This window comes from Notolepis coatsorum (genome assembly GCF_963971535.1).
Source record: "Notolepis coatsorum genome assembly, contig: SCAFFOLD_1059, whole genome shotgun sequence".
In the NCBI taxonomy this organism is placed as follows: Eukaryota; Metazoa; Chordata; class Actinopteri; order Aulopiformes; family Paralepididae; genus Notolepis; species Notolepis coatsorum.
The window spans coordinates 1-71,151 of NW_028174754.1; the positions used below are offsets into that span (position 1 = coordinate 1).

Below are 71,151 nucleotides of genomic sequence, written 5' to 3' on the forward strand. Positions count from 1 at the left end.
AGTGACACGGAAGAGCATATAAAGCCACTTTAACTAGACACACACCAGGTACCAATGAAAGCAATTAGGACAAAGAGACAGGTCGAATACCACCAGGTAACGCTAGGGATTTGCTCCCTGAGGAGAGCAAAACCCCAAACGTTACACTCTAGTAGATAGTTTATATTCCTCCAGTATAGAGTTATATTCCTCCAGTAGTTATATTCCTCTAGTAGTTATATTCCTCCAGTAGTTATATTCCTCCAGTAGAGTTATATTCCTCCAGTAGTTATATTCCTCTAGTAGTTATATTCCTCCAGTAGTTATATCCCTCTAGTAGAGTTATATCCCTCCAGTAGAGTCCCATCACTCTAGTAGAGTTCAGAGTGTAACACTCTGCCCTTATATATATAGGTATAAGCTGCCCTTATATATCTCCAGACTTCTGTCCTTTTATACTTGCTTTTTTAATACCAGACGAGCAGCAAATGGGATGCTTTTAAATGTTCCTTTGATGCAGTCAGAGCTTGGTAAAGCTGCATTCTCCCACTATGCTCCCTTTTTATGGAATACGCGGCAAGTAAAACTTTGTCTAGAGAGGCACTTCCTACTGTAAATGCTTTTAAAGGTATGCTACGATTAGCCCTTCACGAAACATGTAACTGTTTTACCTGATGCTATTGCTGATCTGATTATGCTCCTTGCCACTGCACAAATGGCCTTCTGTATTTATATTTGAATTGTACGTTTTTTGTTTAATGCCCTGTTTTATGTTGAAACTTGTTGTGTGCCGTGTTGGTCAGGAGGACTCCCTGGAAGAAGAGATCTTGTATCTCAATGGGACATTCCTGGATAAATAAAGGATAAATAAAATTAAAAAACACTCAAGCGTTTTTTTTTTACAAACAATACCACCGAACCTCAGCTGCCAGAGAGGTACCCCCTCCTGCTGACTTGTTGTTCACAATCCGTAAGTCGCTTTGGTACAAAATGTAAAGGCCGATGTAAACGTTGATGTAAATGTTGATGTAAATGACCACATCTCTCACGTCGTCGAGGAGGAGGGAAAAGTCTCGTCCTCGTCGTCACCTCAGTGAGCAGCTCCCTAACCCCCAAATACAAACGTCGCCCCAAACAACCAAAAACACTGTGCAACACGTTACGTTGTGTTTGGTCGGTGGGGAGATCCACATGTGAAGAAGCGTTCCCGTGTGTCAACAGGAGGTCTCCACTCGACTCACACACAGACAGAGCCGCAGCTCCTCTGGCCGCCCTCCGGGCTCGAACCCCCGGCCCGGCACCCTTTTTTTTACCAGCCCTATACCTGCTAACAGAAGGTGGTGAAGAGACACAGCTACTTCCCCCAACGGACCCCCCCTCCTCAGACCGCCGTCATGGCCCGTAATGCTCTGTTTGTTGAGACAGAGTTCAAATATTAGCTCTAATAGCGTAGCGGTGGCAGTGTTTATTACATTACCGTGTGAGAATCCGAGCGACCTGTGCCACTGTTCTGAGACGCTGCAGGCCTCCTGGAAGAACTGCACAGAAGCCAGAGACCTCTGGGGTTTGTTTACAAGGTAAATATTGTCCTTTTACCTTTTCAAATTGGATTCTGGCGGGGGCAGTTGGACCGGGGCAGGACTAGAGGAAGGGGAACACTAGCCCACCTCATTCTGCTCTGTGGCCAGTGGTGGTGGTTTTTGTTGCATGAAAAGTGACATCTTGCATGTTTTTATTTTTTTTTTTTTTTAATACACCTCCATCTGTTTTCAGCTAAAATATCAAGAGGAAATACTTTTGAAAGTGACTGTATGCAGACTTCTTTTTTCCATGAAGAGAATAGTCAACTAATAGTTATTTTGATTTCATAAGTCATATTGCACAGTGGTTTGTTTACTTACCCTCCAGCTCAAACATGCACCAGCCACCAGAGCTCGGTTGCTCAAAAGCCCCCTGGCATTAAAGCTGCTGTAAGTGGTATTTTTTTCTTCTTTTTTGTTAAGAGTGGTCTGCATGTTAAAAGAATAGCTCTACACTCCGACAGCCATCACTGATATACTGTGTAGATTGTCTGGTCAGTAACATTCCAGTCCCTCCATGCTGCAGTAAACACAAAATACATTGTATAATGCTGTACACTATATTATAGGCAGTCCATTTACCATTCACAAGGGCACTGATTATGTCAGATATCCTTTATCAAAAGGCCCTAGAAATGACTATTTCAGGGCAGTCGTCTGAAAAACATTCTCCAGAAATCAGAACTGTCACTCTAAGCCTTTATGAAAAGCCAGTCCAGGCCTGTACATGTCTGCAAGATTATAGTGTCTATTGTTTATAGGGCATCTTCAATACAGTAGTTTTGAAGGAAAGTTAACATCAACTAAACATTTGCACAACACACCACTATTACACACCAGATATTAAAGGGACTGAACTACGGTATATCTGTATTTTGTAGCCATCAATGTATCTGGTTTCCTAGGCCGATTATTGCTGTGGTCTTCAGTTCACTAGATATGTTTTGGTTGTAATACCACAACACTATTAACTGTACATGAAGTACAATGTACAAAATAACTACAGTACATCTGGAACACCAGGGTATGTGTTTAAGGCCACATCATTTAATGGAGCTGCAGTTAAAACACAATACAAGCTTTCAGCATCCTCCGATGACATCACAATACAAGCGTTCAGCATCCTCCGATGACATCACAATACAAGCGTTCAGCATCCTCCGATGACATCACAATACAAGCGTTCAGCATCCTCCGATGACATCACAATACAAGCTTTCAGCATCCTCTGATAACATCACAATACAAGCTTTCAGCATCCTCTGATGACATCACAATACAAGCTTTCAGCATCCTCTGATGACATCACAATACAAGATTTCAGCATCCTCCGATGACATCACAATACAAGCGCTCAGCATCCTCCGATGACATCACAATACAAGCGTTCAGCATCCTCTGATGACATCACAATACAAGCTTTCAGCATCCTCTGATGACATCACAATACAAGCTTTCAGCATCCTCTGATGACATCACAATACAAGCTTTCAGCATCCTCTGATGACATCACAATACAAGATTTCAGCATCCTCCGATGACATCACAATACAAGCGCTCAGCATCCTCCGATGACATCACAATACAAGCGCTCAGCATCCTCCGATGACATCACAATACAAACGTTCAGCATCCGCCGATGACATCACAATACAAGCTTTCAGCATCCGCCGATGACATCACAATACAAGCTTTCAGCATCCGCTGATGACATCACAATACAAGATTTCAGTGTCCTCTGATGACATCACATAAGGACAAATTGAGGTGACTCTTGATATCCTGCAAACCAAATGAAACATTGAAAATGAAAATGAAACCGATTTTTGGGTCATGTATGATTGTGTGCTAAATAAATAAGTATTTGTCTATGTGTGTGTGAGAGAGAGAGAGAGAGAGAGAGAGAGAGAGAGATTGTTAAGTGCTCCTTAAATAATGCATTATCTCAGGCTTTCTCAAACCTTTGCCGCCCCCTGTTGCTCTGCCCGAGGGTAACCGTCATGAACACACACTAACCGTGCACTGTCTGCAAAACACACGGTTCATATGTGTTTTACACGTTGGGCTCACAGGTGCTGCTCAACCTGAATATGAGGTCACATGGGAAGAGCATTGTGTCAAGATGAACACGTTTACATTTAGTCATTTAGCTGACGCTCTTATCCAAAGTGACTTACAACTTCTGTACAACAAGTCGGCAGGAAAGGTACAACTTCATCAAACAGTGTTGAACTTGAGTGCTTGTAGTATCGACATATTAGCACAGTGGGTAGTAATATAGGCAAGGTAGATTCCTTAGTAGCAGAGTGCACACTAGTAAGACAGTACGAAGGTTAGTGGTTTTTGATATCAGATATTGATTGAAGGCGGCCGGGTAGCACAGCGGACTAAGCGTCTGTCTACCACCGCAGAGACACTGGTATCGAAATCCGGCTGTCAGCGGTGCCTCCGGCTTGGGCCGGTCGTCATACTGGCACAATTGGCATTATTATTATGACACCTATGTGTCGGAGGAAGCATGTGATAGACTTCAGGGCTCCCTAGAACGACCAGTAGGGGGCACATGCGGGAGGGGGGAATTGGCATAACGACTAAATTGGGATGGGAGGAAAATACTGAAAATAGGAGGAGAAAAAGTGGATAAAAAAAATATATATTGAAGAAGTTGGTTTTTAGGAAAATTGAGAGGGTTTCTGCTGTCCTGACTGTGGTGTCATTCCACCAGTGTGGAGCCAGGACCGAGAATAGCCTGCTTCTCTTTGATGACCCCCCGTCCCCCGTCCCGTCCCCCGCCTTGACGCGGGTATCTCCTCTACAGCATTATGGTTTAGTAGGACCTACAGCCGCGGTGTTGACATTTCTGCCGGGAGTGTTTTCCGGACAGCTGACTAGCATACAGACACGGAGCGGAGAGGCCACAGGGCCAACAGGAAGGACGGTTTACTCTGCCCAGTGGCTTCCTGTTTCAGCCTCTCCGGTCAGATGGAGGAAGTGGGACGAAGTCAGATTCACTCTTGTTTTGCACAAGGAAGCCATGAGATACACACACGCACAAAACCACATGCACATGTACACACAGACACAACTACACGCACACGCACAGACACACATTTTACATTTAGTCATTTAGCTGAACACTTTTATCCAAAGCGACTTACAAGTTCTTTACGACAAGTCAGCAGGAAGGGTACAACTCTTACAGCTGAGTAACAATGTTCATCAAACAGTGTTGAAACTTGAGTGCTGCAGTCTTGAGTGCATAGTAGTAGAGACATATTGGCTATAGTAGGAGGAAGAGTGCATGATAGTAGAAGACAGTAACACACACACTACGTAGTTTGAAACATCGTTTACAGTTTCTGTTATACTGAAGTTCAGTGCTGAGGAATAAATACAAGTGAATTGAATATTGGGCTTTCATGAAATATAAACCCATACAATAAACACATTCAACATTGAGTCATCATAACTCACACTTACAGTAACAGTGAGGAGTAACACACACTCTGATAATAAACAGGTTGATGTCGCCATCTAGTGGTAACAAAAGAAAAACAGTATAAAAGCTTTCACCCTTCATTATACTGTGAACCTACAAGGTATCTAACTCAAGCTCGTTTAATCAGAATCAGAAAGGTCTTTATTGCCAAGTAGTTTTCACATACAGTACAAGGAATTTGCTTTGGTCGTTTTCGGTGCGACATAAACGGACAGACAGTAACGGACAGATAATCAAATGAATAAATAGTCAAATTTAATTATATATGAACTAAATTTAGATAGAAGCACAAGAGAATATAATATAATTATGAAATAAAAAATAGGCCAGGACTGTACAACTGTAAAATAAAGAGGTTGAATAAATAAAATAGGATATAAACTAAATTAAATATAAGCACAATAGAATATAGTACAATTATAAGTAAAACATTTAAATAAGAATAGGCCAGGGCTGTACAACTGTGCAAGATTTGGTCAAGTATATACACTGATTAGAATAAAAACAACAATACAGTGGGATGGGATCATTAGCAGGGCTGTGCTAAACAGGCAAATGAAGATAAAATCAAACCTCGACTCTTCTGATATTTCTAAGTTCAATGCCATCTACATCTTCAACTTGGATCGCGTTTTCCTCTTCAGGTTGGACACCGTCTGGCGCGGCGTCCTCTTTGGGACCAGGCGGGGCCTTCTTCACTGTGGTGTCTTTGAGGACCTTGGAGATGAGCCTCTCGTAGAACCACTCCAGGTCCTGAGCGTCCTCAGGCCAGACCAGGTATTCTCTCTTCTGGATGAAGGTCCGGACGGCCTGGTACTTCATCAGGTGGTAGTGGGGCATCTTTGGTATATTTCAAATCAGTTTTAGTCATTTGAAAGTGATTGCATTGGGATTGTGTTTTAGTTAGTTCAGTTCAATTAACTTAAACTCAGTCTCGGTTTGTAGTGCATTTTAAACATTTAAAATCTTAAAAGATTAAACATTTTAAACTGAAAAAAGAAAACAAGCTTTCTATCTCCAAAAATAAAGTTGAGGACCACTGTTGTAACCTATCTTTCTTAAAGGAACATGTCAACATTATGGGCAATGCACTTACTTACTTTCTCCAGAGTCAGACAAGAAGATAGATACCAATTTCCTCTCTGTGTGTTCAGTAGAAAGCTATCTGGCTGCAAGTGAATGGAAGCGGATCTGGACCATTAGCCACTATTGGACCACTATGAATTGAAAATGGGGGACCCTGATGTAAACAAGACAAACATCTTTCTCTGGTCTGCATCCCCTTAACACATCCCACTCCGGAAACGGCTTACAACGTGTTTCAAGTTCATGCGAATTCTGCCATTCCACGGCGTACGACATTATTGAGATCATATTTCATTTTTTCGCCATGTTATTCATAATTCCCTCACGGAGCCTGGTCTGATGCAGTGGGAGCATGCACAACTCTGCAACGCTTCAATACTGCCGCCAAGTGGATGATCGGCGAGTTGCAACCGGAAGTGGATCTCTTGTGATCCTGGTGCATCTGGCAAATGCGTCCGGCACTCGCATATTGTTGCGCGACTGTAGACACACGTCCGTGTGTAGCGATCGCTGCCATAACGCAATAATCGATACGATTTGGGCGTTTATTATGATTATACAAACCGGAAATGGATTTAGGAGATCGCCGTCAAATAAGTGGGATCTTTCTCCTCCAGTCTCATCGGCGAACGGTAAGAGGACGCTGACGTTACTTTCAGCCTGTTTGTTTATTATTATCAATGCAAACCGCTCTGATCAATATATCACCCATACTACATAAAGCATTTACTGACGATCACGGAATTATAAACGACCCCCCCCCCCCCCCGTTCATCCGCGCATGATAAGTCATAACGTTTAGGATCATGTACAGTTGACATTTTTAATATAGCGTGGATCGGCAACAAACGGCAGTTGATAATCTATATATGCGTTTATGCCTATAACTCACGTTCTAGGAATTACTGCAGAAAACGATAAAAACATATTTATATTCTAGACGGTATTTTCGTATGAATCTATGAATGAAAAAGTAAAACGTTCCTACATCCGAACGATAGATAATCGATTTTGAATGGGCCATAGTAATGTCAATTTAGCAATACAATTTAAAAAGTTATAGCCCTGCAAAGAAGGTGAACATCTCCATACACTTAGAGTGGTGGCAGAGAGTGGTATAAGATGCTCAAATTGCGTGGCAGGGAATGTGTTAACAATTGTGTGTATTGAGCCGTACTGTATTGTACCCATTCTGCAATCTGTTAAATAAAGTTTTCATTCATTCATTCAGCCTAGCTTAAAACTCTGGGAAACGTGTTTTAGCTATAGGCTAGCTGGTCCGTATCCACTTCCATTAATTTGTGCTAAGCTAGGCTAGCTTGCAGCCGGATACTGTAGCTTTCTACTGAACGCACAGAGAGGAAATTGATATCCATCTTCTTGTCTGACTCTGGAAAAGGCGGTAAGCGCATTTCCCATAATGTTGCCGTTTCCCACAATGTTAATACTCACTGAAGCATTTACAACCAGATACGCACCTTCCCCACCACCACCACGATCAGGACGTCTGTCAGCTCCTCCAGCATCCGGCCTTGGGCCAGCATGAAGGCCTCCAGGCACCACCCATCTATACACGGGTTCAAAGTGATGGTTATAAATCATTACTACATGGCGTTTTAACATTCGCCAAAATGCTTGATTGTGATTGGTCAATAACGCTCCGTTACCCCTAGCAGCGGTCAATTCTTTCTCGATAACTGACCGCTGCTATGGGCAACAGAGCGCTATTGACCAATCACAATCAAGCATTTTGATCGCAGTCACGAAAGCTATAACCTCGTTCCCAGCTTTATCTCGCACAGCTGCACTACATCGGGTTCAATCACGTCCACACCTGCCGATGACATAGGAGCCACAGCCCACAGAACAACTGCGTCTGCATTTGATCTCGTCTTGTCGATGGTGTAAAATGAATTAGGTATATTGCTAGTAAGTTAGCCATGTAATAAGCGGGATAATGTATAGCTATACTCGGTCATTGTCGCAAAATAATTGACCTTCACTGCGCCTCTGTGTTCCAGAACTCCGTGTCGGTCAATTATTTTGCGACAATGACCTCGTAGCTATACATTATCCCTTACATAACCAACCAAGTTGATTTCCTGTTGCAACGTTTGCCAGTGCAATCGTCGACAGGAAATACATTTGGGTCCAAACTGTTCCTTAGCAACAGAATGCCAGTGAAACTGTCTGTATAGAGGCATGTCAACGTTAGTTTTGGTCTGTCCACTGCAATGTTGAGTTCCGTCAATAAATAGTCAACATACTGGACTTTGAATGGAAAGGAACAACAATGGATTGAACAATGGAACAATAGAACAAAGGAACAATGGGCAATTCAATTCCACAATAAGAAATCATAAATGTCTATACCTTTGTTATTTTAGTTTGAATAATAATAATAATAATAATAATAATAATAATAATAATAATAATAATAATAATAATAATAATAATAATAATAATAATAATAATAATAATAATAATAATAATGATGATGATGATGATGATGAAGAATTATTATTAATATGAAACATTGAAAACGCACAGATTAATTGTCTATTACATCTGCAAAATGACAGTTGGCATTTCCAATATCATCACTGGGTACTTTTATTGACGATAGGCAGCATATTATTGGATATCGGTTTGGGAAAAGCGTTCCTGTACCTTTAAGGAACTCCTTCGTCACGATGCACATGGTCTTCCTGCTGCCCCAGACAGCGTCTCTGACGTTAGACAAGTGGTCCTCGCCCGGCAGGAAGTCTCTGGCCTCGAAACACAAACGGAGTGAATTGTTCTCCGCAAACTGGGCATCCAGCTTCTTCAGAAAAGCGTCCTCCACCCATTTGAAGTCATTGTCACTGAAGCAGAGGTAGGCGTCATACCTGGGGTCGTCAGCAGGGGGCGCCGCCTGCGGGCCCTCCATAACTCTGCCGATGACCTTCTTGTAAATAATGAACATCTGACCACGGAAGCGAGCGTAAGCTATCGCCCCGGCGGTGGTGAGGATGAGGAGGCTCGAGCAGGTGACGAAGAGAGCGAGTCTCAGATCTCGGACGGCCGCCTCATCGTCTTCATCGCACTGCGCGGCGACCCGGCTGTACTCCAACAGAGAGACGTTGTGGAGGTCCGGGGGAAACTCACACCTGAACTCCGTGACGGGACTCAAGAATGTCACGTTGGTTCCGTTCGCCCACGTCAGGAAGCTCGCCAGATTGCAATCGCAGACGAACGGGTTCCTCATTAGCTTGAGGAAGCTGAGATAGCGGAAGGTGGCGGGGTCAGGGGAGGCCAGGATGTTGTTGGAGAGGTCGAGAATTTTCAGGCTATTTGGGAAGACATCTGGTTGGAGATAGGTCAAGGAATTGGAGGAGAGGTCGATCGTCATCACTGAGGTGAGACCCTTGAAAATGTCCTGAGGGAGGGACTGCAATAAGTTGAAGCTCAAACTGAGAGTCGTTAGATTCTCAAGAGGATCAAAGAGGTCCAGGCATTTCCCCATAGCCCATATGGTCTGCAAGGAACTTCTGTCGAGATTCAGTTTTTCCAAACTGTTTGACCGAGACACTGTCCATTGCCCGGTGCACCAACCGATGAAGTTCCCACCATAGAAGAGATGTCTGAGACTTTTGAAGCCAATTAAAATATCGTAAACATCTCCCAAGTTTTGTAACCTGTTGTTGCTAATGTCCAATTCAATACTATTACTGGCAAACTTAGCAAGACTGTACACCTGATGTAAATTATTACCATCCAAATTAAGATATTCTAAGCGCGGTAATGGTGCAGGAGAACCCAGGTCCGGGAGAGAGTTTCTCGTTAGATCTAAGTGTCTTAAGTTGGGAAGTCCTTTGAATGACTCATAACCCAAAACGCCAATATGGTTGTAAGACAAGTCTAACACTCTAAGGTCCATCAGTCGATCGAATGTGTGAGAATAAATTTCCCCTAAGAGGTTGTGTGACAGGTTGAGCAATCGTAAATTTCCTTGAAGACCATCAAAGGCATTTATGTTTATCTGATTAATTTTGTTTTGGGAAATGTCAATTATTATGGCTTCTTTCAGCGGACTGAAAACACCCTGTTGCAAAAATAATATACGACTTCCAGACAAATCCAAAACACTGACTGAACTATTCTGGAGGCCTTGGAATGTGCGCCGGTCCGGATCACTGGTACTGTCACGATCAAATCCTTGCCCCATTCCCCCATTAATTATGAGATGACTGATTTTCGTCCCCTCAATGGCGTTGAAGAACTGTCTCGCGTTGTCAACGTGAAGGCCATTGGTGGATATGTCAAGGATCCCAAATGACACCCCTCTGAAAGGATTCCCACATTTGTCCCAGTTGAAGCCATAAGGATACAATCTATTTGAATTCAAGTTGAGGAATAGGAAGTGTTTTCCCTGGAAGCCAAGCAGGTCCCCCTCACAGATGCTTTGAATTTTGTTCAGTTTAAGGTCCAACTCTGTGAAGTGAGTGAGGTTCAAAAAGAACAGTGCAGGCCGAAGTCTCCGTAATTGGTTGTACTTCAGGTCAAGAGTCTCCAAGGACAACAATGGCTGCAGATAGCTGCCCTCTAATATAGACTGCCCCAAAGAACAATAACCCAAAAAGAGATTCCTCAAGTTGGACAGTCCCACGAACGCATTGGACTCCAGGCGAAGACCTCTGTTGCGGCCTAGCACCAGCCGAGTCAAGTTTCTTTGTCTGCGAAAGGCGTTGTTGCGTAGAACAAGAGGGTCACCACGCTGCGATCCAAGACTCAAGTCCTGCAGCTCCTCGAGGCCTGAGAGGGAGGTGTCGTTGATCTCACTGATGTAGTTCATATCCAGGTACAGGTGGGTGATGTAGGGAGGCAGAGCAGGGACCCAGTGGTGGTGTTTAAACATACAGCCAGCTATGGAACCAGATAGGTTGCATGGTTTATAGCCTGTGGCTACCTGCATAAACAGGAATGCAACCATTAGAAAAGATTGGAACAATTAATAATAATAATAATACATCTATTTTATATAGTGCTTTTCCAGATGCTCAAAGATGCTTTACATGTGTAGAAGAAACAAAACTATGGCAAAACAAAAACAGAAGAAAAATAATACATGACAAAATAAAATAAAACCGACAGAATTAGAGGTCAAAAGCAAGATTTAAAAGATGTCAGGGTGTTTGCATCACGGATATGGCTGGGGAGGGCATTACAGATGGAGGGGGCAGCAGCAGCAAAGGCCCTGTCGCCCCAGGTCCGGAGCCTGGTCGTGGGAGGTTGGCATCAGCAGACCTAAGGCGACAGGTGACGGGTGATTACATTGTTCACATAAAAGTGAACAATGACATTTGGGGAGAGTAATATGTTTACATTTGCAGTTTTATCTTTACTATATCATTAATTAAAATTATTCTATTTCATGTAATTAATAATCACACCAAAATCCTGTTGAGGCACTGTGAACCAAATGATGAAGGGCATCATGAGCAACTATGTAGTACTTATAGACACAGTGATAAAAAATCGGTGGTTTTTCAATGTATGTGATGTATAGATTGGGGGGAGATGACCGCATCTAAAAAGGGGCCAGGTCAGAGAGGTCAGAAATGTGCTTGCCTTAGCAGACGGTGATAGAAGAAACGGTTCAGAGGCAGGAGCCAGCAGAATGTTTAGCTGCCAGCGAGCCGAATGTTGACATTCCGATCTAGGACACAAAGATAACGGCGGGGCAGGAGACACAGGAGCAGAGCGATGGAGGTTTTGACAGTAATGAAACGTTTTGATGTGTGTAAAGGTTAAAGCAGTTGTCATGACAGCGCGTCGCATGACAACCAGAAGAGAGGCGGGCCGTCGTTGCTATGACGAAGATCCTATAAAGCTGACAGTGGTTCCGGGTAGGGGCAGACCAAGAGTGACTAAGGGCAGACTACAATCTGACTAGGACTGAGATCACACAGAAGAGACTCCCTCCCCTCGCGGGGAGAGGAGGGGAGGACTGACGTGGCACGACCACGACGACAGGCTTCTGGAATACCCACCAGGCCGCGAGGATCCCCGAGCGGGGTTAAAGGAGAGATCATTAGAATAGATTTTTCAAGGACAATACAATCTGTTAACATCTGAGCTGAGGCTTCTGTTTATGAAAATAAACAACGCTTTTCCTGGTAAGGTAGTACGTTGTCAAAGTGTCGAATTCTTACGAAGGTGGAGAATTATTATGGTTTGCGGATCGCACTAACGGGGAATGATAAGGGTTTTATCAGCCAGTATGAGGAGACGTCGGGGGAATCAAATACACAACGCAGAGTCAGTGGACGTAAATGAGAACACAAACCAAACAGACGAAGACGTGATACCGGCTGATTGATCAGATCAACAACAGGGAGGTGGGGTCCCAGCAGTAGCACATCATTAAATTATGTTATAAATGTTTTATTCATTAGCATAATTAATTCATAGATGATCAATGAACACATTATGAATGCAGGGTTATTGTGAACTGTTACCAAAGATTGATTAAACCCTGCAACAATACATTACCAATCATAGGTGATTTGCTAATATTAAATAAAGGGGACGATTGAGAGGTAGGCTACATTGTTATTTTCCATTCATTATCCTCTTTAGAGGATATGTAGGGCCGCTTTTCCGCTTTTACAACCCTAACCTTAACCACACTGTTACCTTAAACTAACCATAACCTTAACCACACTGTTAACTTAACCCTCGAGTCAACCTTCAAAAAACCCACTACCTGTCTCCCTAGTGACCGAAACTGCGATCTCAGTAAAACATATCTTTTTCGTGTATTGTTCCCATTTTCTTTCATGAATATCATTAGTAACTTCAGTCCTCACCATACATATCGAATATTTATTCATTTTCAGGATTTTAACCATTTCTTAAATTAGGGTTAGGGTCACGGTTAGGGTTAGGGTTAGGGTTGGGGTTAGGGTTAGGGGGTTAGGGTTACCCTAACCCTAACTCTAACCCTAACCCCCTAACCTGTCCAGTACTGCGACTAGGGTGAAAGGTGTGACACTTGTTGTGCACACGCTTAATAGTGATTGTTTTTAAAAAACAAACATGGATTATTTTAATGTGAGTCCAAGATGTGATACTGAGCAACTTTTTTGGCATATACATAAAATCTAGCCAGCGCTATCCACAAACACACGTGAAGAAAACCCTAACCCTAACCCATTTGAGCAGAACTGCGACAAGGGTGACTCGAGGGTTAAACTAACCATAACCTTAACCCTAACCTTAACCACACTGTTACCTTACATTAACCATAACCTTACACTAACCGTCCATAACCCTAACCTTAACCACACTGTTACCTTAAACTAACCATAACCTTAACCATAACCTTAACCATACTCATACGGGCCAACCCTCATACGGGCCGTCACGCCCGTGCACGCGGCACTTTGCTCTGGGCTGCATTTCTCCCGATCATTCAATACATTGTTGGAAAGTTTAATTTGCCGCCTTTCGATCGTCACCACACTCAACCTATTGTGTGCTTCGGGTCTCGAGTTACAAGATGAAATATCCGGTGAGCATCATTTGACAAGCCGCTCCAACGAGTGACCACGTCCGGTTGTAAAAGGTCCTGAACTGACCAGGCACCGCTGATGGCGAAAATGTTTGAACACCGTTCAAACCAAGGAGCGTCTGCTCTGGAAGTGATCCCAGACAAGCGCTGATTGCAACGAGAAGGGAGCAGAAGAAGACAAACAAGTGCTTTGTTTTGACTCGGGCGTCTGAATGAATGGAAGTGGACGGCCATTTTGGATAATCACGCTGAATTATTGCGGTACACACATTACAAAAACCTTTGTAAAACACAAATTTTCTGTGGGATCTTTATAAACTTTGGACTGTATGACTATAAGACTTCAGGCTATGGAACCCTTATGTTTTCCAGCTCCTACCTCTCAGCTGGAACCCAAAAACAGGCATCTGGCAACAAGTCAACACAAAGGTAAGGAGCAAAAAACTAGTGTAGGTCAGTGGCCAATCAGAGCGCAAAACGCGAACGCGGAAGCATGAACCGGTTGCCTATCGAATAGAGACGACGGTGGGAAGACGTCGGTTTTTCGATCGATAGGAGTAGCACGTTGAGAGACTGCTCAAACAAGATGCCTAAGAAGAAGAAGATGTCTTTATTGGAGATAGAGTCAGAGTCATTTAAGAGATTGATCGATGACATGAAGGGGAGTGAGTGGTGGTGGAAGGTGCACGAAGCAACTTATGGAAACTTTAGTTTTAGTGGTTGGCCCCGACCCGTGGAAGACTGTCCAGGGTTTTGGGTGGATCAAGATGGGAGCAAGTGGAGTGAGGACTTGAAAAACAAGTGGAGCTGGGAGGAGTGGAACTTGCTCATGGAGAGCTTTCTCAAGGAGGGGGAGAACGACAGCGATAGGGGTGAGAATAGCCAGGGCAAAGGAAAGGAGTCGGGTGGTGACAGTATGGAGTATAGTGGGGAGGAGAGTGAGGGAGAAGGGTGGGAAAAGGTGGAGAAGAAGAGTAGGGAAAGTGAGGGGAAGGGGAGTAAGAGGAAGAAAGAGAGGGGAGATAGTTTGAGTGGGTCAGAGGATGAGGGTAGAGGAAAGGGTTTTACAGAAGGGTTGAATGTAGTGGTGCGATTTGAGGGAGAAGATGGAGTTAGGAATATAGAGCCGGGTCAGCTGTCAAAACTCATTAGAGCACAGTTAGGAGAGGTAAGGTACGGAAGGGTGTTGGGGGATGGGAACTTGTTTATAGGGTGTGTACGTTTAGTGCAGGTAGAGAAGGCAAGGGAAATGAGGAGCATTGGCAAAGTGAATGTCTGTAGAGTAGTGAGAGTAGGGGAGAAAAGGGATGGTGGTTGCAAGGGGGTAATTAGTGGAATTCCAATCAAGGTTAGTATAGAGCAGCTGGTAGGGGATTTGAAGAGTAACAGGCGTAATGGGAAAGTTAAGAGTGCAGAAAGGATGAAGAGAGGAGCAGATAGGATAGAGTCGGCGACAGTAGTTATTCAGTTTGAGGGTGAGGTCTTTCCTAAAGAGGTGTTTGTAGGGTATATGGTGTTTAGGGTTAGGGAGTTTGTTCAGAATCCGCTGAGATGCTATAGGTGCCAGGAGTTTGGCCATATAGCCATTACGTGTAGGAGGAAGCTGAGGTGTGCGAGATGTGGCGGGGAACATGAATATGGGAAGTGTGGAGAGGGAGTGGGGCCAATGTGTTGTAGCTGTGGTGGGGAGCATAGTGTAGCGTTTAGGGGTTGTGAGGTGATGAAAAGGGAGGTAGTGGTTCAGAGAGTGAGAAGGGAAGGTAAGATGTCGTATGCAGAGGCAGCTAGGGTGGTAGGTCAGGGAGATCAAGGTAAGGGACAGGGGGTTGGGGAAGGGCATTTGGCAGAGAGGGTAGTGCAGGAGGTTAAAAAGAGGGTGTGGAGGAGAAATGTTATATTGTGGCCTTTGTGGCAGAGGTTGTTAATGCTACGGCTTTGGTTAAGGGCAAAACGGAGAGGATTAAGGTGATTGTTAGAGTGGCAATTCAACATTTGGGCATGGAGGGTCTTACATGGCAGGAAGTGGTTAGGGAATTAGAGAAGGGGATTGTGAGTATCCAAGAAGTCCAGAGTCAGCTTGTGGGAGGCAAGGAGTGTCTCGCAGAGGGGGGCTCAGTCAGGGAGGAGCAGCAGTAGCTGCACTTCATGGTGGGGAAGGGGGGAAATGGACACTGTAGGGGGATAAAGGATTCCAGAAGATGGCGCTAAATGCGGTAAAGAAGAAGAAGAGGACTTGCAACCGTACTACTAGCGTAGTATAAGAACTGAGGAGGGCAGTAATACGCCATGTACACTGCCGGAAATTCTAAAGAAGAAGAAGAAGTAGAAAAAGAAGAGCCTATAGGCATGCACCTGCCGAGGATTCACTTTCAAACCTGCTTTCACTGTTGGAATTGCTTATCTATACCAAACAATTGACAACTGTTCTGTTCAACTTCATCATCATTCATCTTTCCTTTGGACAATAAAACCCTGCAAACTACATCGGCTGCAGGTTGGACATTCAACTCATTCAACATCCATAACTTTGATTGCTGAGTTAGGAAATATCTAAGTGGGTGCATCATTCGATTCATTGGGGAGCGACAAGCGGCCACTACACCACCTCATACCTGTATATATATATAAAACAAAGATACCAACCATACCTATAGATATATAAAGATACCACCACATACCTTTAAATATATAAAGATACCACCTCATACCTGTAGATACGTAAAACAAACATACCACCCATACCTATAGATATATAAAGATACCACCTCCTCATACCTTTAGATATATAAAACAAAGATACCACCAATACTTATAGTTATATAAAGATACCACCACATACCCGTAGATATATAAAGATACCATACCACATCATACCTGCAGATAAAAAAGACACCACCTCATCATACCTGCAGATACACTCCAATGATGAACGTCTGAAGAGCCAACTTCCACATTATCACCTTAGAGAGAGGAAATTCAACAAATTACCAATTTTATATTAAATGACCACGGAAATGTAATATCCTCTGTGTGGTGCATATGGTAGCCTGCAATTCTAAAAGTTACAGGAAGCCAGTGTAGAGTAGCTAAGACAGGACTAATGTGTTTCCTCCTTTTGGTATTAGTTAGTAGTCTAGCTGCAGAGTTTTGAATGAACTGGAGTCTTTCAGTAGTTTTCTTGGGGAGACCATGCAGTGAATAGTGCATTGCGGTAGTCTAGTCGGCTAGATATAAAAGCATGAATTGGTCGTACCTTCGCTGTGTTTCTGAGATGAAAGAAGGCAATTCTGGTCACTTTGTTTAAATGGGCGTTGAAGTTCAAATCTGAGTCCAGGATGACACAGAGACTTGTCACCTCCGGTTTAATCCAAGTGGTTAAACTTCCTAGATTATTTGTTAGCATCTCTCTTTTTGATTTGGGGCCAACAAGTAGGACTTCAGTTTTGTCCTTGTTCTATTTGAGAAAGTTATCGTTCATCCATTTGTTTATTGCTGATAGGCAGTTGGTAATGGAGTTTATTGCTGTTGTATCATTTGGTTCAGCGGATATGTACAATTGTGTATCATCCGCATAGCTGTGGAAATCTATACCATACTCTCTGATGATGTCGCCGAGCGGTAGCATATAGAGAGAAAAGAGTAATGGACCTAAACAGCTGCCTTGTGCAACCCCATAGCGACTCTTATGTTTATCTGATGTATGGTCTCCTGACCTAGACTAATATAAAACATGCTTCCTCTGATATATGTTTTGATCCAGTTCAACACGCAGCCAGAGAAACCAATACGCTTTTCAAGTCGATTTATTAGGATGTTGTGAATCAATAGTATCAAAAGCTGCACTGAGATCTAATAGGATAATGATGGAGATTTGATTTGCATCAGAGTTGAGTCTGAGGTCACTAATTACCTTTGTGAGTGCAGTTTCCGTACTGTGGTATCTGCTGAAATCTGACTGAAAGACTTCTAAGATGTTGTTTTCTTTAAGATAGGAGTTTATTTGGACTGAGACTATTTTTTCCAATATTTTACTGATAAATGGTAGATTTGAAATCCAGAACTCTCTCTAGTGAAGGGAGGCACAGCCTGTTTACACTGTGGGGTTCATAGTCCACTGCCTCAATATCTTACACATCACTGATGTGACTGAGCTTACTCAATATAGGGCTGTAGGAATAATGGCCCATTGGCATTAAAGCCAATATCCGCTGTTTGTGGATGAATGTTGAATGGAATATAAAGGTGCTGTAAGTGGCATTTTTTTGTTTGTTAAAATAAGTGGTCTACACTTGGTCTATAATAGCTCTACATTCTGATAGGCACCAAAGGGTCACCCACAGTTAAAGAGTCAATACAGTAGGCTACACTTTTCTCTCCCAAAGGTTCAAAGTTGCCGGTTGGCAAACGCCCAAACTCCTCAGTAAATAGTCCACCTAGACCAGGGGTCAGCAACCTTTACTATCAAAAGAGCCACTTTTCCCCCCTCCCACAAAATAAAATGCTCAACCTATTTACCCTTAAAATGAAGATGACACAGTGTATAACGTTTTATATATCCCCAAGCATACCCCACATTTAGCATAAAACGCCTGACAATTGCATACCCAAAGTAATTTGCGATTTATTATACTTTATACTTATAGCACAGTTTGTTGCATTAATGGAATTATAAAGCAACAAAAAGAAAATGTTTGACTTTTTATTGCTGTTTTTACCTGTTATAACAAAGGAAAACCTCAAACTCAAAAGAGGAGAAAAAAATACTGGTGTCTGTAGACCGACTTGAAATAAAACCCTGAACTATTCAGGTATATTTGAGTCCTTCCCTTATTTGTGGAACATTTATAAAATAAAAAGTAGTCCACTTTGAAAAAAGACTACCATGTGTAGACCTACTTTTAAATAAAACACAGAAAAGGAGAAAAAACATTGGCATCTGTAGACCTACTTTGAAATAAATCCCTGAACTATGCAGCTCTATTTGAGTCCTTCCCTTATTTGTGGAAAATCTATCAAATAAAAAGTAAATTTTTCGTTGTTCGCAAATTTCGCACCACATATCAAGCATACAGGTAAGCCTGCATTTGTGAGGTTTTGCCCGCTGCTCACCACCTTTTCTCTGTTTCTTTAAAGCCTACTGTTAGAAATTCCCTTCTCACTCACTCTCTCTAGCCCCCACCCTCTCGTTCTTTACTCTCGTTTACTCTCAGTGGCCACACCTGGACTATTATCAATTACCTCTCGCACCTGTGGTGGCAGGCTAATTAGTTCCCCTGTGGGCTTTAAATACCAGGGCTCTTCCCCTCGTTTCGGCGTGGGGTCGTGTTGTATTCATGCTGAGTCATATTCTCTAACATCTAGACTCTTTCGGGAGATCCTCTGGTCTACCAATGCTGTAAGATGGATCTCTCCAGCCTTGAGATGTTTGCTCCAGCCTTTGTCTGCTGTCGCCGTAGCCTGTGGAGGAGACTGTTCTGCGCTCCCTGTAACTTCCACGGGAGGCACCCCAGCGTTCCACTGCAGACCCCAGCGCAGCTGTTCGTCCTGACGCACATCTAGACCAACGCGCATCTTCCGGACCCTCGGGCTTGGCACGCTCTCCAGTCACCAGCGCGCAACGCGCATCTTCAAGGGCTTTGGCCACCTGTCGCCGTTTGCCTGGAGGGAGACATTGTACTGCGCTCTCTAATTCTCTACGGGAGGTATTCCAGTGTTCCACTCCAGACCAGCGCGCCAGATGCGCTCAAGCCTTCGCCACCTGCCGCCGTTTGCCTGGAGGGAGACACTGTACTGCGCTCTCTAATCCTCTACGGGAGGTATTCCAGTGTTCCACTTCAGACCTTCGAGCTTGGCACGCTCCTCCGTACCAGCGCACAGACGCGCATCTTCCAGACCTTCGAGCTTGGCACGCTCCTCCGTACCAGCGCACAGACGCGCATCTTCCAGACCTTCGAGCTTGGCACGCTCCTCCGTACCAGCGCACAGACGCGCATCTTCCAGACCTTCGAGCTTGGCACGCTCCTCCGTACCAGCGCACAGACGCGCATCTTCCAGACCTTCGAGCTTGGCACACTCCTCCACGCAGACGCACCAGATGCGTCTCTCTGTTCCGACGCGCACACCAAGGTGTGGCGCGCACTCTGTTCCTCGGCTCCGACAGCGGCTACCCGGTGGACGACACCCTCGCCACCGCCACTGTTCCGACGCGCACACCAAGGTGTGGCGCGCACTCTGTTCCTCGGCTCCGACAGCGGCTACCCGGTGGACGACACCCTCGCCACCGCCACTGTTCCGACGCGCACACCAAGGTGTGGCGCGCACTCTGTTCCTCGGCTCCGACAGCGGCTACCCGGTGGACGACACCCTCGCCACCGCCACTGTTCCAGCTCTCTGTTCCGACGCGCACACCAAGGTGTGGCGCGCCACTCTGTTCCTCGGCTCCGACAGCGGCTACCCGGTGGACGACACCCTCGCCACCGCCACTGTTCCAGCTCTCTGTTCCGACGCGCACACCAAGGTGTGGCGCGCCACTCTGTTCCTCGGCTCCGACAGCGGCTACCCGGTGGACGACACCCTCGCCACCGCCACTGTTCCAGCTCTCTGTTCCGACGCGCACACCAAGGTGTGGCGCGCCACTCTGTTCCTCGGCTCCGACAGCGGCTACCCGGTGGACGACATCCTCGCCACCGCCGCTGTTCCAGCACCCTGTTCCTCGGCTCCGACAGCGGCTACCCGGTGGACGACATCCTCGCCACCGCCACTGTTCCAGCACTCTGTCCCTCGGCTCGGACAGCCAGCCACCCGGTGGCGATGCCCTCGCCCCGCTGCTGTCCCTGTACCATTACGCATACGCCTGGGTGAGTTTTGATTGTGATGTCACTCACCCAGCGTAGTGCCCTTGCCCCCGTTCCCGCTGCTGTCCCTGTACCTTTACGCATACGCCTGGGTGAGTTTTGATTGTGATGTCACTCACTCAGCGTAGTGCCCTTGCCCCCGTTCCCGCTGCTGTCCCTGTACCTTTACGCATACGCCTGGGTGAGTTTTGATTGTGATGTCACTCACTCAGCGTAATGCCCCTTGCCCTCGTCCCGCTGCTGTTCCTGCACCATTACGCATACGCCTGGGTGAGTTTTGATTGTGATGTCACTCACCCAGCGTATTGCCTCCTTTAGTTCTCACTTAGTTATTAGTTTGGACATTTCATCTCCCACTCTGTTTTGTTCTCTCGTGGATATTATTTTGGACATTTCATCTCCCACTGTGTGTTTGTTCACACGAAGATAGTATTTACTTTGTTACTTTGTTATTTGGACTGTTCTGCATCTGCTCTGTTTGTTCCCTTTGAATATTAACCCTCTCCTCTGTTCTGCAGAGCGGCCCAGATGTTTTCCCACCAGTCCCCAGTTCCTCCCTGTCCCCAGCCCGCCTCCGCGGGTCTCCGTCCCCAGTTCCTCCCTGTTCCCCAGCCCGCCTCCGCGGGCCTCAGTCCCCTCTGTCCCTAGGTCTCCTAGTCCCTAGTCCTCTATCCCTAGTTCTCCTAGTCCCTAGTCCTCTATCCCTAGCTCTCCTAGTCCCTAGTCCTCTCTCCCTAGTTCTCCTTGTCCCAAGTTTACCTAGTCTCTAGTTCCTCTGTCCCTAGGCGTTCCCTTAACCTTCCCTTAGGCGTTCCCTTACTTTCCCATAGTGTTCCCTTTCCTGCCCGCCTCTTAAAGGCACTTTACCTTCCCCTCTTGTGTTATTCCAGTGTTTTGTGTTTTCTCCCTTAAAGGGACAGTGCCCTTTTTCCCTGTTCTAAATAAATATCTGTTTCTTGGCAAACCATCATACCTGTCTTGTGTTGTGCGATTGGGGTCGGTTACAAACCATAACAGTACGACCCCACCAAATCGACGACCCCAGCCAGCACAGACGGTGTATGTTGAGTTTGCCTTTTTTTTTTCTTGTTCCCTCTAGCTCCCCTGTTAGCCCTGTTAGCTCCCCTGTTAGCTTGTTAGTCTCCCCTCTAGCTCCCCTGTTAGCCCTGTTAGCTTCCCTGTTTGCCCAGTTTAGCTTCCCTGTTAGTCCTGTTTAGCTCCCTTGTTAGCCTGTTACTCCCCTGTTTAGCTTGTTAGTCTCCCCGGTTAGCTCCCCTGTTTGCTTCCCGTTTTGCCCTGTTTGACCGCCCTGTAGCTAGCCATGCCCTGGCGGCTAACCCAGTTTCCCTCTGCATGGCCCCGGTCTGCTAGCTTGGCCCCGGCTGTTAGCACAGCCTCTATGTTAATGCAGCCTTGCAGCTGGCATAGGCCCTGTAGCTAGCCAGGCCCAAGCAGCTAACCCGGTCCCTCTGCATGGCCTCCACTTTTTTGTGTAGTTTATCCCACTGCTAGGACTGCCCTTTCAGCTAGCAAGGTCAGTTTTTCTCACACAGCTAGGACTGTCCTTCCAGCTAGCTTGTGCTCTCATGCTGGTCCAGCCCTGTCTGCCAGCCTAGCTCCGGCAGCTAGCGCAGCCTCTATGTTGATGTAGCAGTACAGCTAGCATAGGCCCTGTAGCTATCAGTGCCCTGGCAGCTAACCTTCCCTCTGCTAGCCCTTTCCCGGTGCTTCCATGGTTACCCCTTAGCTACCCTGCTTGCCCCTCAGTTCCTCTAGACCAGTTGCTCTAGACCAGTTCTCTAGACCCAGTTCCTCTAGACCAGTTCTCTAGACCAGTTCTCTAAACCAGTTCTCTAGACCAGTTCTCTTGCCCAGTTCGCTAGACTAGTTCTCTAGACCCAGTTCCTCTAGACCAGTTGCCCCTCTGCTACCCTAGTTACCCCTCGGCGACCCTGTTTCTTTTGCTAGCCCCACTCTTGTGGTGGCTTCCCCTGCTGGCTTGGCCAGTACCTCTTGTTTTGCCCCCTGCCACTCTGTCTGTATTTGTTTTGGGTCGCCGGGTGGCTCCCGTTGAGGGGGGGGTACTGTGAGGTTTTGCCCGCTGCTCACCACCTTTTCTCTGTTTCTTTAAAGCCTACTGTTAGAAATTCCCTTCTCACTCACTCTCTCTAGCCCCCACCCTCTCGTTCTTTACTCTCGTTTACTCTCAGTGGCCACACCTGGACTATTATCAATTACCTCTCGCACCTGTGGTGGCAGGCTAATTAGTTCCCCTGTGGGCTTTAAATACCAGGGCTCTTCCCCTCGTTTCGGCGTGGGGTCGTGTTGTATTCATGCTGAGTCATATTCTCTAACATCTAGACTCTTTCGGGAGATCCTCTGGTCTACCAATGCTGTAAGATGGATCTCTCCAGCCTTGAGATGTTTGCTCCAGCCTTCGTCTGCTGTCGCCGTAGCCTGTGGAGGAGACTGTTCTGCGCTCCCTGTAACTTCCACGGGAGGCACCCCAGCGTTCCACTGCAGACCCCAGCGCAGCTGTTCGTCCTGACGCACATCTAGACCAACGCGCATCTTCCGGACCCTCGGGCTTGGCACGCTCTCCAGTCACCAGCGCGCAACGCGCATCTTCAAGGGCTTTGGCCACCTGTCGCCGTTTGCCTGGAGGGAGACATTGTACTGCGCTCTCTAATTCTCTACGGGAGGTATTCCAGTGTTCCACTCCAGACCAGCGCGCCAGATGCGCTCAAGCCTTCGCCACCTGCCGCCGTTTGCCTGGAGGGAGACACTGTACTGCGCTCTCTAATCCTCTACGGGAGGTATTCCAGTGTTCCACTTCAGACCTTCGAGCTTGGCACGCTCCTCCGTACCAGCGCACAGACGCGCATCTTCCAGACCTTCGAGCTTGGCACGCTCCTCCGTACCAGCGCACAGACGCGCATCTTCCAGACCTTCGAGCTTGGCACGCTCCTCCGTACCAGCGCACAGACGCGCATCTTCCAGACCTTCGAGCTTGGCACGCTCCTCCGTACCAGCGCACAGACGCGCATCTTCCAGACCTTCGAGCTTGGCACACTCCTCCACGCAGACGCACCAGATGCGTCTCTCTGTTCCGACGCGCACACCAAGGTGTGGCGCGCACTCTGTTCCTCGGCTCCGACAGCGGCTACCCGGTGGACGACACCCTCGCCACCGCCACTGTTCCGACGCGCACACCAAGGTGTGGCGCGCACTCTGTTCCTCGGCTCCGACAGCGGCTACCCGGTGGACGACACCCTCGCCACCGCCACTGTTCCGACGCGCACACCAAGGTGTGGCGCGCACTCTGTTCCTCGGCTCCGACAGCGGCTACCCGGTGGACGACACCCTCGCCACCGCCACTGTTCCAGCTCTCTGTTCCGACGCGCACACCAAGGTGTGGCGCGCCACTCTGTTCCTCGGCTCCGACAGCGGCTACCCGGTGGACGACACCCTCGCCACCGCCACTGTTCCAGCTCTCTGTTCCGACGCGCACACCAAGGTGTGGCGCGCCACTCTGTTCCTCGGCTCCGACAGCGGCTACCCGGTGGACGACACCCTCGCCACCGCCACTGTTCCAGCTCTCTGTTCCGACGCGCACACCAAGGTGTGGCGCGCCACTCTGTTCCTCGGCTCCGACAGCGGCTACCCGGTGGACGACATCCTCGCCACCGCCGCTGTTCCAGCACCCTGTTCCTCGGCTCCGACAGCGGCTACCCGGTGGACGACATCCTCGCCACCGCCACTGTTCCAGCACTCTGTCCCTCGGCTCGGACAGCCAGCCACCCGGTGGCGATGCCCTCGCCCCGCTGCTGTCCCTGTACCATTACGCATACGCCTGGGTGAGTTTTGATTGTGATGTCACTCACCCAGCGTAGTGCCCTTGCCCCCGTTCCCGCTGCTGTCCCTGTACCTTTACGCATACGCCTGGGTGAGTTTTGATTGTGATGTCACTCACTCAGCGTAGTGCCCTTGCCCCCGTTCCCGCTGCTGTCCCTGTACCTTTACGCATACGCCTGGGTGAGTTTTGATTGTGATGTCACTCACTCAGCGTAATGCCCCTTGCCCTCGTCCCGCTGCTGTTCCTGCACCATTACGCATACGCCTGGGTGAGTTTTGATTGTGATGTCACTCACCCAGCGTATTGCCTCCTTTAGTTCTCACTTAGTTATTAGTTTGGACATTTCATCTCCCACTCTGTTTTGTTCTCTCGTGGATATTATTTTGGACATTTCATCTCCCACTGTGTGTTTGTTCACACGAAGATAGTATTTACTTTGTTACTTTGTTATTTGGACTGTTCTGCATCTGCTCTGTTTGTTCCCTTTGAATATTAACCCTCTCCTCTGTTCTGCAGAGCGGCCCAGATGTTTTCCCACCAGTCCCCAGTTCCTCCCTGTCCCCAGCCCGCCTCCGCGGGTCTCCGTCCCCAGTTCCTCCCTGTTCCCCAGCCCGCCTCCGCGGGCCTCAGTCCCCTCTGTCCCTAGGTCTCCTAGTCCCTAGTCCTCTATCCCTAGTTCTCCTAGTCCCTAGTCCTCTATCCCTAGCTCTCCTAGTCCCTAGTCCTCTCTCCCTAGTTCTCCTTGTCCCAAGTTTACCTAGTCTCTAGTTCCTCTGTCCCTAGGCGTTCCCTTAACCTTCCCTTAGGCGTTCCCTTACTTTCCCATAGTGTTCCCTTTCCTGCCCGCCTCTTAAAGGCACTTTACCTTCCCCTCTTGTGTTATTCCAGTGTTTTGTGTTTTCTCCCTTAAAGGGACAGTGCCCTTTTTCCCTGTTCTAAATAAATATCTGTTTCTTGGCAAACCATCATACCTGTCTTGTGTTGTGCGATTGGGGTCGGTTACAAACCATAACAGCATTGTTAGTCGTGAAAGCAAATTAATCTGTCTACTCTGAATTAAACCCTCTATTTTCCTCAGACTTTCAGTTTTTTGGATTTATCCGGTTAGTTTACTGGGGGGTCGGAAACTCAAGATTAGCCACTTGCAGACGGCAGGGAGAGGCGCGGGGTGTGACGTACTGTATATTTTAGTTGATGAAATATTTGTGTTGACTAAATATTTTAGTTGATGAAATATTTTTTCATTTCAGTGTCACAGTATGACATCGATCTCCAAAATAAGAGAACAGAAAAAAGTTTTTAAAAAAAATCGAATTAATTTTTTTAATTGTTTGGGCCAGGGAGCCGCAGCTGATGCAGGTTGCCGACCCCTGACCTAGACCAAGGAGCTGATCGTGGATTTTAGGAGAATACAGCAGGGGACACACACGCCACTGTGGATCAATGGGGCAGTTATGGGAGTCCACATCACAGAGGACCTGACATGGACAACACACACAGACACTGTGGTAAAAAAGGTAAAACAGCGCCTCTATCACCTGAGACAATTAAGGAAGTACAGAGTATCAGGGAAGATACTCCAGTCCTTCTATTCCGGGGCTGTGGAGAGCATCCTGACTGGGAATATCACTGCCTGGTTTGGCAATTGCACTGCCCAGGACAGGAAGGCTCTACAGAGAGTGGTGCGCTCAGCAGAGCGTACTACAGGTATTGCACTACCACCCCTGCAGGACTTATACAATAGGAGGTGCAAATCCAGAGCCTGCAGAATAATGAAGGACCCTCACCATCCCAATAATAGCCTGTTCAAGCTGCTGCGGTCAGGCAAGCGCCTCCGCATACATGCAGCAAGAACAGAGAGACTCAGACTCAGCTTCTTCCCCAAGAGGCCATCAGAACACTGAACACTGATCTCTCCACACACACAAGCACGCATGAACACACTCACACACACACACACACACACACACACACACACACACACACACACACACACACACACACACATACACACACACACACACACACACGCACACACACACACACACACACTAGGACAAGAAGGCCCTACAGAGAGTGGTGCGCTCAGCCGAGCGTACCACGGGTATTGCACTACCCCCCCTGCAGGTTCTATACAACAAGAGGTGCAAATCCAGAGCCTGCAGGATAATGAAAGACCCTCACCACCCAAATAACAGCCTGTTTCAGCTGCTGAGGTCAGGCAGACGCCTGCGAACCCCAGCTACTAGGACAGAGCGGCTTAGGCTCAGCTTCTTCCCCCAGGCTATCAGAGCCATGAACAATGAACATTGAGTGCTCAGAACATTGAACTATCCACACACAAGCACACATGAACACACACACGACACGCACGCTGTGCACGCTCACACACGAGCAGCCACTTAACACTTTAACATGAGCGGGCACACACTCATGTCGCACACACGCACACTTATGGCCAAAGGAAAGGACACTTTAAATTAGAATAACAGGAACAGTGTATTGCACTACCAAAGCTAACTAGCATGTCCCATATGCTCTGTAAATAACTATGTACAGATACCGAGATGTCACTCCATGTTACCTGTTACCTGTTTACTGCACAATGTTGTTTTTCATTTTTGATTCTATTATATGTTGTACCACTGTATTGCACATCGTTGCGGGCAAGACCACCCGCATTTCATTGTATACCTGTATGCCGTGACAATTAAAACTCTTGACTTGACTTGACTTGACACACACACGCACGCACGCACGCACGCACGCACGCACGCACGCACGCACGCACGCACGCACGCACGCACGCACGCACGCACGCACGCACGCACGCACGCACGCACGCACGCACGCACGCACGCACGCACGCACACACACACACACACACACACACACACACACACACACACACACACACACACACACACACACACACACACACACACACACACACACACACACACACACACTCAGACAAATGTGAAGACAATTGTAAACAGTTGACAAAGGGGTGCATATCTGTGTACAGATAATGTCCGGCAGCAACAGGTGCCAAATACTGTCAAATTACAGTAAAATCAAATACATTTACAGATTACAACCTTTATTGCCTATTGCACAAAAATTATTTGTGGCTAATAGTACTATCTTGTATGAACTTGTTTCCTTTTGGGGAAAATCGCAGTTGAAATTGGACAACACGCCTTCCCCAAAATGTGGGTTTTAGATGTAATCTGTTGGTAAGTAAGTTAACGGTATAACAGACAATGCTAAACGAAGTGGTCATCAGTGATGCCACAAATTACTTGTAAAAATAATCTGATTACTGATTACTCCTTTAAAAAGTAATCTAGTTACTTTACTGACTTTACTTTGAAAGTAACTAGGTTACGAAGTCGTCGTCCCCCCCTGCTGCTGCCACAACATAAGAATAACAACTGTTTTCTTTTAAAATAATGCTTTATTGAAGGTGCATAATGTCATAAATCATGATTGGCTGCTCAGACAGGTCATCATGAGACGTCATCAGCCATCAGGCCATATAAGGTCACACCTGGCTCTCTTATCATCAGCATTATGAGATAGTAACTAAATAGTAACGCACAGCCACTTGGAAAAGTAACTGTAATCAGATTACTAGCTTGTAAAAAGTAACAAGTTAGATGACTATTTACTGAAAAAAGTCATCAGATTAGAGTAACTAGTTACTTGCATGGTCAAGAGGAATGACGTACCTGAACGGATACCCGGTGAAAGAGCAGGTTACACCTTTCTACCAAAGGTTCAAAGTTCCCTGTTTGCAATTGCCAAAACTCCTCTGTAATACAGCATATTTAGTCATACGTTTCACCAATAGTCTATTTCAGACCAAACAACTCGCCTCCAGGCCTATATGTCGCAGACCATTTGGATATGGTGCACACAATGTGTTTGCATAACATAACAGCCTATAAGCCATTCCTCTGTTTTTGAGCGTGCCTCCATACGTCGCATATTTACATTTGACATTTAGTAATTTAGCTGACGCTATTATCCAAAGCGATTTACAAGTTGTTGTTGTTGTGACCAATTCATTAGAGATAATAATTCCACTCGTTACCTGTTGAAAAGTTACTGCACGCTCCCGCCACGAGAGACAAAGTGGATATAGGATGGAGTTGAGACCATGAGAAAAAAATATATATGATCGAGCCTCTCTCTCTCTCTCTCTCTCTCTCTCTCTCTCTCTCTCTCTCTCTCTCTCTCTCTCTCTCTCTCTCTCTCTCTCTCTCTCTCTCTCTCTCTCTCTCTCTCTCTCTGGTCTCTCTCTTCAACTTCCTCAAAAACATCATTATTGTGACAATATTATTAGTATTCCTTCCTGTTTAGCTGTGTCCAACGAAGTGACTGTTATGGTTTGTACAGTGGTGCAGTCGTAATATGGGAACTGGTAACACGCCACGCACGCGCACGCGTGCACGCGCGCCGGACCGCCGGTACGTGCATGTGTAGCCGGTGTGATCTTGTCTGCGTTGTGTTTTTAGTCGATTCGACCCCTGTTAAGGGATCGCCCTGAGTGGGAGTTGAACCCCGGACGCCCGCGTCGCGGGCGGCATCACAGACCACTAAGCAAGAAGTGAATTCACTTCTTGCTTCCGGGTCTGGATGCCTCTGGGGAGTGAGTTTACTTGCAGTACCGCTTACCATCCACAGCCACGTCACTACTTGTACCCGTGACTGTGGATATACTGCGGTACCTCCGTTACACTCACCCCCCTAAACTCACTCCACCCAGGGCATCCGGGTCTAACGGCACCACATGTAGCCGGTGTGATCTTGTCTGCGTTGTGTTTTTACTCGATTCAACCCCTGTTAAGGGATCGCCCTGAGTGGGAGTTGAACCCCGGACGCCCGCGTCGCGGGCGGCATCACAGACCACTAAGCAAGAAGTGAATTCACTTCTTGCTTCCGGGTCTGGATGCCTCTGGGGAGTGAGTTTACTTGCAGTACCGCTTACCATCCACAGCCACGTCACTACTTGTACCCGTGACTGTGGATATACTGCGGTACCTCCGTTACACATGCGCACAGAACAGATTTTTTTTTTTTTTTGAAATAGCGAAGCTGAAAAAGGTAGCAGGAACATTAGAACAGAGAACATTAGAACATATACAATTAGTCAACTGAATGCTTTGTATCTTGTTTGCTAATTCAGGTTAAAGACAGCCGATTTAACCAGCATATTAAGAGAGCAAGACTGTCTATCTGGTGTATGTTATGATGAATTGAAAATGGGGGACCCTGATGTAAACAAGACGAAAGTCTTGGTCTGCATCCCCTTAACAATTGTATGCATGTATTGAGCTGTACTGTACCCGGGCGTTGGAGGTCGTGCAGGTATAGCGAAACTAAGTTTGCTTTGGATAGGCTGATTCTGAAGCTGCAACTTTCTTCTCTTGGGGAGCGGCGGTGGCATCGTTGGTTCAGGTTGCGTTGCAGGTAGGAACATGATACTGTTGTCAAATGATCTGTTTATATCGGTTTGTATTTGCGGGCGGGGGCGTGGTTGAAGACGCGCTTTTGTTATGGGTGGCCGGGTGTACTCAAATGATCTGTTTATATCTGTTTGTATTTGCGGGCGGGGGCGTGGTTGAAGACGCGCTTTTGTTATGGGTGGCCACTGGCCGGGTACTTAGCGCACAACGAATGGATAGAGCGCATCTTTGTGCGCGCGTACTTCTGCCTCAGTGATCATCTAGTAACACGGCGTGTAACCGCGTGTGACCACGACTGCACCACTGGGTTTGTAAGCAACCCCAACAGCACGACGCAGACAGGTAGTTCAATGTTAGCCAAAAACGAAGGCCGTGTTTATTTTTACAAACAGAAATGTGCGACAATATGTTACTCCAGTTGAGGGGAATGTCCTTTAGCAAAGTTGGGCTCTGCAGCTCTGCAGCTTTACGCTATCCCACTCGAGGGGAAAAAAGAAACGTAGAATGTCATTAGTCCAAAACGTAGAAAATACAAGGCAGAGTCCAGTAACAAAACAATTCAACAAATCTTCAGTGTTTAACGAAACACACAAAAACGGACGAGGGCAGTGAGTCCAGGACAAAAACGAGGATATAAGTTCAGAGGAAAATAGTCTTCCAAAAGACTCACCAGGAGCAAGGTCGAAGTGGAAAACGAGGCACGGGTCCACGGTGAGGCAGAGAGAGAAAACAGCAACAAACTCCAAGGGACGGCGGAGAAGCAAAACGTCTCGCACTGGAGAAACACGAGAGGGAACAGCAGTAATTGGTTAGACTAGAAGTCTTTATTTATCATGCAGTTTAACACACACGCGCGAGATGGGCGACCCACAGGAACACACACACACATGCACTGAGTCGCCGATGAAATGTCTCTCTGCACTTTTCCCATCCCGTTGTCCTTCCCCCCATGGGCAGCCGGGAGCAGATAGGGCGTCAACGTGAGCCGCGTCCCGGGGACCAATCTAAGTGCTCCTGTCCGTCTTCGTCAAGGACGCCACAGCGTTAGCGATCTGTTGTGCATGTTTTTCCATTGGGTTTATCTTATCGGGGGGGAAACCCTTGCGAGCACGGGGAGAACATGCAAACTCCACACAGAAAGGCCTGGGAGATACCCCACCTGAGTCCCTGGCATCATGGAAACCTGGTCCCCAAGCGGAAATCGAACCCTGGACCTACTTGCTGTGAGGCGACAGTGTTAACCACTACACCACCGTGCCGCATATAGAGTAGAGTTGGTGGTGACAAAACGACCCGACAATGAATGTTCTGCAAACCGTGTATAAGAGTCCTCCCGACGAGCTGATTGGAAACTCCTCTCAGGTGCATGATGGTAATTGACGCTGAGAAGCGCGCAGTGCTGGGCCAGCCCTCACAGTACCCCCCCCCTCCACGGGAGCCACCTGGCGACCGGATGGGAATGATGGAAGTCGGTGATTAGGGCGGGTCCATGATGAGCTGGCGGGAGACCCAGCTCCGTTCCTCGGTACCGTATCCCTCCCAGTCCACCAGATACTGGAAACCCCGTCCTCGGCGTCGGATGTCCATGAGCCGGCGAACCTTCCACTGGGGGTGTCCATCCACCATCTCAGGAAAAGGCGGATCTGGGGCAGGAGGCATCAGGGGACTGAGAGAGACAGGTTTTACACGGGACACATGAAACACAGGATGAATCCGCATGGAGGCTGGAAGCCTTAGACTCCGCCGTGGGACTGAGCACCTTCCGGATCTCGAAAGGGTCAACGAACTGGGTGTTCAGCTTCTTGGCGGTGGATTGAAGCGGGAGATCCTTGGAGGAGAGCCACACCCTCTGCCCTGGTTGGTATGTTGGCGCAGGGATCCGGCGTCGGTTAGCTCCCCGACTGGCGCGCTCCGATGCACGGAGCAGCGCAGTCCTGGTGATCTCCCAGACACGACGACACCGGTCGAGATGAACCTGCATGGAGAGAACTGCCACTTCCGACTCCTGTGCTGTGAAGAGAGGGGGTTGGTAGCCCAGAGATACCTCAAACGGCGAGAGGCCGGTGGCGGAGCTGACCAGGGAGTTGATGGCGTACTCGACCCAGGGGAGGAACCGGCTCCAGGATGCAGGCTTCTTGGTGGCAACACACCGGAGAGCAGATTCTGGTTCATTCTCTCCGTCTGCCTGTTAGTCTGTGGGTGATAACCAGAGGAAAGGCTAACAGTGGCCCCCAATCCCTTACAAAAACCCTGCCATACCTGGGAAGTGAACTGGGGCCCCCGGTCAGAGATGACGTCCTGGGGAAACTCATGGAGGTGGAACACGTGGCTCGTCCGGAGGTCCGCCGTCTCGGAAGCAGATGGAAGCTTGGGAAGGGCCACGAGATGGACCCCCTTGCTGAAACAATCCACCACTGTTAGAATGACTGTTTCCCTGGGAGGGTGGAAGGCCAGAGACGAAGTCCAACGCCACATGGGACCAAGGACGGCTCGGAATCGGAAGTGGCTGCAGCAGGCCGGCGGGTGCTTGGTGAGAGGCCTTGCTGCGGGCGCAGACCGTGCAGGCCAACACGAACTCCCTGACGTCGTTCCTCATGGTGGGCCACCAGAACCGACGAGCCAGGAAGGAGAAGGTGTGGTGGACGGCAGGGGCGCGGCAGGCAAACCGGCTGGTGTGGCCCCATTGGAGAACCCGGGACCGGACAGAGTCGGGGACGAAGAGGCGACGAAAAGTTATGTTGCTTGGCGCAGGATGGAAACATAGGGCACGCTTGACAACGGTCTCGATGCCCCAGGTGACTACTCCCACCTCCCTGGCCTCAGGGAGAATGGGAGTCGGATCTTCCGTAGTTGGATCCTCCTTGGTGTGTAGCCGGGACAGAGAGTCGGCCTTCGTGTTGCGGGACCCAGGACGAAAAGTCAAAGAGAAGTCAAACCGACTGAGAAAGCTAGCCCACCTTGCCTGCCGGCCGTTGAGGCGCTTGGATGCGTGGATGAACGTCAAGTTCTTATGGTCAGTCCAAATGGTGAACGGTTCCTCGGCCCCCTCCAGCCAATGACGCCATTCCTCCAAGGCAGCTACCACTGCCAACAGCTCCCCATTCCCTATGTCGTAGTTCCTCTCAGCAGGAAGGAAACGACGAGAGTAGAAGGCGCATGGATGGACCTTATGGTCCGTCGCTGACCGCTGGGACAGGATAGCCCCTAGTCCAGTATCCGAGGCGTCCACCTCCACGATGAACTGCCTCTTGGGGTCTGGGTGGAGCAAGACCGGGGCGGTGGTAAATCTGTTCTTGAGGGAACGGAACGCAGCGCAGGCACTTGTCTTTAATGTCCGTTGATAATTCATCAACTCTCCTGGCCACGGTGTTTCGAGCAAGACACATATTAGCATATTAATTGCTGTCCCCTCCCCTCTCTGGACTCCATCTACACCTCACGCACAGTCACCCGCTCTGTTAAAATAGTCAACGACCCCTCTCACCCAGCACACCACTTATTCCAGCACATGCCCTCAGGTCGCTACAGGTCCATCCTAACCAGACACACACGCTTCACAAACAGTTTTTTCCCCACAGCAGTCCGAACACTGAACACCCTGGCCCGCCCCACTTTGCACAGACGGGCAAGCATCTGTCACTGACTGACACTGTTACCGTGACTGTCCTATATGTATTTATGTATCTATTGTGGGATTGGGAGGTGGGAGGGGGGCGTTTTTGACGTTTTTGATGTTTGATGTCTGTTTCATGTTTGATGTAACCAGTGCTCAACAATCTGTACCGAAAACAATTACCACCAACCATTGTTGTGTGGCATTAAAGTATCTTGTTGTATCTTGTATCTTGTAACTCTTGCTTTTTTTTCGGGGAAAATGCTATCCACTGCCTTCACCAGTCTTCAATAAACTCGCCTTCTGTAAAAGGGTTGCACCATCGCCACTTCATAGCTTGCTTTGGTGCAGTTTTCCTTTGAACGACAATGCTCTGTTCATTCGCAAATTAGGCACACCACACACACTTGCTTCTGTTGTGGTAAAATGTACTTGGAATGATGTAATTTGTAACTTTGTTTGACCAGAATGCATGCATTTTTTATCCTGAGGGCAGTTTCAGCCTCAAGCGTGGGAACACCCTCAGGACTGTTGTGACATTATTAATTTATATATTTAATTTATACATGACTATTTTATTTTTCATTATTCTGATTTAACTGATGGTTTTGTCATTGTCGTTATTATTATTATTATTATTATTATTATTATTATTATTATTATTATTATTATTATTATTATTATTATTATTATTATTATTATTACTGTTATTGTCCTGTGATGTCTTGTTTATTAGTATTGTTATTGTATTGTATTGTCTTGTTTCATGTTGAAAAGGGAAAATAAAGAAAAACTATTTGAAGAGGACTGTTGTGACAGTTGTTAATCAGGATAACAAGGACAAAGGAGATGTTAATCCAAATCAATGCCCATACAATGGAGACCAAAATCACTTGGCCGTGTGACAAGTTGCAGCAGGAGCAGCTGCCCTGGAGAGCAGAAACGACATACTTGCTCTGAAAACATATTATACTGGATTAGGATGAAATACAATATTGGAGTGGCTTTGATTGGATTAACAACTCTATAAAGAAACCAAGAAACATATATAGATCATTAGAATGAGGAGTCAAGAGGTTTATTTATCACACACATACCAGGGCAGACAGGACATTAATGTGTGCATACAGGACATGAATGTGACTTGTTAAGTTAAAAAGGTATATTTGAATGTCAGTATTATTTCAAATGTTTATAAGATGATAGAACATGCATTTTCTATTTCTCTTTTAAATGTTTATATATAAAATGTAAGTTTACTTGCAGTATCAGTAAAACGCCAATGTCTGTTTTTATCTCATATAGAATGCTTAGTATTGAACTGTAGTTAATTAATACACTGTTTTAATGCTGGATATATATAGATCATTACACTAAAGATACGCCCTAGAAATGTTTTATTATGTCAAATGCTACACAAGTAATGGCTCTGATGAACCGTCCTTGGAGGGGAGGCCACAGCCACAGCAGACCCGAAGGTGAAAACTGCTACACGCCCATATTAGGAAGACCTGAACAGGAGGAAGACAATATTTTAATGTCACTTTGATTGGCCAGGTAAGTGTGACAGTGTATGAGGTCATAATGGGTATAAAAACCCCATCTGAAAGTATTAGGAGGGAGGTCAGACAGGCCGTCTGGACCTCCGTCGCCCCATCTTGAGATACTGTGCCATACGTGAGTAACTGTGCTTTTGAATGTATATTGAACAACTGTTAGTTGACTAGATTAATGTAAGGTCAATGCACTGGACCAGGTGAATGTAACGAGTATTGATAACCATGTAATGCACAATATTATCATTTTTCCCTTGTGTTGAACAAAATTCTCTCTGGGGCTCACCACCTCAATAAATATGGGAAAACAACTGACCTTTGTTGTGGACAGCAAACTCATTTCCCCCCTAGCTGTCTTCAGAAAATTGTGTTAGATAATTACCTTTGGCTAGTACAATATACAACACTGTATTTAGTGAAAAAACATTCTAATTTCTACCGCTCCTGGAAGCGGTAGAAATTAGAAGCGGCCCTCTTCATCAACTTTTCTTTTTTTAGGTGCATTCGCTATTATTGCAGGATACATGGCCTCGCTGAATGAATGGAGTTGTATTCCAGTATTACGTGCACAGTATACGGTAGGCGCGCAGCATTCTGGACATAATATGAGGGTCACGTGGAGACAGCTATTGCTAGAGAAGGTGCTGCCACCCTGAGGTGAAGAAAGAAATTGCAACTTGAACTTTTATGAATAATTATAATAGGTTCACTATGTATATAGTATGCCACTGTTACGATTGGGGGTGCTAATGAAGATGAGAACACAGTTGCAGACCAGGAAGAGAGGAGGCAGAGACGGCAGGGTAACGTGGATATATATATAGGCTTTACTTGGAGACGACACGATACAAAACGGAACATAAAATGGCTCAGCCGAGCTGGCTCTAATACAAAACGAAACTGAAGGACACGAGAAAACAAAGAGGAACCAAAACGGAATACTAAACTACTTACAACACTAATGACAACACAGCAAGGCAAGGGAGACACGACGAGCAGGGGAACACCAAGGTACAGGAGGAAATGACGCCACGAGGAAGTGAGGAGAGACCCACACTTAAATACAAACACTAATTACAATGAGCAACACCTGGCAAGGCCAGGCCAAAACACAGAATCAATCAACACTAAACTAGACACAAAAAGCAACATCACACACAACAACCAGACAGGGAGAGACATCAAACAAAGACAGGGATGGCCCAAGATAATAAGTAAGAAGAGATTACCTCTATTATCTTAAACCAGGCCAAGATGGCCGCCTGCACCATCTGGCTCCTCTGGCCACTAGAGGGAGGTAGGGAACCAGGTAGGAGACCACTGTCAGGAGGTAGGGAATGTCCAATGTCATTATCATAACTGGCCCAGCAAGGGCTGGGCCTGGGGACGTTACATGTCACTATGAATTGAAAATGGGGGACCCTGATGTAAACAAGACAAACGTCTTTCTCAGGTCTGCATCCCCTTAACAATTGTGTGTATTGAGCCGTACTGTATTGTACCCATTCTGCAATCTGTTAAATAAAGTGTTCATTCATTCACATTCTAGGGGGAGGAAACTGTACATTAGGAGGGGGTTGGGTGGGGGATGGGTTTTGGACATTTACGGGGGGGACGTTTCGAATTGCAGCCTCCCGTAGGTGCTCTTTGAGGGCGGTTTTGAAGGTGAGTATGAAGGTTAGTGGTTTTTTATTTGATTTGATTGAAGAAGTTGGTTTTTAGTCGACGGTGGAAAATTTTGCGGGTTTCTGCTGTCCTGACTGTGGTGTCATTCCACCATTGTGGAGCGAGGACCGAGAATAGCCTGCTTCTCTTTGATGACCCCCCCCCCCCCCGTCCCGCCTTGACGCGGGTATCTCCTCTACAGGCAGCATATGGTTTAGTAGGACCTACAGCCGCGGTGTTGACATTTCTGCCGGGAGCGTTTTCCGGACAGCTGACTCATACAGACACGGAGCGGAGAGGACCCAGGGCCAACAGGAAGGACGTTTTACTCTGCCCAGTGGCTTCCTGTTTCAACCTCTCCGGTCAGATGGAGGAAGTGGGACGAAGTCAGATTCACTCTCGTTTTGCACAAGGAAGCCATGACACATACACACACACACACACAACCACATGCACACACACACGCACACAACTACACGCACAGACACATTTTACATTTTACATTTTGTCATTTAGCTGAACGCTTTATCCAAAGCGACTTACAAGTTCATTTACGACAAGTCAGCAGGAAGGGTACAATTCTTACAGCTGAGTAACAATGTTCATCAAACAGTGTTGAAACTTGAGTGCTGCAGTCTTGAGTGCATAGTAGTAGAGACATATTGGCTATAGTAGGAAGAGTGCATGATAGTAGAAGACAGTAACACACACACTATGTAGTTTGAGACATCATTTACAGTTTCTGTTATACTGAAGTTCAGTGCTGAGGAATAAATACAAGTGAATTGAATATTGGGCATTCATGAAATATAAACCCATACAATAAACACATTCAACATTGAGTCATAACTCACAAGTACAGTAACAGTGAGGAGTAACACACACTCTGATAATAAACAGGTTGATGTTGCCATCTAGTGGTAACAAAAGAAAAACAGTATAAAAGCTTTCACCCTTCATTATACTGTGAACCTACAAGGTATCTAACTCAAGCATGTTTAATCAGAATCAGAATCAGAAAAGTATCTAACTCAAGCACATTTAATCAGAATCAGAAAAGTAGTTTTCACATACAAGGAATTTACTTTGGTCATTTTCGGTGTAACATTAACGGACAGACAGTAACGGATAGATAATGAAATAAAAAGGTGGGGTAAAATAAAATTAAATATGAATCTAAGTTAATAAGATAGAAGCCCAATAGAATAGAATATAATTATGAAGACAAAAGAAATAGGCCAGGGCTGTACAACTGTAAAATAAAGAGGTTGAATAAAATAAAATGGGATATGGATGTCCGATATTATCGGCCTACCGATATTAGCATTAAAATGTGATATCGGAAAATATCGGTATCGGTTTTAATTTTTTTTTTTTTTTTTTTTTTACATTTCTATAACCTTTATTTACCCAGACAAGCAAGTAAGAACAAATTCTGATTTTATTTATTGTCAAAAGTATGCATAATGTGTTAATTCCACAACAAGATGTAATGTTAATTACCTGAAATTATTAAATTTTTTGGGGAGGAAAACCCTGCATATATCGGTATCGGTTGATATCGGTTGATATCGGTATCGGAAATTAAGAGTTGGACAATATCGGTATATCGGTATTGGTAAAAAATCCTATATCGAGCATCCCTAATAAACTAAGTTAATAAGATAGAAGCACAATAGAATAGAATATAAATAAAAAAAATCTTTTTAAATAGGCCCGGGCTGTACAACTGTAAAATAAAGAGGTTGAATAAAATAAAATGGGATGTAAACTATATGAAATATAAGCACAATAGAATATAGTACAATTATAAGTAAAGTCAAGTAAAGTAACTAATAGTAAATGTAAATGTAACACTGATTAGAATAGAAATAACAATATAGTGGGATGGGATAATTAGAAAAAATCAAACCTCGACTCTTCTGATATTTCTAAGTTCAATGCCATCTACATCTTCAACTTGGATGGTGTTTTCCTCTTCAGGTTGGACACCGCCTGGCACGTCGTCCTCTTTGGGACCAGGCGGGGCCTTCTTCACTGTGGTGTCTTTGAGGACCTTGGAGATGAGCCTCTCGTAGAACCACTCCAGGTCCTGAGCGTCCTCAGGCCAGACCAGGTATTCTCTCTTCTGGATGAAGGTCCGGACGGCCTGGTACTTCATCAGGTGGTAGTGGGGCATCTTTGGTATATTTCAAATCAGTTTTAGTCATTTGAAAGTGATTTTGTATTTAGTTAGTTCAGTTCAGTTCAATTAACTTAAATTCAGTCTCGGTTTGTAGCAGGGGCGTATCTAGACCCAGCACTTCAGTAGGGCACAGAAGGGCACCAAAAAAAAATTTGGCCGGTTTTGGCCGGTTTGTGGGCGAAAATGGGTGGAAAACTATTTTTTTTTAACTTTATTTCGGTTTTAGGGTTAGGTTAGGGTTATGTTATTTAATTATTTTGGGGAGACAGCCCCCCAAACTCCTGAAATGCATAGAAATCTATGAAATAAATAAAACAATCTGACATTTATATTAAAAAGAGCTAGCCACCCAAACCCCTAAAATACATAGAAATCTATGAATTTTGGAACAGTTACTATATATATAGTCAAGAAAGCATTTAGTCATACTTAAAGTTTAAAGTGCTTTACTTGCATTGAACATTGCATTGAACATTGAGGAGACATCATTAGAAAGCACAATGTATGTTTCCATAGTTACGCAGATGACACACAATTGTACATCTCCGCTGTACCAAATGATCACACAGCTATAAACTCCATTTCCGCCTGTCTCTTAGCAATAAACAAATGGATGACGAACAACTTCCTAAAATTAAATGAGGGCAAAACTGAAATCCTACTAGTTGGTCCTATAACAAAAAGAGAAATGTTACAGAGCAATATGGGGCAACTTACTCCTTGGATCAAACCCGAAGTTACAAGTAAGTAACCTACACTGGCTTCTGGTAATATTTAGAATTGATTTCAAGGTCCTCCTCCTTATATACAAAGTATAAACATTGCGATCATCTACTACTGGTATATTGAAGGTTCCAAGCCACAGTCTAAAGAAAATCAGTGATGCAGCCTTTGCTAACTATGCACCAAAGTTATGGAACACACTACCTATGGACATTAGGGAAGCTAGATCTCTTAATATTTTCAGAAATAAGCTAAAAACGTACCTCTTCACCATAGCCTTCTAATACACCCCGCTGTTGATTGTACTGTAGCACTATTTTACTCTGGCCATTCTATTGCATAATTTTACTATCTATTCTACTATTCTATTATTGCACTGTATTATTGGTGTGCAAACCAGTGTAGTAACTTCCTAGCTTAATCTTCGTACTCTGCGCTGTGTTTAAACCTTAAAAAGCTCTTTGAAGTACTACTTAGCTACAAATGCAGATAACCATGTATATGATGGTTTTCTGCTCGTACACCTTCAGAGAACACGGCGCGGCGGTTGAAGAAATCGAGTTCTGAGCAGTTTGAAAAGGAACCCGTGTTTAATAAAAAGGATTTCAATCAATACAAATCAAAGATTTGAAAGAACAATTGCAATAAAACCTGATGGAAGACCTCACTATGCCGAGGTTCACCAGACTTTAGGCTAAATATTCAATATCTATGGGCATGTCTCGTCTCGGCTTCTTCAGATGGTAGGTTTTTTCGGCCGTCTCTCTGCTGCGTGGTTTCCTCAGTCTGTTGTGGAGAAAAAGGGTGTGTGTTCTTTGTTGCTTCCTGGGTCTCTGTTCGGGTGAGTTGTTGTGATCCTCCTGGTACGGAGTTTTTACTAATATCAAATTTAGGCTCCGCCTCTAATGTTACGGCAAGCGGGCGTTTTCCAACCTCTCCTCGAGTGTTCCTATTGGAGGACACTTACTCTCAACTCTCATTGGCTAACTCCTTATCGTGACGTTTTACATCGAATTGCGTCACGATGTGGTTTCAAATGGTCTTTTCTTTTGATCTTACTGCTCTTTTGTTTTCAGCAGAGACAAACTGGCATCTCCCATGGCAGTTTCATTGTTGGACCAGATGGCCTAGGGCCCTGGGTTGTAAAATCACCCATGTTATTGACTTTCCCAGGAAGGATCAAACGAGACACTATCTCTTACTCAATAAGCGTCTGCCTGTTTCAACCCCCCTCCACAGAGATTTAGAGGAAGCCTGAACCAACAGCTGCATTACTAAGTCAGAGGTGTCTCGTTTCTTGTACTTTAGGAGCGGGGGAAGAAAAGTGTATGTATTTTACCTCTGTGTTTTCGCCATTCTGTGCTTCATGGTATATAGTACAATAAACACCAGTTTGGCTGGAATTCTACTACAGTTTCCCCGGTTTGGGGATTGATAATCCCCAAGATACATGTTAGTAATTCCTCAAACAAACTGTTTACAATTACCTTAACCTTACTGTTTAACCTAATTACCTCAGAGCCAAACCTTTCCAGAATCCTTCTGACTCATTTTCCATATTTGTTAGTATCATTTGCTTTCAACACCCACATTACTCCCTCCCCCACTGACCGACTATGGACCCATCTTTTATTTACACAGTTCTCTATTCACGCACACCGTTTAACAATTTCCACTCATTTTGCAGGTTATATACAATGTTATCAGTTATATCAATTTCACTTCCGTCTAGGTCCGTCCCTTTATACAAAAAGATGATCGTACCAATTACCAGGTTTTAGACTATACTTTATGTGTTTTTTATCCAAATGTGTCTGTTTTGTGCAATTCACTCTGAAAGAAAAGACCTTACATTGCATTTACTATCTAAACATTTCTAAAAAAGGAGAGAGCTTAGCTAATCAAAAATCAAAAATCAAAAATTAATATGTACACGCCCTCTCCAAGGCCTATCAGTTACACTATCCCTTCCTTTGCCTATGTATATCGTTTAGGCTTCTTGATGACTCGTTGTGGTCGAGTATCTTGTTCCGTGCTAAGCACTGGTTCCTCTGGCTCTTCTGGTACCTTCTCCATGTCCACAGAGGAGAAGTTATTATGTTCCAATTCATAATCCTCTCCTCTGTCTGGTTCCTGTAAAAAACCTTCATCTTCTACTGGTGGCCAATCGTGGCCCCCTCGGTCTGGCTCGCCATAATCATCCGGGTTTTCCCCATCGTTTGGGGATAGCGCCGCCTTCACTTCGCCTTCGTGTAACGGTTGCGACGCCCCGGTTTTACCGTCAAGGTCTTGTGGTTCAGGTTCCCATTCTTGGTCCGTATTGGTTGCTTTTACACAATGAGTAACGTGAAACCACATAGGCGATCCTTCAACTTGTAAAGCCCTCTCGGTGGCTCGAACGACTTTGTATGGCCCTTCCCGTCTCGCGCCAAACCACTTGCGTCTAAATACTTTGACATAAACGTAGTCGCCTGGTATGATTTGAGGTGTAGTCTGCCTATTCACCTCATCCCCGGTTTCATGCTCCTGTCTACTGGAGACATGAACCAGAATACTTTTGTGTATCTCTGACATGTATTTTACGTACTCACGCATGTCGTTGTCCAGGATGTCCAAACTCGGACCTTTGCCTGTCGCGCGCAAACCTGGTACTACCATGCAGCGACCTAGCATCATTTCGTGCGGTGTCAAACGCAGACCGCGAAGTTCGCACGAACGACAAGCCATCAAAGCTAAAGGAAGAGCGTTTAGCCAATTCAAGCCTGTGTGTTGACAGATCTTTACCAATTTGTTTTTTAGTGTCCCGTTCATGCGTTCCACCAACCCCTGGCTCTGCGGATGATAAACGGCCCCCAATCGCTGTTTTATGCCTAAGTGTTGGAGTATTAAACGTACAGTTTTGTCAACAAACTCTTTTCCATTGTCCGACGAGATTCTATCTGGTAAACCAAAACGGGGAATTACCTCTTGGCACAGGAACTTAGCCACAGATGCTGCATCCTTGTGCCGGGTGGCGCACGCCTCCACCCACCTTGAAAAACGACAGACAACGACAAGAATATATCTCTTCTGATTAATGGGCTTAATCATGTCAATGTAATCAATTACAAGGTCTCGCATTGGGCCATTGGGCGTGGGGATATGTCCTGGTGACACACTAATCCCCTTACGTATATTGTTTTTCAAACATATTACACACCTCTGTAACACATGATCAATTTGACTGACCAAATCTGGCGCCCAAAAGCCATATTCTCTGATTTTTCTCCTTACCTCTCCTTTATGCGCATGGCAAAAGTCGTGCGCCGTGTGGATCAGCAGTCCGACCAGGCCAGCAGGAGCCACCACAAATCCACCGGCGTCGCGCCACAAACCTGAATCATCCTGACTAGCTCCCCTGGTTATCCAGAGGTTCCGTTCCACCTGACTAGCCTCCTCCTGGAAAGTCAAAATCTCTTTGTAGGTTATCTTGTCCTCCAACTCAACTCCGTGTGTGATAACCAATACCTTGCCTGCTCTGTCAGCCCCTGTCACTTCCTTGGCAGCTTCGTCCGCTCTTCTGTTCCCTCGAGACATCTTGGACTCGTCTGACTGATGAGCAGCACACTTGATTATCGCAACCTGCTTTGGTTTCATAATTGCTTCTAACAAAAGTTTAATCTGACTACCATGTTTTATGGCGCTTCCGTCGGCTTTCTTGAATCCTCTCCCTTTCCACACTGTGCCAAACAAGAAGGCGGTACCATGTGCATAGGCGGAGTCTGTTACGATATTTACACTTCTGCCCTCTGCCATGTTACATGCTTCCGTCAGTGCGACCAATTCTGCTAACTGGGCTGAACAAGGTTGTGATAATGCTTCGGCTTTTTCCACCACAAATCCTTCGCCCTGTGACCTGACCACGGAGTAACCTGCTTTTAGTCCCTCGCCAACACGATAACAAGAGCCGTCAGTCCATAATTCCAAATCTGGACTGTCAAATGGAAATGCCTGCAAGTCTGCTCTGAGTTTAGAGTACCTCTCGACTTCGACTAAACAGTCGTGGGGCTCTCCATCTTCAGGCGTAGGGATGTCAGCTGCCGGGTTCGTTACGGAACACCTGACCAGCGTCACATCTTCCTGTTCCAAAAGTCTGTAGTAGTGTTTAATGCGAGGCATCGTCAGTGCATATTTACCGGACTCCAACAGACTCTTCAAGTCATGCCTCACCATGATATCCACTGGATATCCCATCGTAATACTTGCGGCTTTTTCGTACATCGTATACACTCCAGCCATTTCTCGGTAGCATGGAGCCATCCCCATCTCTACTTCCGAGTAGGCAATTGAGTAGTACGCCATCGGCTGTGGTCGCGCCCCCACCCCTGTGTCCTGAGCCAACACCGCACACGCCTGCTTCTGATCTGGTGAAGAAGAGACGTATAGTACGAATTTCTTGGTATAGTTAGGCAACGCCAAGGCCGGCGCCTCTAACAGTCGGGACTTGATTGTTTCGAATGCCCGTGAGCCATCTTCGGTCCATACCACTTTACTGCTCAGTTTATCAACGCCCGTTTCTTTCAGCATCTCTCTCAATGGTTTCACTATTTCCGTATAGTTCTCGACCCACGGAGAGCTGTACCCCATTATACCCAGAAATCCCATTAGCTGTCGTACCGTCACAGGCTTGGGTGCCGTCCTTATGGCCACCAAATGTTCTTCTGAAATAGCCCGATGGCCCTGTGAAATTGTTTGTCCTAAATAGACCACTTTAGGTTTACAATATTGCAACTTTTTCAACGACACTTTGTGGCCGTTTTTCGCCAACAGTTGCAACAGTACCACGGAATCGCGATGACATGTTTCCTGATCGTCCGCGCACAGTATCAGATCATCCATGTACTGAATGACCCTAGAGGTCATGACTTTATCCAACCCCTCTAAATCCTCCCTTAGGATTTTGTTGAATATGTGTGGCGAATGTTTTAGTCCCTGCGGGATCCTAGTATACTCATAATGTTCATCCTTATAAGTAAACCCAAAAAAATGCTGGCACTCCTCGCTCAAGGGCACACTAAAATATGCACTACACAAATCTATAACTGTATAGTACTCGGCTTTCGACGGGATAAATGTCAATAGCACATGGGGGTCGGGGACATCGGACGGATAGTCAAGTAACACCTCGTTGATCGCTCTCAGATCGTGCACCAGCCGGTAAGAGGTATCCGGCTTCTCCACGGGTAGCAACGGCGTGTTGCTCTGGGGATCAGTTGTTTTCCGTAAGACTCCCGCAGCTAAAAGTCCTTTAATTTGTGGCTCGATTCCAGCCACTGCTTTCTCCTTCAATGGATACTGTTTCTTCCAAGGCAGGGTGGCCCCAGGTCTAAGCTCCACCTTCACAGGTTGAGCGGACTTAATTAGTCCAATGTCAGTGCTGTTCTTTGCCCACAGCGTCTCAGGCACCGCCTCCATCATGTCCTCTTGGAGGCTTGATGCATTAGGGAGTTCTCCCAGTGTCTCTTGGGATAATTGCACAGTCCGGGGATGACCCATCCCTGTGCCTTGGACCATGATCTTAATAAACCTTCTATCAGGGCTTATCCAGATCCGTTTGTTTTCTTTCATCTGTTCAAATTCTATCCCTTCAGCTTTTTTCATCATTTCGCCTATGTGTTGTTGATCACATGAGCTGATTACCTTCAAAGTCACATGGGGAACACTATCCATTATGCCGTGCTCTTTACTCAGATAGTCACTCCGTGCAATACGCAACGCTGCTCCCTGTGGCCCCAATATGATATTGGTAGCATTCAGCTGTACTTTGTCAGGTTGCACCCTCAGCCACTCCTTAGTCTGTGACGAGTCTGCATCTCTATGATACTGCAGAGTGCAGTGATAGGGGGTCTTTGGATCCCTTGCTTCAGGCATATTGGCAGTGATGAATTTCTCCCATTGTAAGGCGGGGCCAAGTAACTCTTGGTCCAATCCCCCTAGACAATAGATCTCTGGTGGTTCACTATCAATTCGTTGTACCATCTGATAGTACTGGTCTTCCCGTTCGGCTATCACGCAACCCTCCGCAGTACATTTAATGTCCATCCCCAGTAACCCCAGCCCATCTCGGCCGAGCAAGTTAATAGGTGTGCTCTCCGAGACCAGCACAGGGAGAGTCGCTTCCCTGCCTTGATATCTCAGAGTCACAGGTTCGGTAACAGCCGTCAGCTGGTTTATTCCCTCAAATCCAATTGTCCGTACATATCGACCGGACAAGGTTAGGTGCGTCGCGTCTTGGGGTTGTACTACCGTGTAAGCCGCGCCGGTGTCTGCCATCATCTCGACAGATTTATCATTCACCGTTACGCACACAATAGGCTCCTCCCTTAAAGACGACACTGACAGCTGACACCTCCCCATTGGACTCTCTGGGCCTCTTCATAGTGATGATTCATTTGGCCCTCTTGCTGGATTTACCGGGCCATTGTTCTCATTTCGGTCTTGGACTCGGGGTTGACCTTGGCCTTGCCAAGTTCTTTCCTGGTCTCCCTCTCCGGGTTGACAATCCTGTCTACACTCCCGTGCGATATGACCAGTCCCGCCACATGTCCAACACACCACCGGCCGTGGCCGGAATCCTCCCGGATTCCGGGATTGTCCTCTTCCTTTCGGCCGTGGTTGCCACTCTCTCGGCCTCTGTTGTTGGTCCGGCGCATAACCCTCTTGTGTTCCCACTTGAGCCCGTCTTTGTCCCTGTGGTTCCCCTTCATATCCTGTCCCATTTCTTGGTCGTGGGGCCGCCTGGACTAAGGCTTGAAGGTATTCCACTACCTTTACTGCCTCGGTCGGCTGTTGGTACATGATTTTACGTTGTTGCTCTGCATCCTTCTCCTTTGCTCTTTGCTCTTTCTTCCGATACAGTTCAACGTAATGCACTACTTGATCTGTATATAATTCCACGGCCATCTTTGACAATGACACCACCTCGTCCAATTTCTGCCTTACCTCTATGGGGAGACCGCTCTCAATCTTGGTTCTCAACTGGGCTTCAAGCATAGGGTCAAGTCCCGCCTCCCGACCAGTTGTGTTCTTCCACGTGGAGTAGGCTTTCTGTACGTACTGCCTGGGGTGCCCTGATGTCTCCAAAGGACCAATCGGAATTTGGTCTGCGTGCAGTCTCATTGGATAGGCTTCTCGTAGGGCCGCCCACGTTACTCCCCTGTACGCTAGGAACAGGTCCGCATCATGCGCTCCAGTCCCCACATGGCCTTGCAGGCGAGCCGCCTCCAGTATCTTTTCCATGGAGTCTTTTCCCATCACGGTTGTCAATATTTTCTTGACATCCCCCATTGCATATTCCGTGCCAACCATTACCTCCTCCAGTCTGGCAATCCAAGGATTGGCCCCATTCTCGAGGGGTGGCAATTTCTCAGTCACCGATGTCATGTCCGACACCTTCAGGGGGTGATATTCCAGGTCCTGTCCCCTTATTATTATAGGAGCCATGCGGATAGGGGCTTGCGTGTTTCTCGTCTGGGCTCTTGTCTGTACACGCTCTTGTACACGCTCTTGTACACGCTCTTGTACACGCTTAAGGGCCTCTTGCTTCTCTCCTTTTTTGTCTTCCAGGTCCTTTTGCTTCCCCTCAATGCCAGCCTGCGTCCTCATGAATGTCTGATATTCCTCCCCCCCCTCTTGCATGGCCTCAGGGCCGGGTCTTTGTTCTGCCAGGACCGTTTGATCTTGGTCCAAGTCCATGAGCCCCCGCTCTATCTCCGTCAGATCATCTTTTATCCGTCCCATCTGTATCCCAAGTACGATGTCGAGAGACTCTAGATCCTCACCTACTCCAACCCTAGTCACCTGTGGTGGTATTGTGAGATCAATCTGGTGACTGTCAGGTGCTACCCCCTTGTGGCCCTGTGGTTGGGGGGAGGTATAATGCTGGGGGGGAATGAGCTCTCGAGATATAGTACGGGGCATATGAGCTGGGGAGCTTTGGGGGTGCTCCCGCTGGTGGACAGGCTCTCTCGGGTAGTCTCTCTGGGGGTTACACTCTCTCTGAGGCAGACCATGGGCCTTCTTCACCCTTTCCCACTCTTTCTCTCTTAACATTGCCTCATAGCCTTCATTACCCTTTCTCTCAGCTGCTTGTATCACTCTTGTTCGCTCCGTCTGCTCTTCAAACATCACTAGCCTATCCCTTGGTCGTTGGGTGGTTACATATTCTCTGCCTGACCCAGTCTGGGCTGGCCTTTCTGGTCGCCGTGAGGCGTCCACACCCTCTCTGTCTGACCTTGACCTATCTGGTTGCCATGAGGCGTCCACACCCCCTCTGTCTGACCTTGACCTATCTGGTTGCCATGAGGCGTCCACACCCCCTCTGTCTGACCTATTCCAGTCTGATCTATCTGGTTGCCTAGCTGTCAGCTGAATAGATGTCTTTGCTTGTCCCCTCTCTAGGTTCCCCAGATCATCTGTCAACTGGTAAGGGCTTATCATCTCTAACAAAGGTAGGATGGGATATATCGGCTCCCCCTTCTCACTGGCATATGGCGGGGGTGCTAAAGCTTCCTCAATTCTTTCCTGTTGGACCATAAGATAGGAGGCTGGGTTAGGTGAGGCTAACTGCACCGCACGTTGGGCGGTGACAGGTGTTGTCTCAGGGGCCTGGGGAGTTCTGGTGACCTGGACTACCCCCTCTACTGGCTTGTCTGCATCATTGCCATTTGCAATGGCCTTCCTTTCATTTTCCCTTTTCTCGCCTTCCCGTCTATAAGCTTTTAAAAAGCTATTTTCTTGTAGCCTTTTCTTTGCTCTTTCCTTCTCGTCACCCCGATAGGTGTATACCTCAATTAGTGTTCCTATTTTAGTTATTAACTCCAAATCAAAAGAACCATCGACTGGCCAAAGCTCCCATCTTTTATTCCATCTTTTTGATATATAAATTGCTTTGTCCAAATAATATTCGTTACCTTTTGTCGTGTCGTGTTCATTTGCAATAATTTGTACTGGACTTTCTTCCATCCACGAAATTACGGTCGACTTACCTGCGTCGGTTTTGTCTTTTATCTTTTTATATGCGTTTAGATTGTCTCGTTTCCGCCCCATTTTTCTCTTGTCTCTTTTATCTCGTAACAATGGCAACAGGCAGAACAATAGCTTGTGTAATCCCTATCTAAGTGTAGGTGTCTAGGCTTTTGTGACTATCTCCTACTCGGACAGCCAATAGTGGCACTGTGGGCCCTTCCTATTCTCTCCTGTCCTCCTTGAAATTACTATTCTTACCTGATTTGTGGTGTTCCGCGTGTCCAATCGAACTGCTGTAGATCAGAGCACACAATGACAACAGTTCTTGTTAATTTATCAACCGGACTTGTACTTTACTCTGTCTTTTTAATCAAATTCCTGAGAGGTTTCTTTCATTCACTGTACGAGTATCTTTTTTACTTTCCTCATACACTCTTAAACATGAGACAATTGTAATTGATACATGTGTGTGATACCACCCGTTTCTACTCCCTGTTTTTCTTCTCGTTCGATCTCTGTCAACACACTGGGTTCCTATGTTTCGAATTTCCGCTCTCCTTTACTTCCGCTCGGTTCTGCTCCAATTCTGATACCCCTCGGAAAGCAAAAACATCATGATTAATATAGTTGCATTAATTTCTTTCACATTCTTTTTCATTATTCAGTACCACACCCCCCAGGGGACACCTGTCACCCAGACACGTGTCCCCCAGAGGTAATCTAAAGAATGCCACAGACGCCGCGCCACGCACGCCGTGAGGTGTCGACCCTGTTTTTCTGAAAAGACCTTGACAGCCTCTCCACAGCGGCCTAAACCCACCTCACCACAGGTACACAGCAGACAGCATCCCGGCAACCTCTCCTGTGCTCCAGGCCAGTATCCCCAGAGTCCAGTGCCCTGCCGGACGGCCACACATAGCCGACCAGACCCAACACCGAACCCCGGGCACACCGCCCCACATCACACAGCCCTCCAAACTTACCTACTATGGGGAAAAAAACACAATTGTACACACAATCCTATCCCGTCAATCGCAACGCACGGTCGTCCAGGAACGTCCCCCGCCTCACACCCACACGCACGCCCCGGCCCTCCCACTCCCCAACCCTGAATGTCCACCACCCAGATCAGAGAATAGTCGCCAGCGCGGACGCCGGGCACCACGGCTTTATCGGAACGCCCACACCCACCCTGCCACCCTCCGCGCCAACCTTCATCACCATCATTGCATACGCAGGCGCAACCGAGCGGTGTGGGTCCCCCGACGCAGAACCAGCCGCGCCGAGAGACTTGAACACGTACGTCACACACACCCTGATAACATTCACACAAACTACTATAACCGCAAACATCACCACAGCACACAGCAAATACTTAACAATTGTCCATCCTATGTAACCTAACCAACTTTGGCCCCAGCCCTCCCACGAGTCCTCCTGCGTGGGCTGCATCTCCCTAGTAATATTCTTCAAATGCTCTATAACTTCCTGTATGCCGCCTATATCATTTTCGGGGATAAACGTGCAGCATTCCTGACCAATCAATGCACACGTGCCCCCTGAACTCGCCAACAGGAAGTCCAAACCCGTCCTTGACTGCAGCTCCATCATTCTTAAGGACCGTAACTCTTGAGCCTCCAGGGCCATACCTCTGGCGGTCGTAGCCGTCATATCCTCAAACACGCGAGCCAGATGGTCTAGTTCACCCATGTTTGCATACGTCCCCCACCAGGGAAACGCCACCCTGAAAAAGTGGTCCGCATCTATAAACCTCCTGCGCCTCGACTTGGGAATCGTCGGCAAAACATCTGACACCCTCATAGCTGGCACCAAATACCCCAACGCACACCTACCCCTCCACTTAATAGGCAACGCCGCGTAAGCATACTTACCACAAATCCAAAACGCCCCCCTAGGGGCCGGCGCCTCCGAATTCTTACCCCATATTCCACTCTCACCCTTGCAACCGTCCAAATATCCCACGTCCTTACCACCTGACTTCCCCTCTACGCACATCTCAAACCCAGCCGCCCTAAACGCCACCGGAATGGGGCTAGTGTCCTTAAGACCCCCATAACCCACTGCCTTATTCGACCCCTGTTCCCGGCCCAAATACCTCAACATCCTATCATGACCCACCCCGTCGCATAGGCCGAGCAGAGGCTCGTCCCTCAACACATTGGCATGACACTTCGTTAAGGGGTGTGCAATCAAGGGAAGACCTGCGTCGCCTGCTAGCGGGGCTAAGCCACACACATAACAATCCGACCTATTGGCTACCTTAGCCACAGTCCTCGCCATCCCCAAAAACAGATTACCGTGATGGTCTGGCTGCGACCTCCTACCCACTACCACCACCTCTGGCTGTCCAGGTCGCAGGTATGGATCATACATAATAGTACCGATCAACACACATAACCAAATCATTGCCACGGCACCCCCCCGAAGCATCCGTCTACTACTGTCTCTCAAACCAGGAACCATGTTTGTCTGTTCCGTCCTCCTCCTCCTCCCTCCGTCACCGGCGCGTATCCTAATATGTCCTGCAATCCCCACAAACAACAACACAACTTTATAACCGAACATACCCTCAGTCTACTGACATGAAGACCCCAACCTAAACACAACACCAGGACATGTAGAAAAGGCCGCAACGTAGCCGCCCACCGGCCAAGGGAGAACCAGGCCAGAGGGAACACATGTAACTCCATGCCGGTCTACAGACGGAAGAGGGGGGGAGGGTGGAGAGAGGCACAGCAAGTGGGGCATAGGATGGAGCGGGGGGGGGTGGTTCAAAGGAACAGCAGGGAAGTGGGGGAGGGGTGGGGGGGGGGGGTTCAAAGGAACAGCAGGGAAGTGGGGGAGGGGTGGGGGGGGGTGGTTCAAAGGAACAGCAGGGAAGTGGGGGGGGGGGGGGTGGTTCAAAGGAACAGCAGGGAAGTGGGGGGGGGGGGGGGGTGGTTCAAAGGAACAGCAGGGAAGTGGGGGAGGGGTGGGGGGGTGTGGGGGTCTCGCAGTCCCGAACAGACCTGCTCCACACCATAAAACACATTTATCATACCCTGCACTGCCCCCATGTCTCCTATGGAGAAGAAGGAAGAGAGATCGAACAGCAAGATAGCTAGAAAAAGAGAAAAGAGGGAGTGAGAGAGGAAGACGAGGAGAGAGGAGAGGAAGGAGAGGAGAGAGGAGAGGAGGAAGGAGAAAGGAGGAGAGGAAGGAGAGAAGAGAGGAAAGAGGAGGAAAAGAAGGAAAGGAGAGAGGAGAGAGGAGGAGGAAGAGAGGAGAGGAGAGAGGAGGAGATGAAGGGGAGGGGGGTAGGAAGAGGAGGGGAGAGAGAGCAGGAAGAGGAGGGGAGAGAGAGCAGGAAGAGGAGGGGAGAGAGAGCAGGAAGAGGAGGGGAGAGAGAGCAGGAAGAGGAGGGGAGAGAGAGCCGGAAGAGGAGGGGAGAGAGAGCAGGAAGAGGAGGGGAGAGAGAGCAGGAAGAGGAGGGGAGAGAGAGCAGGAAGAGGAGGGGAGAGAGAGGAGGGGAGAGAGAGCAGGAAGAGGAGGGGAGAGAGAGCAGGAAGAGGAGGGGAGAGAGAGCAGGAAGAGGAGGGGAGAGAGAGCAGGAAGAGGAGGGGAGAGAGAGCAGGAAGAGGAGGGGAGAGAGAGCAGGAAGAGGAGGGGAGAGAGAGCAGGAAGAGGAGGGGAGAGAGAGCAGGAAGAGGAGGGGAGAGAGAGCAGGAAGAGGAGGGGAGAGAGAGCAGGAAGAGGAGGGGAGAGAGAGCAGGAAGAGGAGGGGAGAGAGAGCAGGAAGAGGAGGGGAGAGAGAGCAGGAAGAGGAGGGGAGAGAGAGCAGGAAGAGGAGGGGAGAGAGAGCAGGAAGAGGAGGGGAGAGAGAGCAGGAAGAGGAGGGGCAAGAGGAAGAGGAGGGGCATAGTAGAGGAGGGGCTAGAAAAAAGAGGGAGGAAGAGGAGGGGGAAAGGGAGGGGGGGGGGGGGGGGGGGGGGGGGGAGAAAGAAAATGGGAGAAAGAGAGAGAGAGATAGAAAGAAAGAGAGAGAGAAAAAGAGAGAGAGTGAGAGAGAGAGAGAGAGAGAGAGAGAGAGAGAGAAAGAAAGAAAAAGAGAAAGAGAGAGAGCGAGAGAGAGAGAAAAACTACACACATCTGAAACGCTTTACAGCCACACACGACACACTGGTTAGGACGGGAGTTCAATGCCTCTACCGCCACCCAGTGCATAAGGTTGACACTGACGCCATCTAGTGGTCTTTTACCCACATCATAATGACACGCTGGTTAGGACGAGAGTTTAATGCCTCTACCGCCACCCAGTGTACTCTGACGCCATCTAGTGGTCTCATATCAACATCATAATTAATTTCAGTCTCACTCGCCTCACACACACAATGTCCCTTCTCACAAGCGCGCATGCGCGCACTCCGAAGCGGAGTTCACTCTTTCACCATGCCGCCTGCATACATTCAAACTTTCAGCCAATACTCTGCAAACCGTAGCTCACACTGCAACTCACCCAGCTCATTCATCACAAACGACCATTCAGTTATACTGCTATATCGCCTCAATCACAACATACAGTATTAAACTCCTATCGCCCCATTATTAAACCGTCCCAGGCGAGTCACAACGAGCTATCGTTTGTAGCATGTTGCGCGCTTCGACACGCACGCGCCCCCCACCACGAAGCTGGGTGGCGCATTTGCCGTTGCGTGTGTGCACTTTGGACGTCGCGTGTGTACCCGATTCAATATTAAAAATCGTTTCTCAGTCATATTATAAGTGCCACTTTACAGATTTAATCTATATACTTCACACATGTTAAACCTAACCATAACGCTTTTCACTCATACACAAACATCATACACTAGTAATTGTTTAACCATAGCTTGCAACATACGAGCCCACCTTAAGTACCATTCTAATGTTCACAGCCTATCGCTGCAACATACGAGTCCTACCTCACGTACCATTCTAATGTTACAGCCTATCGTTGTTTAAATTTAACACGTCCGGCGGTGCCCAGGGTAAAACTAGACTCTATTCATGCTTCATTTCTACTGTAGAAAATACTACGCAAAATGTGCTTAAGCCAATACTATAAGGCGTACTATGCACACGTTCCCCTTGCTTAACCCTGAGCACAAACCTAGACATTGTTCCTAAATACTTCCATACCTATTCTTAATGTTCCGACCACGGGCAGCGTCTCGTTCACTTATGCTAAAATTTCTACTGTAGAAAATACTACGCAAAATTGTGCTTAACTCCCTTACTGTAAGGAATACGACAGCACAGTGCGGTTAAAAATCCTGCTCACAGGACCTATAATCACACACAGCCTTGAGTCGCTACCCCTTGGTCAGAACATTTCATTTAATATCTAATTACAGTCATACTTTTAGCAACCCCCCCGTTGGTTCGAATTGAACACCCGTACACTCCATAACACTCACCTTTGGTAACTCTCCGAGCTACGCGAAAACGATCTGTTGTTGTTGTTGCCGTTCGAGGTGAAGAAAGAGGAGAAAAAAATTCTCTTTTGTTCTCGTTCAAAACGGACGTTTCTATTCAAGGGCCACAGCACCAAAATTGTAGTAACTTCCTAGCTTAATCTTCGTACTCTGCGCTGTGTTTAAACCTTAAAAAGCTCTTTGAAGTACTACTGAGCTACAAATGCAGATAACCATGTATATGATGGTTTTCTGCTCGTACACCTTCAGAGAACACGGCGCGGCGGTTGAAGAAATCGAGTTCCGAGCAGTTTGAAAAGGAACCCGTGTTTAATAAAAAGGATTTCAATCAATACAAATCAAAGATTTGAAAGAACAATTGCAATAAAACCTGATGGAAGACCTCACTATGCCGAGGTTCACCAGACTTTAGGCTAAATATTCAATATCTATGGGCATGTCTCGTCTCGGCTTCTTCAGATGGTAGGTTTTTTCGGCCGTCTCTCTGCTGCGTGGTTTCCTCAGTCTGTTGTGGAGAAAAAGGGTGTGTGTTCTTTGTTGCTTCCTGGGTCTCTGTTCGGGTGAGTTGTTGTGATCCTCCTGGTACGGAGTTTTTACTAATATCAAATTTAGGCTCCGCCTCTAATGTTACGGCAAGCGGGCGTTTTCCAACCTCTCCTCGAGTGTTCCTATTGGAGGACACTTACTCTCAACTCTCATTGGCTAACTCCTTATCGTGACGTTTTACATCGAATTGCGTCACGATGTGGTTTCAAATGGTCTTTTCTTTTGATCTTACTGCTCTTTTGTTTTCAGCAGAGACAAACTGGCATCTCCCATGGCAGTTTCATTGTTGGACCAGATGGCCTAGGGCCCTGGGTTGTAAAATCACCCATGTTATTGACTTTCCCAGGAAGGATCAAACGAGACACTATCTCTTACTCAATAAGCGTCTGCCTGTTTCAACCCCCCTCCACAGAGATTTAGAGGAAGCCTGAACCAACAGCTGCATTACTAAGTCAGAGGTGTCTCGTTTCTTGTACTTTAGGAGCGGGGGAAGAAAAGTGTATGTATTTTACCTCTGTGTTTTCGCCATTCTGTGCTTCATGGTATATAGTACAATAAACACCAGTTTGGCTGGAATTCTACTACACCAGTCAACTTACAAAAAAGAGCCTGTTGGAGGATTTCAACAAGATAAATGCAGTGCAAAATAGTTCACTATAATATTTCAAAGCGAAGTAAAAAATATTATAATAATTATTTGATCATGTTAAATGATCATTTGATCATGTTAAAAAAGGGAAAATAAAAAACATTTGTTATAAAAAAAAAAAAAAAAAAAAAATGTATCAGTGGGGCACAGATGATCATCAGTAGGGCACGTGCCCTACTGATAGTGGTCTAAATACGCCGATGGTTTGTAGTGCATTTTAAACATTTAAAATCTTTAAAGATTAAACATTTTAAACTGAAAAAAGAAAACAAGCTTTCTATCCCCAAGAATAAAGTTGAGGACCACTGTTGTAGCCTATCTTTCTTAACACATTCAGCGCCGACCCCGAGTATAGTCGGGTTAACTCGCCATCGCTTGAGCGCCAATCACGAGTATAGTCAGGTTTTAATTGTTATTTCTTTTATTAGCGATATCCATTCATTTTCATCCATCCAACCTGATGTTATCGTTGGGAATGGGTCTGAGCTCGCAAAAGGGAAAATACCGCCGCCTATCGTCTCCCGGATGGTATTGCACATCATTGGATTGGATTGGCTGGAGATGTGCATAAAAAAATTACTCCGGTCCAGGTTTTCCTTTTTGGGCATGCAGTATCATTATACCAGATGGACTGGGGACACTCAGAGCAGCGTGGATTATGTGTTTTGGATATATAACGTTGGATCAATAAACACGATCAATATTTGGAATGGCGTTCAGTAATTGGATTAATCTTTTTGCAGAACATCAGATGTGAGGTAAGGAATCTATGTTACCAGTCTTGGGTTAATCAGATGTTCCTTTCACCGCCATCGGAGAGTGTGTGTGTGTATGTGTGTGTGTGTGCGTGCCGTTGGCGCTGAGCAAGGCACGGATAAGCGATTTTCAGCCCGCTTCTGTATCGTGCATAAGGACACATATACTATCAATAATCTAGCGTTTATTTGAAAAAACGATTCATAAATCAGCCGAAAAATTACAACGTGTTTTGTGTATTCCACTAAAGGGCTATTATCGCGTCTTTCTCTGGAATTACTAGAAATCACCAAAACTATACTCGTATTCAAAATGGTATAAAATGGAAATGTACGGATGAAAAAGCAATCCGTTTCGTACATGTTGACTGCAAGCAAGTCATTGATAAGCGACGGGTGTATTAGACCCATAGCCATAATTTAAGATATATTTTAAGCACTTGCAAATATCCCCGTCCTCCCATTGATTAAAGCGTTGGCGTACTAGGCCTAATATCCCGGAAGGGGCGTGGCGCTCAATGTGTTAAAGGAACATGTCAACATTATGGGAAATACCCTTACCGTCTTCTCCAGAGTCAGACAAGAAGATAGATACCAATTTCCTCCCTGTGTGTTCAGTAGAAAGCTATCTGGCTGCAAGTGAATGGAAGCGGATATGGACCATTAGCCACTATTGGACCACTATGAATTGAAAATGTATTTCTTTTATGATTAATTGCGAATATTTTCATGTTGAGCTATAGATTGTGGATGAATAAGCACAGAAAGGTACACCATGCAAATGTTAATGCTTTATTTGTTTTAAACCAGACCATTTAGAAATGGGCAATGGAAAAATACATTGTGTTGGACAGAGGGTGGAACACGAAAAACGGCAATGACGTAACCATTACACCTCCCTATTGAGCCGTACTGTATTGTACCCATTCTGCAATCTGTTAAATAAAGTTTTCATGCATTCATTCAGCCTAGCTTAAAACTCTAGGAAACGTGTTTTTAGCTAGGCTAGCTGGTCCGTATCCACTTCCATTAATTTGTGATAAGCTAGGCTAGTTTGCAGCCGGATACTGTAGCTTTCTACTGAACGCACAGAGAGGAAATTGATCAAGCGCATTTCCCATAATGTTGCCGTTTCCCATAATGTTAATACTCACTGAAACATTTACAACCAGATACGCACCTTCCCCACCACCACCACGATCAGAACGTCTGTCAGCTCCTCCAGCATCCGGCCTTGGGCCAGCATGAAGGCCTCCAGGCACCACCCATCTATACACGGTTTCAAAGTGATGGTTATAAATCAATAACCAACCGAGTTGATTTCCTGTTGCAACGTTTGCCATTGCAATCGTCGACAGCAAATACATTTGGGTCCAAACTGTTCCCTAGCAACAGAATGCCAGTGAAACTGTCTGTATAGAGGCATGTCAACGTTAGCTTTGGTCTGTCCACTGCAATGTTGAGTTCTGTCAATAAATAGTCAATACTGGACATTGAATGGAAAGGAACAACAATGGTTGAACAATGGAACAATACAACAAAGGAACAATGGGCAATTCAATTCCACAATAAGAAATGTCTATACCTTTGTTATTTTTGTTTGAATAATAATAATGATGATGATGATGAAGAATTATTATTATTATGAAACATTGAAAACGCACAGATTAATTGTCTATTACATCTGCAAATGACAGTTGGCATTTACAATATCATCACTGGGTACTTTTATTGACGATAGCATATTATTGGATATCGGTTTGGGAAAAGCGTTCCTGTACCTTTAAGGAACTCCTTCGTCACGATGCACATGGTCTTCCTGCTGCCCCAGATGGCGTCTCTGACGTTAGACAAGTGGTCCTCGCCCGGCAGGAAGTCTCTGGCCTCGAAACACAAACGGAGTGAATTGTTCTCCGCAAACTGGGCATCCAGCTTCTTCAGCAAAGCGTCCTCCACCCACTTGAAGTCATTGTCGCTGAAGCAGAGGTAGGCGTCATACCTGGGGTCATCAGCAGGGGGCGCCGCCTGCGGGCCCTCCAGAACTCTGCCGATGACCTTCTTGTAAATAATGAACATCTGACCACGGAAGCGAGCGTAAGCTATCGCCCCGGCGGTGGTGAGGATGAGGAGGCTCGAGCAGGTGACAAAGAGAGCGAGTCTCAGATCTCGGACGGCTGCCTCGTCGTTTTCATCGCACTGAGCGGCGACCCGGCTGTACTCCAACAGAGAGACGTTGTGGAGGTCCGGGGGAAACTCACACCTGAACTCCGTGACGGGACTCAAGAATGTCACATTGGTTTTGTTCGCCCACGTCAGGAAGCTCGCCAGATTGCAATCGCAGAGGAACGGGTTCCTCGTTAGCATGAGGAAGCTGAGATAGCGGAAGCTGGCGGGGTCAGGGGAGGCCAGGATGTTGTTGGAGAGGTCGAGAATTTTCAGGCTCTTTGGGAAGACATCTGGTTGGAGATAGGTCAAGGAATTGGAGGAGAGGTCGATCGTCATCACTGAGGTGAGACCCTTGAAAATGTCCTGAGGGAGGGACTGCAATAAGTTGAACCTCAAACTGAGAAACGTTAGATTCTCAAGAGGATCAAAGAGGTCCAGGCATGTCCCCATAGCCCATATGGTCTGCAAGGAACTTCTGTCGAGATACAGTTTTTCCAAACTGTTTGAGCGAGACACTGTCCATTGCGCGGTGCACCAACGGATGAAGTTCCCACCATAGAAGAGATGTCTGAGACTTTTGAAGCCAATTAAAATATCGTAAACATCTCCCAAGTTTTGTAACCTGTTGTTGCTAATGTCCAATTCAATACTATTACTGGCAAACTTAGCAAGACTGTACACCGACTGTAAATTATTACTATCCAAATTAAGATATTCTAAGCGCGGTAATGGTGCAGGAGAACCCAGGTACGGGAGAGAGTTTCTCGTTAGATCTAAGTGTCTTAAGTTGGGAAGTCCTTTAAATAACCCAAAATGCCAATATGGTTGTAAGACAAGTCTAACACTTTAAGGTCCATCAGTCGATCGAATGTGTGAGAATAGATTTCTCCTAAGAGGTTGTGTGACAGGTTGAGTTTCTGCAGATTTCCTTGAAGACCATCAAAGGCATTTCTGTTTATCTGATTAATTTTGTTTTGGGAAATGTCAATTATTATGGCTTCTTTCAGAGAACTGAAGACACCCTGTTGCAAAGAAAATATACGACTTCCAGACAAATCCAAAACACTGACTGAACTATTCTGGAGGCCTTCGAATGTATTTGAAAATCCTTGCTCCATTCCCGAACTAATTATGAGATGACTGATTTTCGTCCCCTCAATCGCGTTGAAGAACTGTCTCGCCTGGTCAACAAGAAAGCCATTGGTGGATATGTCAAGGATCCCAAATGACACCCCTCTGAAAGGATTCCCACATTGGTCCCAGTTGAAGCCATAATCATACAATTCATTCCATTGCAAGTTGACAAGCCGGAAGTGTTTTCCCTGGAAGCCAAGCAGGTCCCCCTCACAGATGCTTTGAATTTTGTTCAGCCTAAGGTCCAACTCTGTGAAGTGAGTGAGGTTAAAAAAGAACAGTGCAGGCCGAAGTCTCCGTAATTGGTTAGACTTCAGGTCAAGAGTCTCCAAGGACAACAATGGCTGCAGATAGCTGCCCTCTAATATAGACTGCCCCAAAGAACAGTACAACAAAACGAGATTCCTCAAGTTGGACAGTCCCACGAACGCATTGGACTCCAGGCGAAGACCTCTGTTGCCGCCTAGCTCCAGCTGAGTCAGGTTTCTTTGTCTGTGGAAGGCGTTGTTGCGTATAACAAGAGGGTCACCACGCTGCGATGCAAGATCCAAGTACTGCAGCTTTTCAAGGCCTGAGAGGGAGGTGTCGTTGATCTCACTGATGTAGTTCATATCCAGGTACAGTTTGGTGATGTAGGGAGGCAGAGCAGGGACCCAGTGGTGGTGTTTAGACATACACCCGGCTATGGAACCATATAGGTTGCATGGTGTAGACTGTAGAGCCTGTGGATACCTGCAGATACAGGATTGCAACCATTAGAAAAGATTGGAACAATTGTTTACACTCTTCCTAAAAGTGAACAATGCCAGAAAAATATGTTTACATTTGCAGTTTTCTTTTTACTATACCATGTCATTCTTAAAATGATTCTATTTCATGTAATTAATAATCACACCAAAATCCTGTTGAGGCACTGTGAACCAAACGATGAAGGGCATCATGAGCAACTATGTAGTACTTATAGACACAGGGAGGTGGGGTCCCAGCAGTAGCACACAATTGTTTAGGGGATGCAGATCAGAGAAAGACTTTCGTCTTGTTTACATCAGGGTCCCCCATTTTCAATTCATGACATTTATGACATACACAACATATAGATATAAGAATCTAATCTAATCATCTAAACAAATCTAATCATGACATTTAAAACATGCATGACATACAGATATATATATCACTGACTCTGAGCACCTGAAGACTGTGCTATTAAACCAGGAAGTGCAACACTTGTCAGCAGAGTAGAGCCTCCACTACGGCAGTGCCCTGCGCTGCAACACAACTAACACAAGAGTGAACAAAAAACGCTCATGGACCCGCGGCCTGTCATTGACTGCTCGCTTGTGTTGTTCGTTGGATTAGTTTTGGATTATTTGGGCTCGCCAAACAAACTGTCAAAACGTACACGGACCTGCGGTCTCACGTTGACTGAACTCGCTTGTGTTGTCGCTGGGTGTCAGACTCTGGAGGCACCCGCCCACCTCTACCTCTGATTGGCTTACCATGACATTTTACTCAACCTCAGCCAATCGCGCTGAGGTTGGCTGAGAAGAACAGTATGCCTCTTGGCGCAGAGATCTGTCTGATGAAAAAAACAGCTTCAATCATAGACAGTAACGTGCGGCATTTTTTGGCACTAACGGTAACGGCGTTATTAACACTTTGATCGCCATGGGTTAAATTCATAATTTACCATCCCTAGCCAGCTCTATTTGTCTATGGAGAAGTTCCCCTTCTTTGCAGGGCTATAACTTTTTAAATTATATTGCTAAATTGCCATTATTATGGCCCATTTAATGTCCTATATCCATTGTTCAGGGTGTAGCAACGTTAAACTTTTTCATTCACATATTCATACTAAAATATGGTCTAAAGTATAAGTATGTTTTTATCGTTTTCTGCAGCTTTCTCCAGAACTTGATTTATAGCTCCAAATGCATTATATTGATGATGAAATACAGTTTGATAGCAATCGGCGCGAGATAAAAAATTTCAACTGGACGTGGTTCTAGAAGTTACTACGTATCATCTGATATTGACCGGATGGGCGAGGGGGCGTTTATAATTCCGTGGGCAACGTTATACCATTCATCTAGTGTGGGTCATATGGTCATCAGAGCAGTTTATATGGAATACGTTAGAAAATAACGCTGGATCTTACCGTATGTTCCTCGCGCCGTTGGACGATCGGCGTGGAGTAGACAGTTTTCGATTATGGGATGTTGATCCTGATGAACCATTTCCAGGTTGTATAATACTATATACGTCCAAATAACGTTGTTTATTGAGTTAGGGCGAGCGATTGATCATCCAGTGTGTTGAGATGGAGTCAGGCTACCGATCGCGAGTGCCCGGACGGATTATGGATGAGCACTTCCTGTTTGGCGCGCCCCTCCCTCTTGGCCGATCTGCCAATCGGCCACCGGATGGCGCTCTTGAACCGTTAGACAGTTGAGTGGAGCTCACCAGTACATCTCATGGCTCCAGAGGAGAAATATGATTTCGATCACAGATTTTTGAATTATTGATATCAAAGACGAGTTACGGCGTCTTCGGCAGAATGAGCATGGCTAGGAATGACGTCTAAACATGTCATCGGCGATTAAAGTGTTAAGATTGGAAGAGTAATCACTCGTTACTGAAAAAACTAACGCTGTTAGTATTGGTAATGCCGTTATTCCCATCACTGACCGTAACATAACCGTAACCACATTGTTACCTTAAACTAACCATAACCTTAACCCTAACCTTAACCACACTGTTACTTTAAACTAACCATAACCTTAACCACACTGTTACCTTAAACAGCACGTATCCGCTTCAAGGCCCTCGACCTAGCATACCGTGCGGCAAAGGGAACCGCTCCCGCCTACCTCCGGTCAATGGTCTCTAACTACACACCCTCAAGACCCCTACGCTCTGCATCTTCTGGCCGCCTCAGACCTACTCCTATCCAAGCTCCCGGAGGGTCATCAAAGAGAAGCCGCCTATTCTCAGTCCTTGCCCCACAATGGTGGAATGAACTACCCATCCCAGTTAGGACAGCCGAATCCCGTCCAATCTTTCGCCGTCGACTAAAGACTCACTTCTTCAACCATTATCTGAAATGATAAAAAAAAAAAAAAAAAAAAATCTAACCCCGACTAACCTTAATGTCATGCACTTGTCCTAATAAACTAACCTACACTGTAACACGCAACACTTTGATGAACATTGTTACTCAGCTGATAGAGTTATACCCTTCTTGCTGTCTTGTCGCACAGAACTTGTAAGTCGCTTTGGATAAAAGCGTCAGCTAAATGACTAAATGTAAAATGTAATGTAATGTTAAACTTACCATAACCTTAACCATAACCTTAACCATACTCATACGGGCCAACCCTCATACGGGCCGTCACGCCCGGCACTTTGCTCTAGGCTGCGTTTCTCCCGATCATTCAATACATTGTTGGAAAGTTTAATTTGCCGCCTTTCGATCGTCACCACACTCAACCTATTGCGTGCTTCGGGTCTCGAGTTACAAGATGAAACATCCGGCCAGCGTCATTTGACAAGCCGCTCCAACGAGTGACCACGTCCGGTTGTAAACGGTCCTGAACTGACCAGGCACCGCTGATGGTGAAAATGTTTGAACACCGTTGTAGCCAAGGAGCGTCTGCTCTGGAAGTGATCCCAGACGAGCGCTGATTGCAACGAGAAGGGAGCAGAAGAAGACAAACAAGTGCTTTGTTTTGACTCGCGCGTCTGAATGAATGGAAGTGGACGGCCATTTTGGATAATCACGCTGAATTATTGCGGTACACACATTACAAAAAACCTTTGTAAAACACTCATTTTCTGTGGGATTTTTATAAACTTTGGACTGTATGACTATATCAGCTGGAACCCAAAAACAGGCATCTGGCAACAAGTCAACACAAAAGTAAGGAGCAAATATTTCATTTCAGTGTGTTCAAACCTCTGTTTCTCTATTACATTAGCACTCAAAGTGATTTGTCTTCATTGTGTTATAATCTCGTCTGACTAACCACAATATCACAAATTAATATAACAGTTTAATGAAAAACAAAACAAAACAAAACAGGAATCCCCTCCCATAACTATTTTATTGAGGAAGAAAACTCGTCATAATTTCCAAGCTGTTATGTTTGAAACGTATACATTTGTATCAACTTCACTTCTGATATCATGACAGTACTATATTGTATATGTACCCAGTACCATACATTGATTTAGTTTAGCCACTAAGTGTTTTATTGTTGTCGTTTTCTTCTTCCGTTTTCACACAATCATAAGAAAGGAAGAAGAAAATGAAGGAGATACTATGTACCGTACTACTATGCTACAATACTTATACTACTACCTATCATCCTAATATGTCTATCCTACTAGACACACATACCTGCACATTTAAAAGTATGATCTGTATGTAAATGTTATAGCAGATTTGTTATTGTTTATTCTTATTTATTGTGCCTATATGTATGAAATTGCTGATAAATTATGTCTTGTTTTGTAAACTTGTCATTGCTGTAAATGAGGGTAACCTCAGTATCTTATGAGTTGAAATAAAGGTTTGAAATGAAAACGAAACATTGTCCCCCAAAAAACAACTGACCCCGTATACCATCAAATGCTTCCATCTGCTGGCTGTGTCTGGTATGTTTGTATATTTTACCATTCCACCAGCCACTTGTAATGTAAACAACCATAATTTTTTGGATAATTTATATGTATTTAGTTAATACAATTATTTGTATAGTTATAAACCACCCATACCTGCAGATGCATAAAGATACCATGCATACCTGAAGATACATACAGATTAGTGCTGTCAGGCGATTCAATTGTTTTATCTAATTAATTACAGGATTTGTAATTAATTAATCTAATTAATCACATTTTAATCGCATAACCATTTTATGCCTGATATTCTATATTCTATAATCATATTTCAAATTGCATGTGTCCGGATGGCAGAATTCAGTACTGTATCTACAAAACATTCTGTTTAATCATCTTCCATCTATTAATTTGCTTAGATTTTTCAGGTCTGGTCAATTTGAGCATGGTGTTATTCACAGTCAAAGATAAAAAAAATGTTTTATTGATATTCTCATTTGGTTCATTACAATTTACTCAAGCCTAGTAACAGACACGGTATTTCTGACACTGGGAATACATTCCCTGAGATCCATATGTCCCTAGAATCAGATACCAAGAACATGCAAATGGACCATATTAAAAAAAAAGTCTGTAAATGTGTATTCTACGTTATTATGGAATGAATGAGATACATTTCTTTTTTATAAAAATGTAATTAATTTTGAGTTAATTTTCATAACGCGATAATTTGCTGTGTAATTAATTAATCGAATTAACGCGATAAACTGACAGCCCTAATACAGATACCAACCATACCTATAGATATATAAAGATACCACCACATACCTGTATATATATATAAAACAAAGATACCAACCATACCTATAGATATATAAAGATACCACCACATACCTGTATATATATAAAACAAAGATACCAACCATACCTATAGATATATAAAGATACCAACCATACCTATAGATATATAAAGATACTACCCATACCTATAGATATATAAAGATACCACCTCATACCTGTATATATATATATATATATATATATATATATATATATATATATATATATATATATATATATATATATATATATATATATATATATATATATATATATATATATATAAAACAAAGATACCAACCATACCTATAGATATAAAGATACCACCTGTATATATATATATAAAACAAAGATACCAACCATACCTATAGATATATAAAGATACCAACCATACCTATAGATATATAAAGATACCACCCATACCTATAGATATATAAAGCTACCACCTCATACCTGTAGATATGTAAAACAAACATACCACCTCATACCTATAGATATATAAAAATACCACCTCATACCTGTAGATATATACACCAAAGATACCACCCATACCTTTATCTGAAATAATTTTTTTTTTTTAAATTATTTAAAAAAAAAAAATTATAATCTAACCCTAACTAACCTTACTGTCATGCACTTGTCCTAATAAACTAACCTACACTGTAGCACGCAACACTTGATGAACTTGTTACTCAGCTGATAGAGTTGTACCCTTCCTGATGACTTAAAAGCGTCAGCTAAATGACTAAATGTAAATGTACCTATAGATATATAAAGATACCACCTCATACCTTTAGATATATAAAACAAAGATACCACCCATACCTATAGATATATAAAGATACCACCACATACCCGTAGATATATAAAGATACCATACCACCTCATGCAGATAAAAAGATACCACCTCATACCTGCAGATACACTCCAATGATGAACGTCTGAAGAGCCAACTTCCACATTATCACCTTAGAGAGAGGAAATTCAGAAAATTACCAATTTTATATTAAATGACCACGGAAATGTTAAACGTGTGTGGTGGTAGCCTGCACATCTACCTTAATAACATCACACTGGAAGGTCTCTCAGCCTTTGGTGAAATAATAATAAAAATAATAATTGTATTTGTATAGCACCTTTCATACAGGGGATTGCAGTTCAAAGTGCTTTACATCAGTAAGAAATAAAACATAAAATCTGTGTAAAACAAGCAGCAAGAGCAAAGCATAAAGTGGGATAAAATAATGCAGATATATTAATCAATTCATATCAGAACCCCACATTCCAATAGGCTTCTGTAATCTGTTACAAAACATGATACGGTTATAGTATGCACCCAGCGGATAGTGGGGCGTAAAGATAAAAGTAAAAATAAGTAAAATAATAGCAAGGGTAAAATGAGCAGACATATAAAATCACAGTTTTTCACATTAGGATCTAACATCCCAACAGGCCACCTTGTTTATGGTTTGATTCAGTTTTAGTAGAATGTAAAAGACATGATTGATGAAATGAGCACATAAAGTGCAGACATACTATTAAGAATAAAAACATAAAAACATGGGGAATAAAACATAGATAAATAGTGCAATGTCAATCACAAGGAAATAGTACAGTATAGTGTAAAGTCAGTCAAATGCTTTGGCAAAGAGATAGGTTTTAAGCTGGCTTTTAAAAATGTCTAATGTATTGGCTTCCCTAATATTGTTGGGTAACATGTTCCACAGTTTTGGGGCGTAGTTTACAAAGGCTGCATCACCGATCTTCTTTTGACTCTTTCTGGTGACCTCTAAAGACCTGCATCTGATCATCGCAGTGTTCTGGTGGGTGTGTCGTTTATTAGAGAGTCAGCAATGTAGCTGGGTCCTTGTCCATTTAGAGCTTTGTATGTGAGGAGAAGCACCTTAAAATCAATTCTAAAAGTTACAGGAAGCCAGTGTAGAGTAGCTAAGACAGGACTAATGTGTTCCCTCCTTTTGGTATTAGTTAGTAGTCTAGCTGCAGAGTTTTGAATGAGCTGGAGTCTTTCAGTAGTTTTCTTGGGGAGACCAGTGAATAGTGCATTGCGGCAGTCTAGTCGGCTAGATATAAAAGCATGAATTAGCTTCTCTGCATCATTTTGATTTATGAATGGTCGTACCTTCGCTATGTTTCTGAGATGAAAGAAGGCAATTTTGGTCACTTTGTTTAAATGGCCGTTGAAGTTCAAATCTGAGTCCAGGATGATTGTCCTTGTTCAATTTGAGAAAGTTATTGTTCATCCATTTGTTTATTGCTGATAGGCAGTTGGTAATGGAGTTTATTGCTGTCGTATCATTTGGTTCAGCGGCTATGTACAATTGTGTATCATCCGCATAGCTGTGGAAATCTATACCATACTCTCTGATGATGTCGCCGAGCGGTAGCATATAGAGAGAAAAGAGTAATGGACCTAAACAGCTGCCTTGTGCAACCCCATAGTGACTCTTATGTTTCTCTGATGTATGGTCTCCTGACCTAGACTAATATAAAACATCCTTCCTCTGATATATGTTTTGATCCAGTTCAACACGCAGCCAGAGAAACCAATAAGCTTTTCAAGTCGATTTATTAGGATGTTGTGATCAATAGTATCAAAAGCTGCACTGAGCTCTAATAGGATAAGGATGGAGATTTGATTTGCATCAGAGTTGAGTCTGAGGTCACTAATTACCTTTGTGAGTGCAGTTTCCGTACTGTGGTATCTTCTGAAACCTTACTGAAAGACTTCTAAGATGTTGTTTTCTTTAAGATAGGAGTTTATTTGGACTGAGACTATTTTTTCCAATATTTTACTGATAAATGGTAGATTTGAAATCCAGAACTCTCTCTAGTGAAGGGAGGCACAGCCTGTTTACACTGTGGGGGTTCATAGTCCACTGCCTCAATATCTTACACATCCATGTATGACTGATGTGACTGAGCTTACTCAATATAGGGCTGTAGGAATAATGGCCCATTGGCATTAAAGCCAAGATCCGCTATTTGTGGTTGAATGTTGAATGGCATTTAAAGGTGCTGTAAGTGGAATTTTTTTGTTTGTTAAAATAAGTGGTCTACACTTGGTCTATAATAGCTCTACATTCTGATAACCACCAAAGGGTCACCCACAGTTAAAGAGTCAATACAGTAGGCTACACTTTTCTCTCCCAAAGGTTCAAAGTTGCCGGTTGGCAAACGCCCAAACTCCTCAGTAAATAGTTCACCTAGACCAAGGAGCTGATTGTGGATTTTATGAGAATACAGCAGGGGACACACACGCCACTGTGGATCAATGGGGCAGTTTTAAGTACCTGGGAGTTCACATCACAGAGGACCTGACATGGACAACACACACAGACACTGTGGTAAAAAAGGCAAAACAGCGCAGAGTATCAGGGAAGATACTCCAGTCCTTCTATTCCGGGGCTGTGGAGAGCATCCTGACTGGGAATATCACTGCCTGCCTGGTTTGGCAATTGCACTGCCCAGGACAGGAAGGCTCTACAGAGAGTGGTGCGCTCAGCAGAGTGTACTACGGGTATTGCACTACCACCCCTGCAGGACTTATACAATAGGAGGTGCAAATCCAGAGCCTGCAGAATAATGAAGGACCCTCACCACCCCAACAATAGCCTGTTCAAGCTGCTGCGGTGACGGTCAGGCAAGCGCCTCCGCATACATGCAACAAGAACAGAGAGACTCAGACTCAGCTTCTTCCCCCAGGCCATCAGAACACTGAACACTGATCTCTCCACACACACAAGCACACATGAACACACACATACACCACAACAATGTCACTCTAAGAAACAACTGTACATTAGTATATGTATAGTACTTTACCATAATTCTTAAGCTTAGCATTGTATTGTATTTTATTTAGCATTGTATTTTATTTAGCATTGCATTGTATTTTATTCTTATTACTTCTTAGCATGTCTTTTATTATCTATTCTATTTTATTATTTGTATCTTTGCACAATCGAGGCGGGCATGGCCACCTTCATTTCTTGAATCTTGAATCACCTTTACCAGTGCCCGTCGCCTAATAGTGTATAATCATTAGCATATTCCTTCAGACCAAGCAACTCACCAAAATAGCCGGCTATTCTCAGTCCTTGCTCCACAATGGTTGAACGTACATCCCACCAGTCAGGACCGCCGAACCCCGACCAATTTCCCACCATCGACTAAAAACACACTTCTTCAATCAATATCTGAAATGAAGGGGAAAAAACAAAACTACTAACCTTCGTACTGTCTTATCATGCACTTTGTCACTAAATAATCTTCCTTGACTATATTACTACCTACTGTACTATGCTAATTATGTATTTACTACTATGCACTCAAGACTGTAGCCAAGTTTCAACACTGTTTGACGAACATTGTTACTTAGCTGCCAGAGTTGTACCCTTCCTACTGACCTGTTTCACAGAACTTTGCAGAAGTTGCTTTGGATAACCGCGTCTGTAGGAGCTATTTGATTGTTTTTGTGTTATGTGTCTGTACAGGGGCATCGTTTTGGTATGGCAAGGTATGGCACTTGCCATACCTTGGCAAATGAATATATATATAGTATAAAAAAAGAAGTATCTTTAAAAAAAATAATAATAATATTCGAATGTTGATTTAGAATTTGAATGTCAACATTATGAACGAAGCTTCGAAGCTTCGAACTATTCGGTACAGCCCTAGCATGTTTTGATATTGTCAATTATCTCACTTATAGGTGACTTTTACTAAGTGACTAACTTAAATATGCCACCAGGGGAAAAAAAGGAAAATGGACATATGGAAGTTTTTTTTGTCAAAGGGCAGCATATACAAGTGATACAGGGACACAGGTAAGGTCTTACAATGGCGTAGTGATACTGATTATAACAGTGCAGTTCAGCATTCAGTAACCCAAATGTATATACTCTCTTTTAGAAACTCTGTCTCTTAAACAGTACTGTATATTTGTATATCTTGTATGTCATAAATGTCTGGATGTAACAGTACTGTTTATCTGTATGTCGTCGTGTATATCATAAATGTTATGATGAATTGAAAATGGGGGACCCTGATGTAAACAAGATGAAAGTCTTTCTCTGGTCTGCATCCCCTTAACAATTGTGTGTGTTGAGCCGTACTGTATTGTTAATAAAGTTTTCAATCAATCAACGTGTTTTTGACACTACATGTTGTTGAACACACACCTCAAAACCGTACCTAAGGAAAATTGGCTCAATTGCAAGAAAAATAATAGACAGTTATGATATTACATTCTGCTCAGCATAATTTGTATGCAAAATATTGTGGTTCCCTACTTTAGTCTGTTGACACATTTCTATACTAAATGCTTTTGTAGTCCTGTGTCATACCTAAATGTCATATAAGTGAATTGTATAGAAACAACTCACCAAAAGTGACTCAATCAAGGTATGGCTGTATGGGTGACAGAGAGGTCTCACGGTTTTTACCCCATGCACCACGCTCGTTTTAGGCTAGATTCAGACTGCAGGCCGGTCCCTCCACTCTGCAGTAAGCAGAAATACATTTATCCCGTTCCCGATACATATAGAACTTCGACCATGGCAGTATGTGAAATTATTTATACAATAAAACTACCATGACACTTTTGTGTATATAGCTAGTTTTCCTGGGCTCACATGTAGCCATGTATAGGATAAGATAAGATGAGATAAAATAAGATACAATATTCCTTTATTGATCCCCTTGTGGAAATGCGCATGTGTCATCATAGCAGAACGGGGGAGTGCACGTATGGAGTGTGTAACAATAGAACAATAGAAAGACAGTAAATATAGGTAATACACATTTAGAATAGTAATATAAAATGTGAAGACAATTGTAAACAGTTGACAAAGGGCCGGGGTGCATATCTGTGTACACTTTAAAAAAATGGTAAATGTCCGGCAGCAACAGGTGCCAAATACTTAATTACTGTCCAATTACAATAAAATCAAATACATTTACAGATTACAACCTTTATTGCCTATTGCACAAAACTGATTTGTGGCTAGTAGTACTATCTTGTATGAACTCGTTTCCTTTTGGGGGAAATCGCAGTTGAAATTGGGCAACACGCCTGCCCCAAAGTGTGGGTTTTAGACGGAATCTGTCGGTAAGTAAGTTAACGGTATAACAGACAATGCTAAACGAAGTGGTCATGGTGAATGAATGAATGAATGAATGAATGAATGAATGAATGAATGAATGAATGAATGAATGAATGAAAACTTTATTTAACAGATTGCATAATGTGTACAATACAGTACGGCTCAATAGTACACACAATTGTTAAGGAGATGCAGACCAGAGAAAGACTTG

The 71,151-nt window shown here is 45.3% G+C and overlaps 1 protein-coding gene and 1 pseudogene across 2 annotated transcripts; both read right to left on the reverse strand.

The window, feature by feature from the left end:
• Positions 1-5,711: 5,711 nt before the first annotated feature.
• Positions 5,712-32,358, reverse strand: LOC311247475 (toll-like receptor 5; the record flags this gene model as incomplete). Its single annotated transcript, XM_084338516.1, has 5 exons — positions 5,712-5,898; positions 7,623-7,711; positions 8,815-11,092; positions 31,483-31,549; positions 32,156-32,358. Coding segments are annotated over 5 exons (2,824 nt in total), but the record flags the coding sequence as incomplete, so codon positions are not given.
• Positions 32,359-38,623: 6,265 nt separating this feature from the next.
• On the reverse strand, positions 38,624-60,029 carry LOC311247476 (toll-like receptor 5; annotated as a pseudogene). Its single transcript has 3 exons — positions 57,837-60,029; positions 57,236-57,324; positions 38,624-38,896 (listed from the first exon to the last, which is right to left on the reverse strand). The product of its transcript is annotated as a toll-like receptor 5 (transcript).
• Positions 60,030-71,151: the final 11,122 nt, after the last annotated feature.